Raw genomic sequence first — 66,301 nt, forward strand, 5'->3', positions numbered from 1 at the left:
GGACGAAGCGCAGATTCACCATTAGAAATGCTTAAAATTGTTATTAAATTGTACTTGGAAAACAAGTCTCTGCGCGAAATAGGCAGAACAATTTGCAAATCGGATTGTACATTGCAAAGTTTTCTTGCTAATTACGTTAATACTGGTATTGACTCCACGTGAGGAACGCAACATAGTAGCATCAGTCGCGCAAAATCCAGAAATAACCTACCCGATACTATGCCGAAATATTCAAGAGCTCACAAACAGTCCGCAATTGCCTGCATGACGCTGGTTATCATGTAAGAGTGGCACACCGCAAGCCCTACATTTCAGATATTAACAGAAAGAAGAGATTGGAGTTCGCCAAACGCTATATAAATGAGCCAGATTCGTTTTGGGGAAACGTCATATTCAGTGATAAGTCGAAATTTAATATTTTCGGATCAGATGGCCCACCAAAAGATTGGCGAAAAGAAAATACAGAACTGAATGAAAAAAATCGTATTCCTACCGTTAAGCATGGAGGAGGAAATGCAATCGTTTGGGGGTGCATAGTTGCATCTGGAATAGGAAAAATGATTTTATTGGTGATAAAATAGGCAAACATCTGTATTTAAAAATTTTAAAGAATAGTTTGCATGACAGTGTCGTTAAACTTGGACTGGACGCCAAAGGGTTCTTGTTTCAACAAGACAGCATCGTACAAGAAAGGCTTATTTAACAGCGTAACCAGCTTAAAACTCCACCTCAATTACCGGATCTGAACCCAATTGAGCATGTCTGGGAGCTCTTAGAAAGGAGAAAAAGAAAGCACATAATAACATAAAAGGCGTCATTAAAGACAGATTCAACACGAATGGGAAAAATTGCAGATAATGAAACCAAGGTATTGGTGAAAAGTATGCATCGACGGTTGGAAGCAGTTATTAAAGCTAAAGGCGACCCAACAAAGTACTGAATACTCGTTTTTTCCATTATTTTTTTAATACAATTTTATTTATATGGAGATGTACGAATAAAATTTAAATAAATTTTAAAAAATAAATATCGAATAAAATTTTTATTTTTTACGAATATATCAAAATTCTGTTCGTTTGTATACAGGGTTGCCCATATTCGACGGATCCATGTGTTTTTGGGCCCATTCCAATCGACGAGGCTTGTCCGCAGGCAACAATCTTTGCATCAATTTATTCTTATACGGGAATAAATGCAAATCAATGCGGATAATTCGTTGCAAAGTGGTCCGAGCAATGCCCAACTGCTGAGAGCGGCGATTTTGGGACGTCCTTGGCGACGTCTCAACACTGGCCCGTACAAGAGCAATATTCTCATCTGATCGCCTTGGTCGGTTTTGATTTGGCCTCTTCTTTCGTACACACGTTTAATGGTGCTCTTAGAAGGCGCTCTTTTCACATTATTTAATTTTTTATACGCACGTTGAGTTTTCATAATTGGCTTCTTTAGTTGAACGTAAATTTCAACAATTTGGTAGCGTGTACTGCTCCATGGTAAAAATCTGCTTGGACTGACGCTTCCAACGCGGTATGTCGTTAAGCGATCTGACGTCTCTGTCAAAAGATACAGGGTTGCCAGATGAGTCCGTCGAATATTGGCAACCCTGTACATGCATACATGTACATATAAGTATCAGAATAAATTGAGTGACCACTGTATACAAATCGCTCTACTGAGCAGAATTTTCAACGAAAAAATATAATTATTTTCTACACATCTCAAATTTAGGAATATGCAAAAGACTTTGATATAGATAAGAAGGAAAACCCATTTTTTATGCGCAAAATCCGTTAATGTGAATTTTTTAGTACAACATTTCTTCTCAAAAGACTTGCATTTTGCTTTCAACACCTTGAAAGAAGCAATATTGTTACCCCTCTCCACAAAGCAACAACTCATTCGAGAGCTATGTAACTTCTGAAGGTTTCCTCTTCACATTCTTATGCTACCATCGTCCGCCGATTTCTATATTACGAGTACAAAAAAAGCATTTGTTCATTTTTCCCGCAAATTCATCTCTTTGCGATTTTGCTGCGATTCTTCCCCAACCAAATTGCACACTCCGTACAATGGGTGCAGCGAGTAGCACACTGAACACGCCCATTTTTCGCCACCTGAATGCATTCGCCTAATTGTGTTGTTTCATTTGCGGTATTGAGCGTGGCGGCGTTTTTGTTTTTGCTTACAGCTGAAGAAGCTGTTCTTTAACAGCAGTGGAGTGAGTGTGGTTAATAAGTGGTAAAAATATTGAGACAGCTCAAAACTTTAGCAATTTTAAATTTCAATTTTTTTACAGCACAGTATAAAAAATATCTATTTTTCTCTGTATTAATTTGCGATTCTGTTATGCAAATATAATATTAAAAATTAAAATAACGCAGTCTAATAAGGCCAGAGAATGTTCGCTTAATTTTGCAATTTCCAAAGCCTGACAAGCTTAGATTTATTTTCGCTTTATCGATTGACGATGTAATTTTGCTGAAATCAAGTTCTGGCTGCCTGCGGAAAAGCATTACTGCCTCACAGCCCTCAAACTGTTTTAGTGGCCTCCAAATATTTAGTTTCGTTAATGTTATTCAGGCTTATTATGAAAACGGGTGTTCAAATCAAACTGCATATCGCGCACTTCGTGATTTTTTCGGTCAATTTAATCGTCCATATGTGCGTACAATCGGAAAAATTGTGCAAAAGTTTGAGCAAACCGGGTCTGTAGGAGATGTGAAAACACCAGTGCATGCTCGTGCAGCTCGTACTGCAGAAAATATTGCTGCTGTTCGCGATAGTGTGGTTGAAGAGCCGTCCACCTCAACTCGTCGTCATGTCCAACAATTGCACCTCTCACGCTCGCCGTTGATGAACATTACGCATAGACTTGCATTTACACGCTTATAACGTGCAATTGACTCAAGAACTAAAGCCTCTCGACCATTTCAAGCGTCGTCAATGGTCAGAATGGTGGCAGGAATTGGCAACAGTGAATGACTAATTTTCGAAGAAAATCATCTTCAGTGATGAGGCACATTTTCACCTCCACCAGTGGAGGAATTGCCACATTTGGACGAATGATAGTCCAAGAGTGATTGCCGAAAAACCAATGCACCCACAAAGAGTGACTGTTTGGTGCGGTTTATGGGCCGGCGGCATCATTGGGCCGTATTTTTTCCAAAACGGGGCCGGTCAGGCAGTTACTGTGAATAGTGTTCACTATCGTGAGATGATAACAAACTTTTTATGGCCTGAATTGGAAGATATGGATGTGAACGATATGTGGTTTCAACAACACGGTGCCACTTGACACACAGCTAACGAAATAATGGCTCTTTTGCGCGAAAAATTTGATGGCCGAATAATCTCACCTCGCGGCGATGTCAATTGGCCACCAAGATCATGTGATTTGACACCGTTGGACTTCTTCCTTTAGGTTTATTTGAAAAAAAAGGTATACGTCGATAAGCCAGCAACAATTCAAGAGCTAAAGGATGAGATAATTCTTCATATTAACGGCATAGAACCTCAATTATGCCTCAGCGTCATCGAAAATTTGGACCATCGGATGGAGGTGTGCCGCCGAGGCCGCAGCGGCCATTTGGCCGATATTTTGTTCTATAAGTAATTGAGCCATAGCAGTATTATCATAACAAAGAGAAATGATAATAATTTCTTAAAAAAATTGTATTTAATTCAAAATCAACATTGGCCCTTAAAACTTAGCCACCCTTTACTTAGATTTGTTTTTTGGTGAGCTTAAAACTGGATTAACCCTTCGTTGGACCCCTGTTTTAAAACATTCGGTTGGGCATCCGGGTCTAATCAAACCTCTTTATATTTACGTGCATTTGTATGGGAATATGTGGCAAATTCGCCACATTTATAATTCATTTTCAAATATCGCAGGTATATATTTTTAATTTCTTACCTTTTTCATTTGTTTTGGCATGCATTGAGCTACCTATAGAAGCAAAGCTAATCGCTGAAAATATTTTGGTTTGTGAAAAAAAGAATTTTTTTTGTTTTGTTTTTTATTTTGACTCATTTCGAAAAAGGTTGACGAAAAAAAGTTGATTACAATAAAATTTATTGCCAAATATGAAATGATGTTAATTTTTGAATTCGCTGGAAGGCAAGCAAAACAGGCATACTAGATTTTTGAGTGCTGTTGACTATTACTGGATTCTTGCACGAGTTTTTCGTCTCCTTGTAGACAAAGAAGACAATCTCTCTTCGCTGTGACTGCATCGGCTCCGGTTGATTGGTTAATTACATTATTTCCAAGGATAGTAATTGGTTTGTTGAAAAATTATTTCATAGCCAAACGGGCAGTGAATTGAGAAATAACAGCTGGATTATTCATGCGATTTTCGATGTTTGCAAGGGCCAATGTGTTCGATAAAGTCGTCAAAAAATTTTGTTTTGCAGCACTTTTTCTGAGGCCATCAATTTATTTGCAAATACAAAACGTTGCCAATGCCATGGCATCCAAAATGTTGCAAAATAGAGCAAAGGTCCATCCACTTGTTGGCCGTTTTGATATGAAATGTGCGACCATTTGATCCATGCAATCGACGCCAGCTTTGTGTGTTTTACACATTCCGAATGCGCTGTGACGTCAACGATGAGAAAATACAAACAGAAGCAAGAGAAATTACTTATTTATGAAGAGGAATAGTAAGCGAAAGCAATAGAAACTGTTAAACACAATAAATAATACACACCCCCACACACTATCTTCCCACGACGTTATCGTCAACAATAAATTAGCGGTTTTCGGAAAGCGCCACCATTAGTATTCGATACATCGTGAGTGTTTACCCTACAAAATATCAAATTTTATATTTTCAAAAAGACACTGCTTGAAATTGTGAACTAGTGCTGATTCCAGAAACTTTACCCACTTAATAGTTTGTTCTAGAAGGGAAGCATGCCTAAGAGCGCCAGTCGAGTGGTAGTAGAGACTATTAAATACTTTGAAATTATATAGCCAACTTAATACAAAGGATGATCGTCCAATATTCAAAGCGTGCCGCCAACAATCTTTATTTTCTGAATCTTACTAAACGGCTCGAGGCCACCTCTCTCTGAATATTATCAATATATACCAGGCTACAGAACAACATTTAGTTAGCGGCTTCCGTCGACTACTGCGACCACCATTCGCAAGTGCATAGGTTCGTAACGCTCGCCACGAATTCGCCGAACAATGGCAAACCTCCGAGTGTATTTCTGTCATGAAAAAAAAAACCTCATAAAAAGTTAACTGCATTTTTGGAAAACGTCAAGACGCTCTCCACAAATAGGAGGAGGAGCCCATCCAAACATCCAAAAAGGATGTGTAAACACCAATTATATATATAAGCATATATATAAATATCAGCCTTGCCAAATTTGAAGAAATCCTATTAATCTAGAGTGGTCATAGACTCGTTGGTAAGCAAAATTTTGTAAAATAAAAGTTATTGCTACGCAAATTAACTAATTTTTTATGCGAGAAAGTAAGCGAAAACCTTGTTATGATTTCTTTAAATTTATCTTTATTTCAATTTTCTTCCCCAAACCGACCCACTGTACCAAGTACTGCATGGCTTTCTCGCATAAGTTACAAAGCTTTTTAGATAATTAAAAGATGAATAAACCCGACACAACGCGACAGAAGTAATCTTTTAGAAATGTATCGCAACACCGAAAGCGGTCAGGCGAACGAACAATGTTTCATGCATTTAAAGCAGGTTGAAGGAAGAGTAACGAAAAAAAGTGCAACCACATTTAACACTTTTCATTTGTGTTTTTGCTTTCATATGAAGTGGAAGAGAGGAGAACAATACCAAAGTATGCACGTACAAGATGTGCTTTTTGGAATTTATGTATGTATGTGTGTGTGTAGCAGCTAGTCAGACCCAACTAAACTATCGAAAAAAGGAGAAAAATGTGGGAAAAAACACACACACATTGAAGCTAAGCGCTGCTTTTTTAAGCTCGGCGGACATAAATTCATTCTCTTTACTATTTTGGTGGGGCGGAGAATAAATTCGTCGCATAAATAAATTAAAGGAGTAAGGAATGTTATTAGTTTACCTGCCATCTTTACACAGCTTTCATCATCATTTGTAGTTATTACGCGCATTAATAATTGCAATCACACAATTGTCGTAAGGACATCACTGGACAAACACAGCTGAGTTCGAGTAATTAAAGTACGTGCCCAGCCTCATAAATACGCGCACACGCATACAACTGCAAAAGTAAACCCTTTACACCGAACCAAAGTGCCTGCCCATCATTATGAGTTACTTAGATTCTAGTAAATTGAGATTAGTAGACTGAGTACACGTGCACTCTAGTGTTTTGCCTCATCAATTGAAGAGCACTTGTGTGAATACTTGAACGATGCTACTAACTCATTCACTTGCACAAATCTACAAATATTTACGGCCATGTTAGGACAAGTAAAGTGGGAGGAGTATGGAAGGAGAACTACTGCTCTGACATACTTACATCGACAGAAGCAGCCAATTGTGAACAGATTGTGTAGCCAACACCCGAACCGCCAGTAGTAATTAACAAGATTGTCCCAATGGGATTACACAATGAACACAATGCCAGAGAAGTGAAGAGCAGGAGAGAGGTGTTCAGCTACTGAACGCTTGTGCGACTGATAAATTGCGCAAAAAACGAGTTGTACTAAAGTGATGAAATACTTTCATAATAGAAGAATTATGTAAAAATAAGAAATGAAACTCGAAGGCAAAATATGTGAAAATACTCGTATTGCATAAATTCTTTCGGAAAAATCAGTAGCGAATCTTATAGCACCAGGTGTCATAACAAGATGCATAGGCGAGGTTTATTTCATGCAGCTGTGCCCTCAACTACGAAATTAATCTAGTCCAGCGAAAGAAAAAACCTTGCGTTTCATTTTTTCACAAGAGTTATGGAAGACGGAAAAAAACGGAAATGGTCACCATAAAGCGAATGGGTATACAAAATTATATTCTTATGAAATAATGGTAGAAAAAAGATTCTTTTTAAATTTCAATAAAAATGTTCATCAAAACTGCAACAGTCATAGAAGATAAAACAATTCACACAATATTTTTTTTAAATCAAATTTAATAATAATGCAGTACTAAGAAAATTATTGCGTGTAAAGTAAAAAAACCAAAATTAAGAAAAAGTTTTTTCTAATAGCGGTCGCCCCTCGGCAGGCAATGGCAAACCTCTGAGTGTATTTCTGCCATGAAAAGCTCCTCATAAAAATATCTGCCGTTCGGAGTCGGCTTGAAACTATAGGTCCCTCAATTTGTGGAACAACATCAAGACGCGCACCACAAATAGGAGGAGGAGCTCGGCCAAACACCCAAAAAGTGTGTACGCGCCAATTATATCTATATAAGTATATAAAAGAAAGTCATGTTAGTTACACTATTTATAACTTGAGAACAGCTGAACCGATTTGGCTGAAAATTGGTGGAGAGGTAGCTTAGAACCAGGAGACGGACATCTGATATGGAATAACAAAACGCAAATGACAGCTAAACGTAATTTTGTCTGTGGTTAAGTAAAAAATTTGATAATATAAGTTTTGTCAGAAATATATAATCACAGTAATTTTTATTCTCTTTGAATCATCATTATCAATGCCGCGACCAAGACTATCGAATCTTTCCCGACAAAGCTGTAATGCAAGAAGGATACGAAACATTGCGAATGAAACGACTGAAGAAGCACAAGGAATTGCCCGTGAAGAGCGCCACGTTAGTATGGCGCGACTTCGTGCTTCTCAATCACAAAAGCAAAGCGAGGCAGCCCGTGAAACGGCGCAGTTAGCAATGCGAAATCGAGCGAATAACAGAGATCAACAAGTAGATCATTTTCGACGCACAAGAAACGAATTATCATGTGATGATTTGATTCGAGCAGCGTTTCGATATGATTGCAACACTGATTACTGCTTGCATCCTAGCGTTTCCATTGGGCCAATGAACGTTGTTTGCGAGTATTGTGGCGCATTGAAGTTTTCCGGAGAAACGCCCGGATTATGCTGCCTTAGTGGAAGAGTGAAATTGCCATTATTGCCAGGTGAAGAAACTGCAAAGAAAGTTAGCTCGATGAATTATTACGCATATCGTTTGATGATTCGTCAAAATGCTGACAACTATTTCCGGCGGTTTCGTCGATTGTTTTGGCAGTATTGCGTCGACATATACGTCAAAATAGAAACGGAGCGTTTAACTTTCATTAGGTTGAACGAAGCCAAACTGCGTTCTGAGGAATGTACATTTACGTGATGCAATTGGTACTCAAGGAAATGCAGCTAATATTGGTCGACTAACTATTCTGCCGGCGACGTACATAAGTAGTCCTCGTCATATGCATGAATATGCGCAAGATGCAATGACATATGTTCGTCATTACGGTAGGCCAGATCTCTTTATTACTTTTACCTGTAATCCAAAATGGATAAAAATTGTTCAATTGCTGCTTCCCGGACAAACATCAAGTGATCGACACGACATCACAGCACGTGTATTCAGACAAAAAAAGCAGTCCCTGATGAACTACTTTGTTAGACAACGCATCTTTGGAGATACTCGATGCTGGATGTATTCAATCGAATAGCAAAAACGAGGCCTGTCGCACGCACACATTCTTATTTGGGTAGTGGAAAGAATTCAAACAGACCAAATACATAGATGATATCATATGTGCCGATATTCCCGATCGCGAAACCGATCCAGACCTACATGATGTTGTAATTACAAATATGATTCATGAACCGTGTGGCGCCATCAATCCCCAATCACCTTGCATGGTCGACAGCAAGTGTTCCAATCGATATCCACGGAAATTAACGGCGGAGACTGTTACTGGCAACGATGCATCCACTGTATCGCCGTCGATCACCCGATGATAACGGTCGAACTATCGCAACAAAAGTGAAAAGAATGGATTTCGTTGTCGACAACAGTTGGATTGTTCCATATTCGCCAGTTATTCCCAAAACGTTCAAGACACATTGCGACGTTGAGTATTGAAATTCAGTAAAGTCCATAAAATACATTCGCAAATATGTCACGAAAGGCAGCGATATGGCGGTTTTTGGCATCCAATCCTCCAATACCAACGATGAAATTGGGCGCTATCAAGTTGGTCGTTATGTGAACTGCAATGAAGCGATTTGGCGTATATTCGCATTCCCTATTCACGAACGTCATCCTACTGTTGTGCATTTGTGCCTCTAGGGCGGAACAAAGTTCTCCAGGTCAGCTAGTGGATATATAAAGTAAAAAAACTCCTTTGATGGAATCAATGCCAGTCATAAAACAAAAAAAAAACACAAATTTATTTTATGTTGTGTAAAAATTACATGATGATATTTTAATTTTTTAACCTTTTTATGTACAATCTTTTTTTAAAGCGGCCTCGGAAAAAAACATAAATTTCATTTCTCAAACCAAGAAACTTATTCGTTGCATCCTTTCTCCTGCACAATAGTCAGCGCATTATTTGCATTATGGCTGGGTTGCTAAAACAAGCAAAAACAGAGAAAAAGACACAGTTACACATTGCATCAGTGGCGCCAACAAAAGGAACCGCGGCAATAGCGTAGCCACACCAAATTTAGCGAACTCCTCAACCATCTGTGCGATCCTTCTGCCAGAAAACCATGAAACACAGATGGCGCCCCAAGCAGTAAGAAGCCTTGTTTCTAAGCAACGACAGGTGGGCATTCCCACTACTTAAGACTGGTAGCGGCAGGCTAATCACCTACCCTGTCAGAAATCAAATAGATTGAGGGGAACCTCTTATCAGTGGCATCAAAAAAAAGGTGTTTTTTCTCAATTTTTTTTTCGAGGCGAAAAAAGCGACACACAGGAATAATCTTTTCCATTTATTTGAAGGCATGAGTGAAGAGTAATAAACAATTTTTTTAACATAAATAAAAAAACGAAATGGCGGACATATGAGAGATCTCGCACAACTTCTCGTGGGGCGCTAGTAAACGGCTTGTAAGATTTTTACCTGAAATACAAAAAAAAATATTGTCTTATTCAGAAGGCATATAATATATTAGACTACTCTTGTATAAAAATATGAAAAATTAACACACAATTAGTTAATGAAAAAAAGTGCTTTTTTTCGCTTTTTTTCAAAAAAGGTGTTAAATAACATTAAAAAATGAATTTTTTTTTTGTATTTTGTTAGTTAATTAGTTGCGCATTTTAATTATCTTTATATAGATTATCGGTTTGAAACGATAACTTTCGTCGTTTTTTTTAAAACATGGTTTTAAGAAAACGTGTTTCAAAGTTTTCAGAAGGTAGGCAGTATACTCACACGAGGGACGGTACACAGGCCTGTAACTCCGAAATCACTTTGAATTCCGCTATAAGGAGGGAATATTCTCTTTGAGAGAATATTCTCCTATAATATATCTATCGACTGTAGTAAAAAAATCGATCTTTTGAAGCCGACTGTTAAGAGGCCCCCCCCCCCGAAGCCCCTTTACCTGAAATTGTACTGCGGGCAATAAAATCTATCTGTGAATCATTAAGTGACAAACAATTACTTGAAAAGTGCTGAGGTGGATTCACACAAAATGTTAATGAGAGTCTTAATTTGAAAATTTGGAAGAATGCACCCAAATGTAGTCCAGGTAGTCGGAGAGTAGTTGAAATAGCTACCACTGTTGCTGCATTTACTTTTAATGAGCTCCGTCCGAGAATTTATTAAGAACGGAAAGATTACTTGGAATAACAATTTGGTATGAGGGGTACCACTATTGACTCGAAGAAAATTCGAACCGCTAAAACACGCACCTTACTGATCAGGAAAGCATAAAATATGAAGCTGGAATGGGAGATTAAGCGTAAGTTAACAAAATAAATTAAAAAATTAATTTTAAGTAATGCACTTGAAAGTTTAAACTCGTCTTTCTCGAAACTACTTTTTCCGGCACGGTCTGCATGATAACTCATACAGTTTTTAATATTTTTTGATGCGGTTTTTTTTAAATATTCGAAAGATTTTTCTTTATAGTCTGTCAAGCGGGTTTTTTTTATATTTTGATTCAAAAATTGTATAAACATATCAAAGTGTAACATTTATGAAACATAAAACGCATAGTTTTTTTAAAATGCGGTAAATTGCATAACTACAACTTTATTTTGCACGAATTTTTTTACTTTTTACAGATCCATCAACATTTTGAGGAGAAATGATGCAGACCGTGGAACAACTTTTTTTCCATTGTACTTTGGGTCACGTGATTTTATATATACTAATATAATTTTTGTAAAGAAAATTTAAAATAAATTTTTTTATAAAGTTTGAGTACTAATAAAGAATGTATACATTTTTTTTATATTTATTTCTATTCCTATCCCTTCTAACAGTTTTTCTTTTAGCGCATTTTTGGTATTGCTGGACGTCTGTAACCCCTTCATTAAAGAAATCTTAGAACAAACCCTGGAACAAGAAAAAAACTTACTAGACATCAGACTGAGTTTTTCAAGTGGGTAATTCCATGTCCATTAAATTCAGGAACCTTGTTCTGTTATATAAATATCTGCTCATGATGGTTTATTTTAACTTTTCAGTTTGATAAAGGCTGCTGTAAATTGTCACAAAGATTGAACCAAGTCCATAAGTTGTGAATCTTTACGTGAAACAAAGCGCTTCCTATGATAAGAACTACAAAGGCAGAAATGCGATGCAAAAATTAAAGAAATGGCAAATGTTCCAGCCAGCCAGCATGTCCACCGTTCGAAGAACCATTCCAAGAGCGCCACATCTCAAGCATAAAATTTTACATAAAAAAACACCTTTGAATACATTTCGTAAAGAAAGCCGCATCGACTTTGCAAGTGACCACATGGCTTGGAGTTCTGTTACAAATAACGATCCCGGTGAATGGAAAAGAGGAGTATTTGATGACGAAAAGAAGTTCAATCAGGATGGACCGAATGGATTTGTATCCATTACTATTGCCTTGACTTATGAAAGAAGGAAAGGTACTTGAACCGAAATCATAGCCGTGAAGTTGCTGTTATGGTATGGGGAGAAATATCGTCGTGCTATGGCGCGTTCTAATTGAAAATTGTAGACTACGAAATGACGGGAAGCAGCTACATATATGGTAAAGCTCAGTTGTAATCATCTTTTCGCGAGATTCATGAAGCATTTAGACCTATTAAATGGATCTTCCAACGCGATAGTGCATCACCACACTTCAAGTGGATCTTGGATTGCTTCCGAAAACGTTGAAACTTTAGCATGGCCACATTGAACATTATTTAGAATCGATGGGGATAGCTTGTAAGCTCGTAAGGTTTATGAGAATGGGAAGACAAAAATGCGTTTATTCAAATCATTAAAAGGCGCTGGTCTGAAATTTCATTAGGTTATCTAGAGAATTTCTACAAATCAATTCATCTACATATTAACAAAGTAATTTATAAACAAGATGGCAGCACAAACTATAAAGGTTTAAAAAAAAAAAAAAACACAAAAAAAAAAACATTTCCTTTATTTTTATAACATTTTGTCTTATTTGGTTAGTGCCTGTGAAATCAAGCACAGCGTTGCGGCTGCTGAAGTTTTACTGATGCGAAATACCGTTAGATGGAATAATATTTTGATGCATGTTTACCTATTTATGAGCAAAGTACAGTTTCACTTGAATTTTCAAAAAACCTTCTATTACTAGATCAAATACGGTTGCTTTAATAACCATTTACTTCCATACCTCAACGAAATACTAATTTTTTGCTCTCCTACCTCGTATTGGTCATACTTGTATATAAAGTAAATTGTTAGTCTAATGAAGAGCTGAGACTTTGCTAGTAATTGGGTTAGTCCGTGGATCATTTGCTAGCCCAAAGGGATTGTAAAAAACTTGTGGATTGTGAGGCAAAATCAAGCAACAATTTTATTTTTGAATAACTTTTTTCTTAATACAAAACAAATTATTTTGAAAGACGTAAATCTTTATTTTGATATTTACGCGCTCCATCACTTGTCTGTTTGTATATACCAGCTGTTCCAAGTTCAGAAATGTCAAATATGATTGACGTACGACGCCATTTCCAAAAATTATAAATCTTTCGCTCAAAATCACTGTTTCTTTTGTTAGTAAAAAAGTTATTCAAAATCAAATTGGATGATTAATTTTGCATCACCTTGCATTTACTTTTACTTCGAGAGAGAGAGAGAGATAGATATTCAAATAACAAAATGCAACTCTTCGTTGTACACAAAAACTGTTGCCACATGGCATTAGGAGGCGTCCATAAATTACGTGAGATGTTTAAGGGGGGAGGGGGTCGAGTCAAATCTCATCTAATCTTACGTTGGAGAGAGGGGGGGTCTCGGCAAATATCACGCAATTTTTTTTCTGATTGAAACAAAAAAAATTATACTAGTTAATACATCACATTAAACATGAGATTGAACGGCTTCTCAGGGAATCCACTGAGAGAAAAGTTCGGTCTACTTTAGCATTCCTTCAAAAGGTAGGTTAAATATATATTTTTTTAAGAAAATACTTTTTTTATATAAAGTTTATTATTACAATTAATAGCATAAAAAAAACTGAAACAGTGAAATTCTTGATAAAATATGCTAAAATCATAACTACAAAATATTAGCGCGGTCATTTCCTTCACTGTTTTCACATAATTCAAAATCAGCTTCTTGTGATCAGCGATGATGTGGATGAAGCTACACCATCTAACGTACGTCCCACTCCAGCACAAGATACTATGAAGAAACAGATTGCTAAGCTGCATATGGAGCTTGACCTAAGTGCTGCAGCGCACGCCGGAGTGATCTGCATATGATTCTTCACGACCGTTTTCTGCCACCTCCATACCCTATCACTCAGGTTGATGGACGTTTGACAATTTCGGACTTTAAAGAACATGACGGAAAGTCATTCGCTCCATTTCGAATACGCCTACCGATTCAACCGCTGAATGCCTTCACCAGCACACCTTATGATCTCTATTGCCCATGCGGTATTTACTTCGCATCTATCACAAGAGCTGCAGAGCACAGGCGAGCAGCTCACATTGCACCAGCTAAGCAAGCGACCCTCACGGATTGTTACAAGACGAGCTAATGAGTTACTGTGCGCAAGCGTCAACGGCTTAGAGTGGCTAGATCAGAACGAAGTTGAAGGAGCAGATGATTTTACTGAAAATCATATGGACATGTTGGTCCCAATAGTTTCTCTTGAAATCGCGCATGATTCTCCATGGACTGAATTAGAGTAGATATTCTTTTTTTAATCGCAGTAGTTACGATTTAAGTCTTCTATTGTTAAATTTTTATTACACTTATAACTCTCAGCAATATTGATTACTAGTCTTAACTAATTGTAAATAAAAGCACGAAGCAAATTTTTTTTTCTCTTTTTACAATAACAATCCAACGCGTTTACATAAGAAACCCACATTTTGAAAAATCTCACGTGAGATTGGGGGATGGGGGAGGGGGTTGAATAAAATCTCACGACATCTCACCAGGGGGGGAGGGAGGTATAGAAAATTAAAAAAAACACCTCACGTAATTTATGGACGCCCCCTTATAGATGCCTTCGATTCGCCAATCATTAGCGAGGGGCGAATAGATGAAACAACTGGCATAAATACAAATATGTTGGCAGCACTGGAAAGGGGTTGCCAAAAACTACACTTACGAGTTTTAGTAAGACCGCGTTCATAGAGGAAAACTTTTGTTAATTCAAGCCGTTACCCTTGATGCTCGTGCTCTGTCAAAAGTGTTCTCGGTCTTCTCAATGTTGTTGTTGACTCTAGACTAAAACTTAACAACTGCAAGGTGTGTGAGCACAAAGGGAACATCAAAGAAGAATTCGCAAAGTTGCAGCAACAAAAGTTTCCCTGTATGAACGCGCTCTAATGAAATTCTCTTGAAAGGGGAATTGGCAGCATTAAAAATAGTAAGCAATAGCACTTTTAAGAGACATAACAAGCGGCATAACTAGCAGCGAATCTTGCTCAATGACATGGTGAAAAGAGTTTTAGGGATGGTCTATGTAGCAGACCTGAATTTGGCTCTGAGCGAATTTGCGCACATCGGATGATGGGCTGACGTCACTTGGGATGTGTTTAACAGAATTTCGCTTATGTTAGTGATATACGAATGTCATGGCATGAGCATTGGCTGTGTTGATTTTTTTCGTATATAACTAACACAAGCTAAATTTTTTGTTAAACATATGCCAAGTGCTGTTAGAAAAGTGCTCAAATTCGATGAGAATTTTACTTTAATTCTCGGTCACTTCACTTGAATTAGAAACTGTATATTGTAGAATTTAGTCAACAGATTTCGATTCATATGTACAGGGTAAAGTGTTACCTATTCAAAACACCATAACTTTTTTGTGTGAAATTAGTTTTTATTGATTTCAAAGACAAAATTGTTCAAAAATGATTACAATTTTAACATATCGCACCCTAAATACAAAAGGGTCACAACTCAAAATACTAAGATTTTCAGGAAGACGAAAAACGTTTTATGTAAAAATTATTGTAATATTTAAAGAAAATATTGTTCCATCATGAAAATATACAACATTGAAGAAGGTTCTACTATATTTTTTTCAATTTTATATTATGTTTGCGAAAATAAAACAAAATTTTGATTTATGACTCTTTAACTGAAATTTTTTCGATTAACTAGTGATATTTTCGTAAGTTGTGCCTTTTTAACTGATAAAATGTTTTAATTTTATAAGTTTCCTAACCTAATTGAACTCACTTTTCACAACTAAAGAGGCACAATGCAAAATAATATACCACGAAATTTATCACTTTTTACAGTTATAGAGGCAGAACTCAAAATAAAACTCTTTATGTGTAATAAAAGTAATCTGCTGTTCTTGAGCCCATTAACGCAACTAAAAATAATTCTCTTTAGTTGATCGTGCAAAAGCAACACACTTGACATAAAAATAGGCATAACTGTATTTTTCCAGTTAAAGAAGATAGTTATGTGAACGAAATATTTGCAGCAGTTAGAAATGTGTACTCTGAATTAATTTATGCAAAAAACTCAGTTTTGAACAATTTTGAGTTGTGACCCTTTTGTATTTAGGGTGCGATATATTCACTTTAGCTCGATATGACTACCTTTTGTCTTGACTATAGCCTTCAAACGGTCAAAACATGAGTTGCATGCTGCACGAATGTGGTCTTGAGGTATTTTAACCCATTCTCGTATAATCGCTTTTTTCAGCGCATCCATACTGGCATATTTTTAGTCCTCACCTTGCTCTCCAAAATAGACGAGATGGAATAGTCCATCGGATTTGCGTCTGGCGAATTCGAAAGCCATTGTGTGGACGAAATGAAGTGTGGAACATGATTTTTTAACCATTCTTGGTTCACACGAGCTTTATGAGCCGGTGCCGAGTCCTGTTGGAACGTCCATGGTCGACGACCGAAATATTAGCGGGTCCACAGCTCTAAAGCAGCTTCTAAAACATTTTCCCGATAATAAGTCGCATTCACTTTGACACCAGGCTCGATAAAAAACGATTGGAGAGCGTCCATCAGCGGTCACTGCGGCCCAAACCATTACTTGCGATGGGAAATTGCTTCGAGTGGCCATACGTAGGCTCAAATTCTCGTATGAGCGTTCGGTCAAGTAAACACGATCGTTTTGGAAAATTTTTTTCATCAGAAAACACAATGTTAGGAAATTCACCACGTTCCACAGTGCGGCCGATTCCCAAAAAGCTGGCCAAAAGTCGAAAAAAAAAGTTTCTAGATAGAGTTTTTTTTGTCTTTGGGTTGGCTACAGTAATGCCTTGAGTAGTGAAAACCGTTCATAGCAACGTCCTGTACCCTAAGTATCCTCTGAATTTTCAGTCGCAACGTGGCCTTCGTTTGAGCATCGTATTACTGTCGATGAATAGTGAAAGTTGTACACATTTGAAAGATTTTGTAATGGAGTAAATTGAACAAAACAAAATGGAATCATCTTCGGAAGGTTAGTAAAATACGAGATCTCTTTAGTACATATCAATACCTCGACACAAAATTTTTAGCTGCAGCAATACGTAGATACATTTTTTGCAATTTTTTTTATAAAATTTGAGTTTTCAAACTGTATAGTAATACAACGCCGTCATATGCTGCTTTGAAACCTATTAAAGGTTACTCAAAAAAGTAATGGTTACTTAATAAAACAAGATTCAGCTGCTACCACTTGCTACCTTGCGACCCCGAAAACATATAAATTTACATGCATCTTGATTTTGTTCTAGAATATACGCTATTTCACGTGAGGGGGTGGCCAATAGGGGTGGAAGGGGGTGGATTTTCAAAATGTAAAGATCAAATTCGTAATCAGCGACCCCGACAACCCCCGAGTAAGAAATTTTGAATCAATTACTTAATTTTTTGAGTTTTGGCCAGCTTTTCGGGAATCGGCCGTACTGTGCGTTCGTGCAAGCGCAGCAACTCCTTTGCTCTTTCGCACCGAACTTTTTGTTACTGTGGTGAAAGATCGTGTGCTTTTTGGAACGTGTAAGCCTTGACCTTGAGCTCATTTTTCAATATGCGTCGAATGCTGTCTTGCGATATTTTCAGTTCTTTGGTCATTTTTCTTCCACTTCGATGTGGATTTCGTTCACGTCGAGCCTTCACTTTCCGAACCATTTCTGGCGTTGTTGCGGCTTTTTTTGGTACACCTCCATAGCGTTTTGCAATGATACGAGTATCATTGTAACGTTTTATAGTGCGATACACAAATATTTTATTCACTTTGAGGTGACTGAGCTCACGAACAAGGACTGGTTGTGATTTTCCAGCCAAATATAACGCAATCACCCTTTTACGTTTGAATTCCATCACAGAAAAAAAATGCAACAAAACTGAGACGCAAATGCTTTTGATATGCTTATAAACAATATATTGAACTGTCATTAGAACAATTTTGGCGTTGTTGTCACGAGCGGTTTTACAGATACAAGCAGTGTGAAGTTGGTAACACTTCATATCGTTCACCCTGTAGTTACCGCGCTTACATCACTCTGGTTATTTATCGTAAGATTTTCGCGATTCAACTATAAATTTGCTGAACGGCCACATTTACTTTACTTCGACGTTCATATATAAATAAATATGTATACATATGTATGTACATACACACAAAGTAGTTGCACAACTAAGCCAAGGGCCGTTTCTAAAACTCAAACATTTATTTTACTATTTCTCTGCTAACCTCCGGATATGTATTCAGTTTCCCGCAAATATGTCGATATCCTGTTAGTTCTTAATAAAGTAAATACAAGTGAAAGCTTTACGCTCATATGCCATTGATGGGCTTCTTCTTTGCCAGTAATGGCAAACTTTCTAATTTACAAGTTATTAGATTTTGCTCAGTTAAATTGCTGCGGGAATTGTGAGGTGAAAAGTTTGCAGCAGTACGCAAAAATGTCTATGTACACTCAAATATATTTCCCAAATTTCTTACATATTTATATACATACATACATACTTGTATGCTCATTCGCATCAGCACGATAAACTTGTTAAGTAAATTTAGCTTTTAGTAGTTCGATTGCAATGGGCAGGGAAGGCGTGCTAGATGTAAGCGAGCTCATCATTCATATTCACTAAATTCATAAAAGATGTAAGCGTGGAAGCTGAGCGCTTAATTGTATATGAATACATTTAGATATAATACAAATTTTGTATACGAGAATGCTGCGTGGTTTTCTTTAAGGATGCTGCTGCATATCAGTAGCGCCTAATTTAATTATCTGTGTGTAGTCGTGGGCATAAGTGAGGAGTTTGCAAACTATTTAATTCTGGCTCCTTCAGCAGTTTGGCACATGCTCTAGTTGTTTTCCACAAAAAGTTTTTTACGTGCAACATAACTCATGAATTTTATTGGCTTTGGAGACTTTGATGCGCATACATATGAACAAATGTAAATGCAAGCCGATGCTTCTTTTTATTTTGCATTTTTCCACCTTTTAAATGACACTGAAAGCAGCAATGATTGCTTGTTACCTTTGTTGTGCGGCAGACCGGAAGTGTTTAAAAATTTATGTATCATTTAAAGGGGATAAATCCTTTTGACTGTTAATATGCTTCGAAAGGAGCTAAAATTGCACCCTCTAAATAAATTACGTTAATGTTTTTGTAAATTTTAAATTATAAAAAAAGCTACCTGTGTATGTGTATGAATTTTCATATGAACAATTATTCTTTTTCGAAGTAAAAAAGTGAAATAAATATTCATGAAGATTTTAGAATTTTTAGCATTTAGCGTTTTTTGTACGAGAAAACAGATAGCCACTTAAACTCCACCATTCACAGAAATCAAAATCAAAATATGCAAATTTCTTCTATATCCATTTGCATACTCTTCACATTCATTAAATTCAGATATTTTTCAGTGCTGCCAACGTATGTTTTTTTATGCCAGGTGCTTCATCTATTCGCCAACGCTTGGTGAATCGAAGGCAGCTATAACTTCTACTCAAATATGAATGAGACGGTATCAATAAAACGGTCCACGGATGATATATGGCAAAAATAAATTTTTTATTTTTTGGTAAGCTTACATGGCAAATTTCAGCGTGATATGTCACATAGTTTGTTTTCTGTGCTACTGTAATTTTTTTCCAATTTCAAGATTTTATACAAAGACTAGAAAAATTCCACAAAACTTTTATTCGAGTTCCACGGTTTCAACATAATTAGAATTTATAGAAAGATTTCTGGTAAGCAAATTTATGACTTATTAAATTTTAATATTGTATAATAAAATGCTAGTTTGAGGTTGTTGAAAAATACCCTTGATTTTTTTAAATTTTTATTCACGGTTTTTAGGCATTTTCTTCATATCAAAAAAATTTTGTGCATATAAGTTAGCGAATGCATCGCAGTATATTAATATTATGATTTTATGGCAGACTCAACTCTCACATAGAAAGGATTGTAAAACATTTTTTTTTTTAATTTGGAGCACAGTTTCAACTTTTTCTACCAATTAAATTATTTATACAAGGTGGCGCAAAATTAATCATTCTATTGAAGGATTTCTAAATGTTACATGCATCAATTATATTTGACACTTCTGAACGAGACAGCTGCAGAATACAAACACTCCAATATTAACATCACTCAAACTAATTTTTTTGATTTAATAAAAAAGTTATTCAAAAGTATAATAAAATTTTGCGCCACGTGGTATTTGATTTTTTGTTTCTAATTAATACGATATTTTGCGTTAAATGCGTTGGAAAATCTGTTCTCTATTTTATTTGCTTTTTTAAATTTCGGTTACGATCGACCAACAGAAATCCGAAAGCATGGAGTTAATTCCTTTTCCAGCAACTGAGACTTTTTACAGCCACAAAACCCCCAAGAACCAGATAATCCAATTCCTATGTGAAATCAGTCATTAAATCCAAATATTACGATTATTTTTTTCTGTTATGCAATTAACCAGAAATCACTAAATAACGATTTTGAATTAAAGAAAAAAGGTATATCATAACAACTCTAATATCTGGATAATCCAATTATCCGTTATCCAATCAAAACAGGATACCTCATAAACTTGGTTTAACTCACTTTTTTCAACGCTGCCAACTCTCTTTTCTGATATTAGGCAAGTTTCATTAGATCACGATCATACTGGGAAACTTTTGTTGCTTCATCTTTGCGATTTCTCCTTTGATGTTCTTTTCGGGTTCACTCACCTTGCAATTGTTAGTTCTTAGTCTACAGTCAACAACAACATTGAGAAGAATGAATAAAATTTGACATGTATGAACGCCGTCTTAATAATACTCATCAAGTGCTTCCAAACAAATGTAATTTTCGGCAGCTCCAGTCCAGTGCTGCCAACATATATTCATTTATGAAAGTTACTTCATTTATTCACCACTTGCTAAGGCTTGGCGAATCGAAGGCGCCTAATATTAGACTCATTGGCCATCTAACCCTAAGTTGGCACAAACTTCTGACTCCCATCATACTTCCGAAAGACTATCTCTATACCAGCTAGAGTTAATAAATGCCTATGGAATCTTCTTCTTTTTACACTTTGTCTAAAGCAACCACGGCAAGAGTTCTTTGCCTAGCCAGCGTGTATGCATGTCAAAAATTTTGCCAAACTGCGCTTTGTCCAAATACCCGAAAACATTTAATCTGACATCAAATGGGATACGAGTATAATACAGACATTTTCTAAACACAGAGATAGATTTGTACAATGTGAAAAATCCACACTTTCTGCAAGTAAAATGCCCGCTGTAATCCAATTTAACTGATTTGTTAAGCGTTTGGACCTGTTTGGCAATTTACACCTAATTTTATAAATTTTTATATTGCATGAAATTAAACTCCTCATTAAAGTCTTATTTTAAATTCGCCACACGTTTTCTTAGCAAATTTCAAGTGCATGGTTTTAATTTCACTCACTCCACCCTCATCTTATTTCATATGTAATACTACTGATAATTTCGCCTTTTTATTTGTTATTTCCTCTTTTCCTTCTTAAATTTTCTTTTTCGTCTGCAATTGGATAGCAAATTAGTTGCAATAATCCTAAACTGACTTCGATGTATTGTACAAAAAAATAGAAAAAATAAATGAGCCATCGAAATCAAATGTCAAAAGTCAAGATGGTGTTTCGAATAACAAGACGACCGACCTACGAGCAAACGAAAGCAGGCGAATGTGATTGGCTGTTAGAGTGAGTACTCGACGTTATCACTCCCAAGAGTGCAATTGCTTTGACCAGAAATTAAAAACGGAACTTGGTGTAATGGATAACGAGTAGAGTGGGAAATAATAGTAATCGTACTCGTAGAAGTGTATGAGTAAGAGAGAAGCATCAGCTAAGTAGCTAGAAAAGGAGCTATTGAACAACAACAAAAAGGAGCTATTGAACTAACGTAATTTCCAGTGTGACGTGAAACAAAACACAAAACACAAAACACGACTAACGTCAAGTAGCTGATTGCTGATTTCCTGCTCAAGCAACACACATTTGCTGCGTACTCATCTTGCGTACTCATCTGCGCGGCAGCCAAGAATTATCGAAACAAATGTATGAATGAATGTTAAAATAATGAAATTCTATCAAAATTCATTGCAACTAAATTCTCAGCACGTTCATGACAGGCAGCTTAAATCTGAAAATCATTTACGTCTTTGCACATCGACGAGCGCAGCTGGCTGGGCTTGGTTGGCATTGTGACTTAAGAGCAGGCGGAGTAAAACTTTCTGCCATTCAATTGGTGTTATGTAAGCACCAGCGCAGCACCCCTAAAAAAACGCCAACTCACAACGAAACCGATTTTTTCCTCATTTTCTCACTTTTTTGCTTTACTTTTTACTTTGTTGCTTTATTTCATTTTTATTTTTGTAACTGTTAAAAAGTTCAGCCCAACATTAATCATTTCTCTCGGGTAGGTGGACAATGGTAGTTTCGTTACAAATTTGCAGGATTAGCCGCAAGCCTCCACAAAACATGGTGCACTCGTAGCTTTGTCATTTTTCTCTTCTCGTCGTCCTCTTACCTCCTCTCTGCTTTCGGTCATTTTAATTCAGTGCATAGTATCTGTGTGATTGTCCCGTCACAGGATACGTGTTGAAATTAAACATTTTTTATGAATTTCCAAAAAAAAAAGTAGAGAAGTTCACATTTTTGCCCTTTATTTTTTTTTCCATTTTTTTTCGCACGACACAAATTTCCTTGGAGATTACTGCAATAAACGCATTTTTCTTCGTCTACGTTGACGTGTTGTTCTTGTATCTTTTTTTTGCTGGTTGTTGGATTTGTTTAGGCCGACAGATATTTTGTGGTGAGGTATTTATATTTGACAGCCATCAGGGGGATAACCGTACATGCCTATATGTACCTAGTAAGTTCACTTGAGTGCAGCACCTCACGTGTGTATTTGCATGTGTGTATAACGTTTTTTTATTTTGATTTGTCTCACAAAATGAAAAATGCCAAAAAATGGACATCAGCAGCCGAATTTATTGTTTCTATGAACGCTCAGCTGAGGTGAAAAGTTCAGTTTGCATAAAAGAAAAGTTTCAAAACCTTCAGTGTGATTTGTTGAATTGTATTCGTATCTAACTCCAATTGACGTTGAGTTGAAGTGTACCTACTAAATATGTTTTATGTGTAAAAACGTTAAAAACTTATACCTGAATTGTTGATAGTAAAATTTGCACAAAAATACAATATTTCGTTCGTTTCAGTATCCAAGTTAAAGAAGGCAGCACTAACAGCTCGGATGTTGGGTTCGCTCATTCCAAACATTGTGAGCATATGTATATACATATGTTTGTATGTATTTTAAAGATTGCAAAGGGTCTTTCAAAAGTGAAGTCTAAATGTCAGAAGTGAGTAATTCCTAAAGGATACCTCTTATATGTCATCTTTGACATTTGTCGGGTAGACAGATGCACAAATTTAACGATGGATACTTGCCGGAAACAACGCGTTGAAATCATTGAAACTTATAATGAAGATGGTCGATCTTTAAGAACAACGTATGGCAAAATTCGTGATTTTTTTATGGAAATAATCGTCCGAATGGGTCGACAATTCAAGGGTGGATGAAAGAATTAAAAAAAATTGGTTCCGTCGAGGATAGAAAAAGGAATGGCAGACCAAAAACTGGGCATTCTGCGGAAAATATTGCTGTTGTAGCGCAACATCGATATCTCGACGTTCTCAACTAAAGGGTTTTCCAATAACAGGTGTTAGGTGTTAAACAGGAGAGATGATTAACGTTTTTTAATGGCCGTAATCGGATGGTATTGATCTGGACAACGTTTATTTTCAAGAAGACGGCGCTACGTGCCACACAAGCAACGAAACCATTGATCTTTTACGGGAAAAGTTTCCGGACCGTGTTATCTCTCGAAGTGGTGGTCACAATTGGCCACCGAGATCTTGTGATTTAACACCTTGTGACTTTTTTCTTTGTGGCCACGTGAAAGAGAAGGTCTACGCCAACAGCACAGGGTCGATTCAAGACCTCAAAGATGGAATTCGTTAGGCTATCGAGGTCATAGGGCAGCCACTTTGCAATTCGGTTTCATGAAAAGGATATCGTTCCGTAAGCGTGGTCGTGGTGGTCATTTGCCTGATGTTATTTTCCGTTATTAATGGCATATCTCCCTCTTTATAATGAAATAAACATGCGATCATTTATATTAAAAAATAGCATTTTTCTTTGAATATCAAAATAACACCTCTTATTGGAAAACCCTTTATTAGGGAGCCCTCCCCATGAATCGACGTAGTTGATGTGGTTTTTGGGCTGGTAGAATAATCGGCCCGTTTCCTTCAAAGATGAAAATGAAAGAGCCAGACAACAAATTGAAGATTGTTTGTTGCCTGAACTTGAAGGTATAGGAATAGACAAGTCACACAACATGGGAAAACATTGCATTATTGCGATCTAAGTTTCCTGGTCGATTAATTTCACGAAATGGTAATGTAAACTAGCCTCCTAGATCATACAATCGAACTCCACTAAACCACTTTTTGTGGAGTTTTATTGAAAAACTAATAAAGTCTATGTGAATAAGCCAACAACGACTCCAGAGATGAGACCCAATATTCGGATCAAACTTGCTGAACTCAAAGCGGCACTGTGAGCGAGTCCTTGAAAATTTTAAATCTCATATATGGACGTGCGTTTAGGCGTGCATGGTAAAAAGAGTTCAGAAGGTGTGGCCAAGATGAGACCGTTAACCGGTTCTCAGCGAATTTGAAAGAATTAGCTGATTGGATGACGTCACCGGGGTCAGGGCAGCGTTTTGTTTACGAAAAACTTAAATTAAACATCTCGGAGTTAGCCAATCATTTCGCCTACCTGATCATTGCAGAGTATTTCAGGCGAAAGTCACTGCCATAAAGGAGGGACTTACGGTAATAAAAACGAAAGTGTTATCCACAAATGAAGTCTTCATATACTCGGACAGCCAAGCAGTTATAAAAGCGCTAGAATCTAAAACACACTCGTCAAAAACAGTCATAGAATGTTTTAAACTTCTAAACTACAAAATATACCCTATTTGAGTGCCAGGCCACAGGAATATAGTAGGGAACTGCAAGGCGGATTAACTTGCTCGAACCGGCACAACGCTTGATCTACAAGTGGATAAGACGCTGATACCTATGCCTATCGCCATTTGTAATTTACTTATAGATAGGGAAACCATCAACTACTTCCCTTGTTGGCAAAACTTCACAACAAGCGAACTGAGCAGACAGACATGGCCGAAATAGGACAGCAAAAAAAAAGTTTCAAGAAAACCGAGTTTAAACTTTCAAGTGGAAACGAAAGACAGCTACCAGTGCGCATCAAAATCTCGTCAGGCAGTTACAGTTTCTACCATAACTTTCTATTTATGGGACATTTTTACAGTCAACTTCCACAGAAATACGCCTAAAACTATAAGGGATCGATTTTTTCAAAATTCTGAACGTATGTAACCCCTACATCCATGTACGAGTTTTGGATATTGCCTGTGCCATATCGTCCGAAGACCAATTAACTGTTTTTTTTTTTGGGTTAGGTCTTCCAACTTTTTAATTTGTCCCTCAGAAAGTGTTTGACTGACGTTAGACTTGAATTTATCCAGTTTCATAATTCATTCTTTAAGATGACCAACTCTTTTTCCAGGTGAAACACACGACAATCAGTAGATGATCTAAATCAAAATTCATTTTAATAACTAAAATAAATCATTTAAAAAAAAAGATTTACTCTGTTTGCGTAGAAGCGTCAAACAATAAATGGGCCGTCTCGGGATCATTCCAGCCAAGGCAAAATTTCGAGAGGCATCAGAAGAGCATCATTAGACAATTTGGCCTCTTCCGATCTGATCCGATCTCGAAATCCGTTATCAAAAAGTGATAGACGCAAATTTTTCGGCTGGTGTCAATGAAGTGTCGCTCGATTTTACCCAATATTTTCTTTCCATTTTACCTTCTTTTATCCACGTTTTGTGGCACAACAGAAACAGTAGATAGGAAGATAGGTAAAATAATTGATCTGGCACTCCTCAAGTAGCACTAAAGCGCAGTTTTGATACCATTATGAGTCCTCCAACAGCCAAATATATACAAAGCTGTTGATGTAATTCAGAAGATTGATGGGATTTAGGTTGGCGCACTGCTCAGGCTGTCGAAGAAAGGAGCGCCCAGTAATCTTAATCGTCTAGCTGCCAAACCCGGACATTTACAGAGAAAGTGCTCAACAGTCTCCTTCTCTGAAAGGTCCCCACAGCTTCTGCAATGGGGGTTAAATGGTAACCCTAGCTTTTCAGCGTGTGACCGGTAATTACAGCTACGAGTTTGGAAATTGAATGGCGAGGAGTTCAAAGGAATTTCTGAGTCCTCCACATGAAGAAATGGAACTCCATCTTTTCTACACTTTCCTGAGTAATAATTTGTGGAGTTCCCCTTTAACAACTGTCAGGGGGATGCCGATGCCCGAGTAGCAGGTCTCTGAGACCAATTCAGTCTCCTTGCTGCCAAGCTCATCTGCAATTTCTTTTCCTTCTGTGTTCCTATGTCCTGGAACCCAGATTAGAGCAATGTTACCTGCACACCCAAGAGATTTGCTTTCCTCCTTACAGGAGCTTACTAGTTTCGTTCTGCACCATGGCGTCGTCAGAGCCTTGATAGCGGCTTGACTATCGGAGAAAAATTTAATATCTCCCTCGCTCCCGCGTTCCCTAAGCATTTTGCATGCCTGCAGGATCGTAAAGACTTCTGCTTGAAAAACACTAGCAGTATTCGGCAGTTTAAAGGAAATAGATAAATTGCTCCGATTCCATCTTGGAACCGTCAGTGAAGACAAAGGTGCAAGCTTCGGTGCAGATTTTCCCCTCTACCCAATCCTGCCTATTTGGAAAGATTGCCCTAGCATGACCCTCAAACTCTAGTTTGCGGATAGAGAGATCTGAAACGGTATTGCCTGCTAACTTTTTAACAAAAGTTTTCATTTCTATGCTTTTGCGTACTTATTCTTGGTCTGAAATAAAAAAGTTGCTTTTCCAATAGGACATCACGGATTTATTAAGCAGCTTAAGATGATTATTAAGTAGATTAATTACTGCTTCCTGATTTCGTTTCAGTACTTAAAAAATTCTCGTATCTAGAATGTCACAAATAAAATATGGAAAATAGAAAAATAATCATTTTATTGTATTTTACTTAAAACATATTTTTTTAATAATCAGACTCGTTTGATAAGATATATCTGAGTGTCAACAACTTTAATTATAAAGGGTTTTTCAATTGGCGCGGGTCGATTTTGGCGCCCTGTGGCCGACATTTTGTTTTGGTGACATCTGTCAAATTTTTTGTTTATTATTCAGTTGTTTATGCCAAATCATCATGGCAAGTTACACGATTGAACAGCACGTTCAAATGATAAAACTTTATTATCAAAATGAGTGTTCATTAACGCAAACGTTGCGCGCATTGCGCCCATTTTTCGGTAGACGTGGTGGCCCTTCCAATTTCTTATGGCCCATATTGAACCATATGGACCTAGACGACATGTGGTTCCAGCAGGACGGCGCTACGTGCCACACAGCAAACGCCATTTTATTCCATTTCAACATCTACCCGCCGTTATTGAAAAACCCTTTATTAACAGAATTTACTCTTAATAATTAATATTTATAATAACAATTCATTACTTAATTCTAAAAAATGCAACTAAATAAGTTTGACAAAATAAATATGCACAGATAAATTCGCTTAACTATCACTCTTGCAATCAGAACTCCTCTCTCCATCTCTAAGATTCTTCTCATTCTGATTTGTGACCTTTGCATGTAAAAGCTCCAACTCTTTCGGATCGACCACCAAAACACGTTTCGGTGAATTCCACTCTTGCAACGTCGAATCGGAAAATAGCACGTAAAGCACACCACAGCCAATCAACATTCCCGCACAGAGCAGGAACACATTCTTCCACGCTTCAAAGGTTTGCTAAACGAAAAAAACGACAATACAATTTGGTGAAAATAATTGTTGTCTACAACAAAGTCTTACATTTCCCAGCGTCATTATGCCCACAATATAGGACGATACGAAACCAGGCAGCACACCAATCATGCCACTAATACCCAAAACGATACCCGCATAGTTTGGCGACATATCGACAATGGACGCAAGCGGTCCGGACGATACGGCACCATGGAACATTAGAGCCAAGGTAAGAAAAGCGATCGCCGCCACAGCATTGTAGCCAAACATCGCAAGACATAGCACCATAATACCATTCACAATGCAACCTGCAACGAATTAGGGGGTAAGTATTTGAGAGAATATTTTCATATATCAAATAATGCAACGTCGCACTTACAAAGCGCTGTTGCCAATTTTCGCAAATTGGTGCGCTTAATCTTATCCGAGCGCAGCAGGTAGTCGGCAAGCATTGAGAAGGCCAAAGCGAAGAGCATACGCATTAAATGTGGCAAGCCTGAGAGAATGCCGGTCTACATAAAACGAAAAAAATGAGAACAGCTCTTTACAAATGAAGCCCAACAACCAGCCGTCAACACACACTCACCGCTCGAATGTTCCAATGATGCACCACTCGGAAGTAAGTAGGTGCCTGTGTCATCATGGTGAATAGGCCCCAGATGCCACCCCACTGCGCGATGACATTCATCCAGACGGCGCGCGAGGAGAGTATGCGACGCCAAGGAGTTGGTCCAAGATTCGTATGATGCACCGATGCGCCCAACGATTTCTCAATGTAACGCTGCTCAGAGCTGCTAATACGCGGATGCTCCGCTGGTGTATTATACACCAAGCACAGCCAACAAAACCACCATATAGTGCCGATGACGCCGCACATATGATAAACCCACTCCCACGAGGTCCAATGCATGACATAGCCGAATATAGGATAGAAAGCAGCGACACCGACAGAACTGCCCAAATAGGCTGTTACGAATTTGCTGCGCTCATTCGGCGGAATCCATTTGGCGGTCATGTGATGCATAGCTGGCCACGACAAGCCCTGTTGAGTAGGTGGAGAGAGAGAGAGAGAGAGAGAATAGTAAGAAGACTGGTTCGTATGTGTTACTGAAATACACTACGTTACTTACCGTCACAAGACCCTGTAGGATACGCAGCCATATCAGTGCTTCATAATTCCAATATGCCGCTAAGGGTATAATGAAACATATCCAACAGCCGACTGCATTTGACAGGCCGAATACCAATTTTGTGCCATACTTCTTGGCTAAAATACCGCCAGGAATTTGGGTAACCCAATGCGCCCAATAAAATGAGCCTAGCACCAGACCCTGTTGGTACTCATTCCAATCAAATCCTTGACTATCATACTCGATCTGCAAATGGGTAAGAAAGAGAAAAAAGTTAATAGTAAGGAAAGAGAGAACAGATACATAAGTAAGGATATACTGGACTTAGCAATTGAAATTTAAGCATGTAAGTGGATGTGCTAATATTACTCTCTCAAAATGGAAGATACTCCTGCACCAAGAATTATAGAAACAAGATTGCGCCCTTCAGAGAATGCGTGACGTCGCATTAGCTGAATTGTGCAGTGTTACCAACCATTTGCTCTTCGCAATAAATCTAGTGCTTTTTTATGTCCAAATTGCGAAAATTTTTAAGTTTAGTGTTTATTTCTTTTTGTTAATTTAAAGCTACTGAAAAGTTAAGTTATAAAAATTGTATTATTAAACAATTAAAGAATGTTAAAAAAGGTCACTCTGAGAAGATTTTAGTGCTAATGAAAATATGTTGATTCTCATAAAATCGGATATTTTGATAGTGAAAATTTAATTTTTTGCTCCTTTTAAGGCTATGTTCTTCTCTCAACTCTTCTTAACATTGAAAACCTTTTTACACATTTTAAAAAGCATTTGAATTTACTGGATGTGAATTCAAACCAGTAGTGAAATCGTTTATTCCGGTCTTCAATCCTTAGTGGGACATAGGACGTCGATAGGTGTATTCATAGTAAAAACAAGCTACAAAATACCAAAAAATACTGAAGAAACTATAACGACATTTTTATATATATCAAAAAATGCGTTCTGTTAACAAAAGAGTTTCTCTTAACAAAAAACTCATAAAATTAATTCTACGTATTTTTTATATTATTTTTAATATATTTATTAAAAAACAAACGCACATTTTAAAGACAATTTGCCACGCATATAAACTTCTTTAAGTAATTCAATAAAAATTTGGTATTTCATTTTCTTTAAATGGGCTGTTTAGTTCGTTTTTATATCCAAAGCTGGGCAACACTGCAGTAGCGAGAGAGAGATTTGACTGCTGAAAGGAGAAAGACACCAACAATAACCACAATCGCGGGCAATGCGACCAGATGTTAAAAAAAGTAAAGCTAAATAAAACTGAGTGATTTATTGAACTAATTTCTAAAGAGTTTATGTTTTACAAAATTATAAACATTGCATTTTAATTAGAACAGGCTAGAAAAATAAGAGAACTATAAACAAGAATTAAAACTCCGAGACTAAATAACAAAAAAAAAAGCTAAACCAAGTTACGAAAATGGTAATCTGGCCATACTTGTGCTAATATGACGTAACTCATTATCAAATTCGCCAAAGTAATGGTAGCATGATAGGCGCCATTTCAGAATTCTTTCCATCATGATGGATGTGCAAATATTACTATCTCATAACGGAATATACTCGTACACCCACTGTGAAAAGAATTCAGAAGGTGTGGCCACGATCAGACCGCTAACTGGGTCTCAGCGAATTGGAAAGAATCAGCTGATTGGCTAACGTCACCGGAGTCCTGACAGCGGTTTATTTACGAAAAAACTCAGATTGGGTTGGTGATATACGATAAAAATCAACACAGTCTTCACTCATGTTGCTTCGTTGCCGTCTGAACAACGAGTTATTGGGTGAGTGTGTGAATACGTGTGAAATGAGCTCGCACAATTTTGTTTTTCACTATACCAGATGGGCCAAAGCTGGCAATATATCATGCTTGCTTGTGCTCCCTTAGCAGTTGTAGGCGCTGGTAGGATGACACTTAGACAATTTATGTCTAACGATTGCTTGAAATTTTTTATATAGCAGAAAGCACGCAACACCATCACAAAAAAAAAGATTTTTTTTTAATCAACACCGACTTTAAGGCACTACAAACTTGCACTTTATTATACCTAAATTCAATAGCCTTTCATGCTAGAAAATATAATCTAAAAATGTTGATTGAAAAGTTTGAAAATTGGATACAATTTTTTTTATTTTTTTTTATTTCCAAAAAGTTTGAAAGTTCAATTGGATGAAAAGCGGAGAAGGTTTGTACTTCGAACATAAGTTTTTTGTGCTCTGCAACTTCAAGTAGGAGAATGAACTACATTTTCATTAACAATTATTTAAATTAAATAAGAAATAAATAAAATTAACTATATTTTCATTAAAAAAAATTAGTTAGTTTAATAATAAATAAATAAATTTTCAAAAATTGTCAATAGTTCCTTGCGCTATATTAATCCCATTTTGACGATTTGGCATGGCCAGCAAGATCATCCGATTTAACCACCCAAGACTTCTTTCTTTGGAAATACTTGAAGTCGCGGGCTTATGCCAACAAGCCACAGACAATCCCAGCCCTTAGGGAGAACATTCAATAGAAATCTTGCGGAAAGTCATGAAAAATGCGATAAAACCGGCCCAAATGAGTATCAACACTGGCCATTTGTCCAATATCATCTTTTTACATTAACAGGAAAAATTGTAAAGGTCCAAATAAAGATTTGACTATGACTAAAAATCATTTTTTTTTTTAGTACAAAATTTATTCAAACACTAAATCGGATGAGTAATTTGGCGCCAGCAAATCGTTTACGTTTGAATTTTCTTACCATAATCTAAATTTATTGCACAAAAAACTTGTCGACAAACACACCTACGCAAGTAAAAGCTGCTGTGTTCACAATTTGTACACTCATAACATTTGCTTTTGGAATCGTAAAAAGTATAATTACCAGTTTTATACATATGAAATGAGACTTTTTTCAATTTCAAACGTTTATTAACAAAAAATGGTTACAAATTTAATCTTCAAAATAAAAGCCATCGCTAGCGACACATTTTTCCCACCTCTCCCCAATCATCGAGCCATTTTTTGGTTTCTTCGTGAGAATTGAAGCGCTGCTCGGAAAGTACGTGGCCCATCGATGCAAACAAATGATAATCGGTAGGCGCCATGTCTGGTGAGTAAGCCGCATGCACCAGCGGTTCCCAATCGTATGTCTCCACCAATTCCCGGGTCTCTCTTGTTCGATGTGGCGGTGCATTGTCATCAAGAAAAATTACTTTGTGATGCCGGTCGGCATATTCAGGGCGTTTTCGGTGTATAGTGCTGTTCAAATCGGCCATTGTCGGTGGTAGGGTGCACCGTCAACTGTTTCACCTGGTTTCAATAGCTCGTACCAAATCATACCATACTGATCTCAGAAAACACACAGCATGGCCTTGGGGCCGAAGCGATTTGGTTTGGCCGTTGTTTTTGGCTTGTGGCCGGGCGGACCATACGATCGTTTACGCTTGGGATTGGAGAAATACACCAATTTTTCATCACCCGTAACGATTCGATGCAAAAAAGACTTCCTTTTGAACCGGGAGAGCAGCATTTCACAAGTGGTTTCACGATGTCCGCAAATCGTAGTTTGAAGGCATGAAATTCGACATTTTTAAGAGCGACAAAAATGCATTGTTGTATGAAACGTAACAAACAATGAACTGAATACTATTGACAGATAACAGACGAAAAAATCAAGACATTTGGGAAGGTTTAAAAATACTCCTAGCGACATCTATGGACTAGCGACATAATATGGACGCTGAAAGTCTCATTTCATAGGTATATACCTGGTATATGAGCTTTATTTCACTTACCACTTTATTCCAAACCTTTCCAATAATTTAACGCACAGAAATTTATAAACTATCCAAGATTCATAAAAACACGCAATTTCGAAATTTTCGATATATAAAAAACAACTTCGAAATCTCAAGAATCGCCATCTCTAATCTAAAACAAAAATAAAACAATAAAAGTTAATTACCTACGACGTGCGTCTGAATTACTTGAGCTTTTAAGTATCTGTGTGAATTGCGTGAACCATTTAATTCCACCAAATATTTCATTTACTTCAGTAACCACGTAGATATCTAATCTGAATACGATCATAAAAAAATTACCTTTACTTAGAGACTAGTCATTTTCAGATATTTTGAAGAGATGAGAATTGAAGATATGTACTTATATACATACATAAAGATGTTGTTTGTTTTTTAGGATATTTTAAAGTGCATGTCATTGTATTCCCAGATTTAAGTAATTATAAAAAAGCTTAAATTATGTAAAAATAAAAACAATAAAAAGAAAGTGTGTGGTAGTTCACGGAACCCGCACGATTGAAGTGAAACTTCTTTTATCAACAAATCAATAATTTAACTATTATTTCAATATAATGCATGCAGAAGTCATGGAAAGCATGGAATGGAATTTTATTAAACAGAATTATTTATTTATTTTAATATAAAAAGAAATGAATTTATTGTACTCAATTACATTTGGTTCTCGGCATTGTCATTATCATTATTGGATTCGTTTTCCAAAAATGAAACAAGGGCTTTATGGTAACTGAAATACGTAAAAAATGATCTACATTCTAATCTATCAAGGTATCGATGAAATACTGCATCAATGGTAGTTCCGCATCTTGTTGTTGATACTACAAATTATCACTTATCGTACAACCGGAGGATTCACTGTCACGGTGTTCAACAGTAGCTCTTAATTTTTTACGCTCCAAATACTCACGTTGCCGTTCAGCACCTGTTTTCGGTTTCCGTTTTTGTTGATTTGATGCCATATTTAACAGAAATCAATCAACAAAACAAAATATGTTTGTAAGATTTGCTCAAAACTACACACACACTCTATGACGCGTCTCGCGTTACTAATAATATTGTGTTTGGGATAACTGTCAACTGTTTCCACCGAAATGCGTTCGCAAAGTGTATGGTCTTTGGTATGGTAAACAGATTTATGATACATTATTTTGCGGCGACAGCACAGCGCGATAGCCCAGCGGCTAGCAATGTGGGCTTCCGATCCGAAATCCTTGGTTCGAATCACAAGAAAATTTTTTTTTTTTTTTTTTTTATACATTTATTTCAATTTGTTTTATGATATGTTTATGAGCAGATTTTTTTCATGGCAGAAATACACTCGGAGGTTTGCCATTGCCTGCCGAGGGGCGACCGCTATTAGAAAAATGTTTTCATTAATTTTGCTTTCACCGAGATTCGAACCAACGACCTCTCTGTGAATTCCGAATGGTGATCACGCACCAACCCACTCGGCTACGGCGGCCATCAATCAAATGTCATATTTACAAATTACATTCGATAAGACGACACGCCACGCCAGTCTTTTAACAGATGGCGCTGGCATAGCGTGAGTTTTACGTAGTTTAGCGTAGTTTTACTCCTCACAGCGTTTCATCCACGCCACGCTTTTAACAGATGGCGCTGGCGTAGCGTCACATATCGATGAAACGCTATGGTTTTACTCCTCACAGCGTTTCATCCTTCGAGACAAAAGAAGTTTCACTTCAAAATGTAAAACTGTATACCTATGAAACCGGAATTTTTAATAAATTAAATGCACGTTTATTATTTAATAGTATTATAGAAAATCTTTATGTTATTGAAATCATTTTTGAAAAAAGGAAGCTAGTGACTGCGCCATCGATGGAAGCAACTGATAATCGGAAAGAGTTTAATCGAGTGGATAAAGTTATAGAGTCCACATACTCACCTCTACGCTACTACCTCACACATAACACGCTTCTCTTAGAGCTTCTGTTGCATTACGATTGACCAAAACCACTTTGCGATGAAATTAGAGGGAAGTGAAAGAGAGAATCTACCCTCACTATGAATTCGTACCACTTTTTTAGCAGATTATTTATTTGGACTTGTTAGCTCGACGGATTTACTGGGTACTATTTATTGCAAAATTATAAAAAAAAAAGTATCCGTGTATTTCCTGCTTGATAAAAATCCTTATAAAAAACCATTTGCCGATCGGAGTCGGCTTAAAAGGAGGAAGAAGCTTGGCGAAACACCTAACAGAAGTGCACGCAACAATTTATTAATTTATTTTATTGTGACTGAAGAATTAAGTTAATGCCTTCTTAGGTGTCAAGATTGTTTGGGGCATTGTTACTGGGGTTTCAAGGCTGTCTGTATCGAAAGTATAATCATTTCTGCAAAGCGCGTCGTAATTCAATCATATTTGACACTTGTGAACTCGACAGCTACAGAAACAGACAAGCTATGGAGCGCGTAAAGGTAAAAGTAAAGATTTTTATCTCTCAAAATATTTTTTTTTATATAGTAAAAAAGTTAATCAGAACAAATTAGATAATTAATTTTGCGCCTCCATGAATAAACTCGAGTACTCGAATGCAGTTTACAATAATAAAAACAAAAAAATTCATTAAATTTTTCCGTAATAGAGAAAATTATTCGTAAACCTTTAAGTACTTGAAATAAATTATTTCTTAATCTGTTTGAGTTTGTACTGATAACAAAAGTGCTTAAAAAAGTCTGGTGTTTGAATACTAAATATTAAAAGGCTTTTGTTGGCTTGATAATGCTTTAATAAAGCAAAGAAGCAATATACAATGATCCTTTTATTTGAAATGCTACTAAAATATGTGTGTTGTCTCCATTGCTCTGGTGCATGGTAATCGATCCTCTACTCACCACCTTAAAGGATTCGAGAGTCTACGTACAAGCATATGCGGACGATGTTGCTTGTTTGGTAACAGGCTCTTCGCTTATGAACATCTGCAGGAAAGTGCAGAAAACTCTGGATCGGATTGACACTTGGTGCTGTGCGAATGGGCTATCGGCAAATCCCGCCAAGACTGGTATTGTCCTCTTCACCAGAAGGAGGAAGCTTGATGGGCTCGTTCTGCCTAAGCTAAAAGGAGTCACAATCCAGCTATCCAAGGAAATTAAATATCTTGGAGTAATCCTCGATAGTACGCTCCTATGGAAATCACACATTGAAACAAAGACATCCAAAGCACTGACAGCTTTCTGGTAGTGCAAAGGTGTCTTTGGGAAAACGTGGGGTCTTTCTCCTAGCAAGGTCCTATGGATCTACACGGCTATGATAAGACCTATTATCACCTATGCATCAGTGGTCTGGATGAGTAGACTCTCTTTAGTGGGAGTCAGGAGGACCTTATCGAGACTACAACGCACTGTGGCCATCTGTTGCACCGGAGCTTTTCCGACTACTTCAGGTCCGGCATTAGATGCTCTGATTGGTTTACCACCACTTGATGCTTTCATCCAAGGAGATGCCTTGAAGGCCATCTGCAGACTGAAACACAATGGGAACTGGTACGGCCCCTGTCCGGCATTGGAACACAGAGAAGGCATGGACGTCGATCCAACGATTCTCTCCATGCCCCTTGACTCCATGCCGTCAAGAGTCGTACTTGAAAAGAGATACAGTGTAGTGCTACCAGAGGCTCAGTTGTGAGAAGACTCAGAAAATTAGGCCAGCAAACACTGTTTTCGCATTTTTACGAATGACTCCAGGACCGAGCATGACTCCGGCTCTGGGATCTACGTGGAATCCAGCGTAACAAAACTGCACTTTGCTCTTGGAATGCATGCATCTGTGTTTGAAGCGGAGGTGTGTGCAATTCAAGAAGCGATGAACTTTGTTGTGGAAAAGCGATGGAGAGTCAGATCTATAGTATATGTGTCTGCAGCGATAGCCAAGCTGCGCTTATGGCCTTAGACAGCCCTCCAACCACATCAGGGGTAGTCAAGTCCTGTAAATCCAGGCTGAACTATGTCGGTAGACATAATAGCCTGATGCTAACATGGGTCCCGGGACACGTGGGTATCGCGGATAACGAGATATCTGACTCCTTAGCTAAGATGAGGCCAACTTCTTTGGCCCAGAGCCCATTTTGCCACTCCCTCCTGCGGCCATCACAGCCACGGTTAGCAAATGGGTAACTACCACCCACAAGCGAGCTTGGCAGGCTGAGAGAGGCTGCAGATGGACTAAACTGATGTTACCTGTCATGTCCGATCGACTGTCGGAAACCCTTCTGTCATTAAGCAGAGGGGAGTGCAGACGGCTGGTTGGACTGATAACGGGCCACTTTCTGTGGGCGAAGCACATGGAAAGGTTGGGCATCTCAGGCAGTGTACTCTGCCCAGCTTGTGAAGAGGAGGATGAGACGGCGGACCACTTCCTGTGTGTCTGCCCCGCCTTCGCTCGAATCAGGTGTGAGGTCCTTGGCACTGATGTGTTAAGAAGCGACGATCTTGGCTCCTTGGCACCACAAGATCTACTCAGATTTCTTCGGAGATCGGGTAGATTTAAAGAAAATTAAAAGGGAATCCAAGTGGAGTACAATGGACCTAATTAATGTCTGCGTGCTGCACTTGCTAGTTGTCCCGACAAAAAAAAAATAAATTATGTTGGGCAGATTTGGCCTACTGTCAGCGTCAAAAAAAGTGTACACTTCATACATGGCGCATTCATTAAAGGTGGTGGTACTAGACCAACAACATTGTTCTGTACGTTTGGTTGTCAAAGCAAAGCATTGAGAGACTAGGAAAAAAATAATGAATTCGCCTTGTTTCATTCTGAGCTGACAGTCATGTGGACACGGCGAAAGAAAAACAAAACTCAGCTGATTTACCAACACCACCTTTAAGAGATTCGCCTTGACGTCAAATTGAATAGTTTTAACTACACATTTATTTATTTTTTTTTTTTATAAAAATATATTTCATACTACAATAAAACCAAAATTTCAAACTTTGTGCAAAATGTATGAAAATTCAGCAAAATTTCAGCAAAACTTCAAGCTGTTTAGTCAGATTTTTTTTTATACGGAAGAAAATGCCTAAACAATTGCCAAAAACCACTCCGAGTCACTTGTAGCTTGCACTTTGTTATATTAATAGGTATATGAATAAGTTCGTGCGGTTTTTTTCGAAATTTGAATTTCGGATCATTCCCATGGCTTTTAAACGTTTGGAAATGGTTGATTGATCAACTCCCAAAGTTTTTGCAACCTCTTCTTGCGTTTGAGCCGGATCTTGATCGAGCAATTCCTCCAATTCGGTATCCATGAACTTTGGCGGCGCACACTCGCGTTCTTCGTCTTCCAAGCCAAAATCACCACTTTTAAAGCGTGCAAACCACTTCTGGCACGTTCGCTCAGCTAGAGCATGCTCACCATAAACTTCCACCAAGATACGATGACTTTCGGCTGCTTTTTTCTTCATATTAAAATAATGAAGAAGAATTCCCCGCAAAAACACATTATTTGGCACGAAATTCGACATTTTCAAGTGTGGTAAAAATATTGTTGTTTACGCTTCAAATAAAAAACTTATACTGACGTTTGTGCCTTACGACAGTAGCTCTCCAATGAATGTTTGGAAATGTGGATCGATGGAATAATAATCAAGTTACGCCATCTGTTGTAAAACCGCACGAACTTATCCATATTAATTGCATGAGCTATAAAACTATACATATATTCAGATTTTTTTAATTCTGACTCAAACGTTTGAAATTTTAATGAAAGTTGACATTTTATACAAATTTCGGAAGATAATATAAAAAATCTCCTGTCACGATGTATGTTTATGAAACTTTGTGTGTATATTTGATAGGTAAGAGAATAGATCATAAAGTGCATATATTTTAGAGCGCTAACGAGCTGGCACTTGTTTAAAAAATTAAATATAAATAAGAGGATTGATCAAATATTGCAATGCGGGTGTCAAATGGAGAGGGTCTAAAGGTATTTTTTTGTAAATATTTTTTGGGTGTTGCCACCTTTTTCAAAAATTTAAATTAAATTTGTTCAATAATATTAAGGGAATAAAACAATATGAAAGTCAAACAAAAGAAGTTTAATAAATCTTACTTTCGAAAATATTTTTAAAGAGCGTTGGCATCTATCTGAAAAATGGAAAGCCACTAAATTGATTAGATAAACGAAATATTATAACATGATTGTCAAATGAAAGAGGTTTAAAAACCTTAGTTCTTAAACGAATTTTGAGTGTGGTTGCCACCTCTTAAAAATGGAGTAATTAAATTTAATAAAAGTTAACTGAAACATTTAGTATTGAATTAATCTAGTAAAGAAAATTTAAGGGAAACTAGACAATTATGGAAGAGTGTTGCCACCAGTTCGAAAAAATAAAAATTTTGGCGCAAAGCGAAGAGAATGTAAATAAGGAATTAAAAGCTAAATTAATGAACTAACTGGCATATTCAGAAAGAGTACAAGCGAAATAGTATACAAAAAGCTTATTTTTGAAAATATTTTTTTAAAAGTTGTGGTAACCCTGTTTGAAAACGTTATCTTAATGAATTAAATAAATAAATATACAAAAAAACTGCAATTTAAAAATATAGCGGGTTACCATTTATCTGAAAAAATTATTTCAATTACACTGATTTGGTAAATAAAATCGGTATATGTAAAGCAAAGTGGAACAAAGAGAGTGTTTCATTGTATTTCTTTTAGATTTGGCATTAAAAAATACCCATAACGCATCATTTTCACCCTTCAATTTGATATTTCACTTTCGATTTATACTCAATTTCGATTTCTTAGATATCTCCGCCGGAACTATTATCGATCACTGAAATATTGGAATACACTAAAATTCCTTATTTTTTATTTTTTGACGCCTACAGCATTTCCCCAAATAACGTCTGAGCTCAAGGATGTCGGGTGAAAAATAAGCCATAGAAGGATGCAATTGCTGCTGCCGGCCTTTCTATCATGCCGCATTTACTCTAACGGAAGCAACCATATTTCTAAGAAACTCCATACAATAGAAAGTTTGCTATATTCTGCCCATTGGTTTCGATGTAATTCTCACAGTGCAAGTATCGACTAATATGCAAATAAGTTGCTTACATTGCTTCATTTAATCGCTTCAAAACAAAATTGTGAGTTCAATGGCTGCTAATAGGAGCAAATGCTGATTGCCATTTAAAAAGACTATTTATTAGCAATTAGCAATCGCCTGTATGCCGATTAAGGAGAACAATCAAATCAATACTCGTAACGCAGCTTTCAACAGCACAGCTGTGTTGAGTCTTAAATTGTTTGCTTTAAATACAAATATGTAGAAATTTACGTAGGTACATACAAAAGATGTTGACGACTTTGACAAATATTTACGCTACTCAAACACTTTTATGAAAGAATCGTAATCTTTCTTAAATGTACATAAGTCCACATTGCCAGGGTTGCCAATAGTAAAGCTCACACCAACTTCCCTAACATCCAGAAACGCACAGCTCCACCTGAAAGCTAGCAAACTAGCGCAAATTAAAATATGTAGCAGACAACGCACCTGCACTTCCCGAAGGCGAAGCTCTGCGACTCTGTCAGAGAGGTTAGATTTAAGACATTTTTAATTTTATAAGTTTGGGAACTTTTGTGAGTAAAGCCAACAAGGCGACTCAAGTTGGCACAAATTTGCAAATGTTAATTTTCTCGATAACTAAAATCGCGTTTGGTTAACTGGCGCCCAATAATTTGGCCATCATTGAAAATCAGTGCAAGCCTTTGCTGAAGAAGTTTAAAGTTCAAAATAAAAATAAATTAAAAGACCTTTAAAACTATAATATAATCCATCAATAAATAGTTGAATGAGAAAACATTTCCTTAGGGTTAAAACAATAATTTGGACCAACCCCTTAGAAACTCTGCTTTGATACAGGCCAAGCTTCTAAAGAGCCGGTCTTTAAGGTGTTAGGGGTAGTCAGAATTTGCGAAAAATTTTATTTTTTTCTGCATTTTCTTAAATTATAATGTCTTAAAACTATTGTGTGATAATTTGAAGTGAATCCGACAAATACTTTAAATGCTTTTTTCTCAACTATGTTTTTAAAACTGGTGATCTTTGTAACTTAAAAATCGCTTTGCATATTTCAATAAAATGTATACTGCTTTTGAAAAACATAAAAAACTCGAAGGATTCGAAGGATTTTTTTTTTTTTAAATTAGATTTTTTTAAACAATTAATTGTCGGGACTTTTCCCGAAAATCTGAAAAATATTTCCTGAGGCCATCATTGGGTTAATTTTGAAAAAAGCTTCGATCAGGCACAAGATTATCTATTAATAAAACTAAGTTTTCTTGTCCGATTGATTTTAGATGAATCGCCAAGGACTTGTGATGATCACCGCGGGATAACAGCGATAACTTTTACAATTATTATAATTATTTTTTTTTTTTTTTTTTTGAAATTTTGCTGAAGTCAAGTCGAAACATGATGTATTCACGATATGTTCTTAAAAAAGAAAAAAAAAATTATTGAACATCGTCATTTTTTCGGGCCTCTAACTACCCCTAACCCCTGAACCCAACTCACTTAGACCATTACCGATCCATTGCGATCAGTTTGCTTGCTACTCCTAGTTAAACCATTTTGTTTTAAGTGCAAAACCATTCATCTGGCTGGCACTTATATCCCTAAGGTCATTGGTATCATTTAAGAATGATAAGCCAAAGTATCTAAATTTACTGACATGCCACGCAAGGCAGTGACAAAGAAGATGTCTGACAGACTCTTCTTCTCCTCATTCTTGCAGCTTCTGCAATAGTCGAAATGAGGTACATTGAATATTTAAGCATGTCCACCTAAGAGGAAGTGGCATGTGATCAAAGCAACTAGCATAGAGATGTTTTCCTTGACCGGTTGAGTAGTGCCTTTGAGCGCCTGACGACTCATTTTGGCCAAATTCTTTTTGTAGCGTTACATCTCTGACTATCAATCCAGATCGAGTTGGCAACACATTTTGTACTAGTATCACGCAGTTTTTAGGTTAAGAGAGGTATACCTACAATCTCCATATCCAGAGGGAGACGAGTGTAGTGCCTTCTCTCGCTTATTCGTCTGTCTTGTATGTTACTATGCCCTGACATCCCATATCAAATGGATGCGGAATTATTCCGCCATCTCGTTAAGAAATGCCATGCATTTGCAAGCAATGATGGAATTAGTGATAGCCCCACCAAGATATTTAATCGTCGCTTGGCTATCAGAATAAATGTAGATTTTTCTAATATTTTCTCTATCGGAATAAATATAGATTTCCGTAGTCGAATGGATTGGTGCATGACTAACATTCAAGAGTGCGTAGGTTCAAATCTCTGTACATGAACCAGCAAAATGAAGTTTTTTCTAACAGCCGTCGTTTCTGGCAGGCAACGGCCAACCTCCTAATGTACTTCTGCCACAAAAAAGCTCCTCATAAAAACCATTTGACGTTCGGAGATGGCTTAAAACTGTAGATCCCTTCATATATGGGGGACCACGCCACAAATAGGTGGAGGAGCTCGGCCAAGCACCTAACTCAAATTTTTTTTTTTGTTTTTATTTTATTAATTAGAAAGGCGAACCGAAACGTTTACTTTTGCTTCTTACAGTGGACGCAAGATAAAGGCCAGAGGTCCGTAGAGTTTATACAGCGTTCATTACGAGTTCCTATTTTTAATCAAAGATGTGTCGGAAAGCTTGCTGCACTGGTAATATATAGTACCATTCAACCTTCCTGCAAACATTCAAATTTTTTATAAAAGAGCAATGAAATACACTAGAAAATATATCGCGTCAGAGATCAACTGGCTCAATTTTCTTTCAGACTAGGTTAGGTTAAGTTAGGTTCTAGCAGTTATATCACACTATGGGACACACTCGGGCGCGTAGCCCATTGGAATGTCGCATGGCAACATTATCCTTATATCCAGCGAATAGACCAGTTTTAGCCAGTCAGTCAAAGGTATTTTTCACTAAAAAGACGTATAATTATCCTTGTCTTGGAACGAGCCCTCAGTCAAACGCGGCTTGTAAATTAGTACAGGAGGTTACATCACGGCCTATTTTATCGAGAGTTGAACCTCTCAACAGCGGCTAGCTTAGTTAATTGCAAGGAAAGGGTCTATAATCCACTAGAGGCTGCAGATATTTGTGTCATCAGCATTCAAATGGGCAAAGAGAATATATCCCGACAAAGTACTTGGCACTTCATACACTTCATACACTTCAGTACACACATCTTCGAACCGCCCGGGCGTATGAGCAACGTGAGCCCGCAAATCTGTTCGATGCGCATTACTCATTATTTTCTCAAGTTTTTCATATCGAATTTTATCAAATTATTTTAGCGATGCTTATTTTGAAGTTTTACATACACAGAAGTTACAGTGTTCAACAGCTAAAGAAATGCATTTTATAAAATAATTGACAGAGACATTAAATTTTTTCAAAATATACTTTTTTCGTCTGAATTTATTTACTATTTTTTGAAAACTTTGGTTTAGCTACTCAAATTATTCAAAAGGAAAATCAAACAAACATTTGTGCAATGAGCAATGAACAAAATTCAAGCGACTATTGAGCTACTCACACTGTTTGATACCCGACTACCTAGAGCTCTTTTTCATACTCAGGCAGCCAGTCGGACACTTGAGTATAAAATCTCCACGAACGGAAAAAATGGTGGACCATATATTCTACAGCAGCTTGGTACGACTGAGCTCGGGCAAACCTTAATTTGATAAATAATTATTTGGACTTCGCAGTGAAGTCGATTAGCCTATCTGCTTTGCCAGCCTTATTCTTATGAAGGTTAAATGTTTCAGTTGTTGGACTAAACAGATCTTCTGTAGACATTCGTCAAACACAACTTTAATGTCGGTGCAGAAAGGCGCTCATAAATATGCTAGCATCGTCCTTCTGTAGGCTTTAAAGTAGATTATGGTATGTCTTCTCCAACTAGAGATAAGCTGTAACGTCTACTAAATGAAGCACAGCATACCATTTCTTGACATCCTACATAATTATTGCTTCCGCGTTCCGTTCATCGCCCATTCTGTACTGCGGTGCTGCCATCAGTCTATATTTTGAGCACATTCGGCAGTTGAATAGAGGCATCTTCCATATAGGAATCCAGGCATTCCATAACGAACATAGTTTTTATGTAGCCGAACTAAACCCAAACTAGTTTTATGCCACTCACCTTTCTTTTTGATCTCATACCCAAATCTATGTTTTGTTGCCATTTAGAGGTTACTTGACTGGAATTGTTTACCCCTTTCATTCTTGTTGCTTTTGATATTTTTACAGTTTTGTATATAATCAAACTTTTATTAAATAGTTTGATCGAGTAATCTATGAAACGTGCATTTTCTTCAGCTGATAACTAAGTAATTATTCACAGCCTAAGTGGACTAGTAATCAAAAATTGATTATAGGCACGCATTTGATACTAGAAAAGAGTCATTGAAGATAAATTTTATTAAAATAAATCGATGTAAGAACTAAGGACGTTTGAAGGGTATGTCTAGATATCAAAACAAGTGTAGTCAAACGAATCAAATTTTTGAACGACACACAAATGGGTTATTAATAGACTCATTTTAATCAATCTTGGTTAATTTTTTTTTTTTTATTTAAGCAGATAAGTGTTTTTCTGAGTGCTTGAGCACTTTATTAACGATTTGGGTTTTTTCTGAAATGCTGTTAGATATACCATTTCAATTTTGAAAATCCTGAATACCAGCTTTTCATGTGCTCAAATTGAAGATATGAAATTTGGCGATATTTGGCTTCAGCAGCTCATCAAACAATTCATATTTTTTCAATAGCTTTGATGATCTTATTATCAGCTTTATTCACATTTCCCATTGGCGGTCTCGAAACTGCGATTTGAACACTCTGTTGGAATTTCTTTAATGGGGTGCCGTTTAAGTTCAATACATATTATCTGGATGATCCAGAGACGATCTAGGCCATAAGCGTGGGTTAAATAACTGCCATGTAGGAACCCAATTGGACAAAGAATCGAATTCGTCAATTGTATGTCTTAAACATATTCATATACTAGCAAACCCGGCCCCCTTCGCTGGGCACACTAAAATAGAATAGATATGGTTTAGAACAGAAAATATATGGTTTTCATATTATTTATTTCTTTATTCTTTATTCAAGCGCTTTGGCATAAACAATATTTTTTGTTTTTCTATTTGTTTTTGAGTAAATATAAAATATAAATTGAAAATCAGGAAAAAAGAAGATTGTTTTTAAATTTCAAATCAACGCATATGAATAAACAATCGTCTTTTTTCCTGATCATCCATGAATTTTTCGTTTCAATTTATATGTTTTATTAAACATTGGAGCTTTTTTAACCATTATCCATTTATATTTTTCAAAAAAAAAAACGAAAAAAAATTTTTTTTCCACGAACACATAATTTCATTCGGTTTTCACATTAAATTCTCAAATTTCGTAAGAAATTATTCACTGTTCCAAAATCCACTCCAAAAAAATTCACAAACAACTTTTACATGTTGCACTTACGTTTTTTCCTTATGGCATCCACATCAGAAAGAAATATTGACACATTGTAACTCACACTGTCAATTTGACAGTTCAGTTCCGCCTCAAGCGTTAAAAAAGTAAGCGACATTATGGCTGGTTCAAAAGAACGCTGTACCCGTTGCCAGTGCTCCGAATTACAACCAAACTTTACGAAACCCATTTTCAATACTTACTTAACATTGTGCGTAAGTTTGGTTTAATTCGGTGCAAAGACACGGCGAGTCCACGTTTTGGCATATATTTCGAGACCCTAGTCATCAATAGGTATGAAAATTACCCCGTATTAAAGCACTTATCAACAGCTTCCATTTGATACCCATATTGTACATACACAACCAAAGGTTACCCGGGTCCACGTTTTGACCTATATCTCGAGACCCCAGTCACGGAGCGGCATGAAAAATACTCTGTACTAAAGCATTCACCAACAGCTTCCATTTGATACCCATAGTGTACATACACATCCGAAGGTTACCCGGGTCCACGTTTTGACCTATATCTCGAGACCCTATCTACCAATAGGTATCCAAACTATACGGAAACCATCTTCAATACCTCCTTAACAATGTGTGGAAGTTTGGTTTAATTCGGGTTAAAGACACGGCGGGTCCACGTTTTGGCATATATTTCGAGACCCTAGTCATCAATAGGTATGAAAATTACCCCGTATTAAAGCACTTATCAACAGCTTTCATTTGATACCCATATTGTACATACACAACCAAAGGTTATCCGGGTCCACGTTTTGGTCTCTATCTCGAGACCCTAGTTATGGAGCGGCATGAAAAATACTCTGGACTAAAGCATTCACCAACAGCTTCCATTTGATACCCATATTGTACATACACATCCGAAGGTTACCCGGGTCCACGTTTTGACCTATATCTCGAGCCCTATTTCCAAAATAAAATATAATCCATGTTACTCATGGATGATGTAGCTTTCGAATGGTGAAAGAATTTTTAAAATCGGTCCAGTAGTTTAGTAGTCCATAAACATGTACACATGAATCGGGTGTTTTTTTAGTTGCATGAGAACTATCGATATCGATAACTGTGGTTTGACAGCTAAGAATAGCAAACTGTATTGACATTTCTGTTCAGTAAAGTTTTGCAAGCCATCATGAATCGTTTAACGCCAAAACAATGCTTCCAAATTGTGGAAATTGACGTTGAAAAAAATAAAACTGCTGGCGAAGTCCATAGAGCGTTTCGTCCATTTAATGTGCAGTTTACGCGCTGGCGGCATCATCAGTTCTTATTTATGTAATATTCAAAAAATAAATACTATGAAATTATCCACCAGATTATAATAAAAAGAAAATCAATACCAACAATATTTCAGTTTTGTAACATCGCTTTAAGCTCACAAGTTTTTAAAAACACACCCGATACATACTCTTGTGTGCTGACGGGCCACATCAGTATTCCACTACCTTTATTCTACTAGTATATTTATAGGTGCAACATTTTTGTTTACCCACTCAATGCTATAATAACTTCTTAGCCGAATTCCAATTCAACTCACCCCTATCGCATTCAGTAGCTGCTTCTCCAACGAATAGCTATTCCTCTTCGCCACATGCAGCACTCCACTCTGATTAGACGCCTGCACGGCTACACTGTTGCTACTTAAACTCGCATTAATACTGTTGTTAGTTGAATGTAGATAACTACTATTGACTAAAATATCTTGTGTAAGATTCGCCGGGAAAGGCGGAGGCGTTTGTGTGTGTACTAACTTCGTATTGGTGGCAATCATTTCCACAATGGTTATGTTGAGATTGATGCGGATCATGTAGTTCACGGCGAAACCGATGAATGCCAGATACCACAGGACTGTACGAGCTTCAACTGCAAAACAAAAAGGCGGAGAAAGGCAGAGAAAAGATTATTATTATTTATAATTCTATTATTTATAAAAATTCCATATACATAGATTACTTTAGATATAGTCAAAATGAACGCAATGTAAAGCGGGTATCGTTAGGGGCGATTGTCGCACCTTGGCCGTTGTAAACAAATATTTTCTATTTTCAATGAATTCGTACATAAAGGGTGATTTTTTAGCTATTATCTTTTTAAACAGTTGGTTTAAACAGCTGACGCACGCTTCGTGTTTTGTTTCACTGTCAAACATCTTCAGTTTGGTCTATAATTTAACCATGAATCGTCTTACAAACGAACAACGCTTGCAAATCATTGAATTTTATTATAAAAATGCGTGTTCTCTTAAGAAAGTTTAAAGTCGAAAAATTGTGTTCGGCGACGAAGCTTATTTTTGGATCAATGGGTACGTAAATAAGCAGAATTGTCGATTTTGGAGTGAAGATCGGCCAGAAGAATTGCAAGAGCTACCAATGTATCAAGAAAAGGTCACAGTTTGGTGCGGTTTATGGGCTGGAGGTATCATTGGACCGTACTTCTTCAAAGATGCTGCGAATCGTAACGTAACTGTGAATGGTGAGCGCTACCGTGAAATGATATCCAACTTTTTTTTGTCCAAAATGCAAGAGCTTGACTTGCATGACATGTGGCTTCAGCAAGACGGTGCCACATGCCACACAGCACGCGTAACAATGGACTTGTTGAGAGGCGAGTTCGGTGAACATTGTATTTCACGTTCGGGACCTGTCAATTGGCCACCCAGTTCGTGCGATATAACGCCTTTAGATTATTTTCTGTGGGGCTATGTTAAAGCTCATGTCTATTCCGACAAGCCTGCTTCAATGAACGCATTGGGAGATAACATTAAAGCATTTATATGTGAGATATCGGCCGAAACATTGGCACGAGTATGCCAAAATTGGACTAAGCGGATGGACCATTTCAAGCGCAGTCGCGGGCAACATTTGCATGAAATAATCTTCAAACATTAAATTATATGGACTGTACTATCGATTTAAATAAAAATTTCATGAATTTTTCTGAATTTTACATGTGTTTTTGGAAAAACTTTCCTATAGCTCTTAAAAAATCACCCTTTACTCGAGTTGATTTGATATAATAAAATATACAAATGATTTTCCTGAGCATCGATGTAGTCGAATAAAGCAGTAAGGAAGTGCTAAAGGAAGCTTACGGCTTCCCTCTTTGCACGCCATAACATTGAGCAGCAGCAAGAATGCAATATAGCAATTAAGATAAGATACCCGCAGTAAGTGCTTTAGGCTTAATAGCGTTAGAAACAAATATGTGAATTGTGTAATTGTGCCCGTTGTCGCATACTGCTTACGTTTTCTCCTACTGAAATTTTTCGCAGAATATTTTTTTGAAACATTTTAATCCACCATCGACCGCATAAATTCTATATTTTACATATTTTTAAAAATCGGGTTCAAAATTGCTCACAAAGGTAAGAAATATTGAGTTGAAATGTTCCACAAAAATATGCGCCATTAAATTTTATTATAGACTCTTAACGACAATATTAATGGTAAATGGAATTTTATACGAATTCTTTCAAATAATTTAGTACAACCGGAGACCAAATTACGAAAATTTCAATATAGGATACTGTGGTAGTGAGAAAACGGCAGATGGTTTAATATTCTACAGCTCCCTTCTTCTTAATTGCCGCGATAGCCGCTTGCGCCATTTTGGCCGACTTCTACAGCTCTCACTCTTTCAAAATTACTACATGATATTTGTTGTAAAATTTCGGCATAAAGTGTAAATAAATTTAAATTGAGTCAAAAAATATTGGGAATTGTTCATTTAAAAAGCGCGTGTTACACATACATATGTCAAAATTTTTTTTTTCTGTTTTTCTGGAATGTTGGTACAACTGTCCTCTATAGTGTCACAGAGTTTGAGCGCGATCGGTCAGTTAGCTTGTTTTTAGCATTTAATTATAATAGTCAACCGCAGGTGTGCTCTGCGATTTTCCCTATGTATTAAAATATCGAACAAAGAATTTGTCTTCAATTTTGTGTTTTGAACAGGATTTCGTATACCGAATCGTTGAAAATGTTGCAGAAAGCCTATGGCGAGTGTTTTTTTTTTATCAAAAACACGGGTCTAGGAATGGTATAAGGCTTTTGCAGAGGGACGAGAAGTCGTGGAAGATCTGCTCCGATCTGGTCGCCCAATAACGTCTTCAACGGATGAAAAAGTCAAGCAAATGGTGCTGAAAAACCATCATTTAAGTTTGAGGGAGGTAGCTTGTGATCTTAGCGTGTCTCACGAACCAATTCGCAATATTTTATGGGACGCGTGGACGTGACTCATTCCAAAAGAGTTGAATTTCTTTCAAAAAATTTATCGGAAGAAGGTGGCCTAAGACATGCTTGAGCAAGTGAATTCGGACCCAACGTTTATCCAGCGCATCATAACAGGTGATGGATGTGGGAGTATGAGTTCGATATACAAACCAGTCAACAGGCGGCTGATTTACGCTATCTACATGAGCCGAAACCCAACAAACCACGGCAAAGTCGGTCAAAAGTGAACGTCATGCTACTCGTTTTCTTTGATTATCCTGGTATTGTGAATAAAGAATATTGTTTGGAAGTTATGTAACGGTTGAGAGTGAATGTGCGTAGGAAACGGCCCGATTTGTTGAAAGAAAACTCACGGATCTTGCACCATGACAACCCACCGTCTCACAAGACTCATATTGTCAACACTTTTTTTTACCAAAAACCTGACAAAAATCATCGAACAACCACCGGATTCCCTGTGACTTTTTTCCTTTTCCCAAAACTTAAATTGCCACTCTCGAACGCCGCTTTGAGTCGATAGAAGCCACTAAGGAGAATTCGCTGAAGGAGCTGAAGAAGATCTCTTTAAACTCGTTTAAGAGGTGCTTTGATGACTGGAACTAATCGTTGGCATATGTGTATTGCTTTGAATGGAGCCTATTTTGATGGCGACAAAATAAATTTTGATGATTAAACAATTATTTTGCGTTTTATTGAACAATTCCCGGCACTTTTTTGACAGAATATATATATCGAATGTTTTTTTAGCTGCATGGGAACTATCGATATCGATAAATATGGTTTGACAGCTTAGAATGGTAAACTGTATTCACATTTCTGTTGTTCAGTAAGGTTTGGCAAGTGAACAGGAACCGAAAAATTATATATATATATATAATTGGCGCGTACATCCTTTTTGGATATTTGACCGAGCTTCTCCTCCTATTTGTGGTGTGCGTTTTGATGTTGCTCCACAAATGGAGGGACCTACAGTTTCAAGCCGACTCCGAACGGCAGATATTTTTATGAGGAGCTTTTTCATGGCAGAAATGCACTCGGCGGTTTGCCATTGCCTGCCGAGGGGCGACCGCTATTATATTAGAAAAATGTTTTTCTTAATTTTAGTGTCTCACCGAGATTCGAACCTACGTTTTCTCTGTGAATTCCGAATGGTAGTCACGCACCAACCCATTCGGCTACGGCGGCCGCAAAAATTACTTTCACAAAAATAAATCTGTTCGCGAAGTTCTCAACTTGTTGGCCTTTGACCTCCGACTACATTTGTCCTCCGACTCATTTAGATTTATTATTAAAATTTATTGAAAAAATGAATGAACAATTGGACTAATCGAATGGACCATGTAACTTGTAGCCGCGGCGGATATATGCCGGATAACATTTACAAAAAATAAATGTCATGCAACTATCTACCAGATTAAGTTCTAAAACTCTTAAAAAACACCCGATATTTAGATTTTAAGCTAGTCTTTTCCATTAATTTTTTTGCATAGCAAGTTTCAAGCACCGCAATTCTGGGGTTGTTCTGGACTCCAAACTTAGCTGGAAATTAAACGTCGAAGGAGTAAGGAAAGCAGAAATCGCTTTATATTCCTATGAATGTATGCTAGGAAGAAGATGGAGTCTTCAACCCAAGTATACATTATGGTTCTATAAAACGATTATACGACCAATTTTATCGTATGGCTCGATGGTTTGGTATAAAGCTCTAGAGAGAGAATACAACATCAAATTACTTGGCAGAATACAAAGACCAGCCTGTGCAGTAGCAGTCGGTGCAATCAGACCATTTCCTAGGCAGGCTCTGAACGCACTGACACATGTTATTCCGGTAGATCTACATATCAAGAAAATTGCAACCATGAGTGAATTTAGGTTAAATGAAGCCGGTCGCTGGAAGGAAAAAACTCATGGCCATGCTAAACTATTACTGCGACAAACCCAGTATACCTCGAAGAGGACTGACTACATCGTCCCGACGCTAACATTCAATAGGAATTTTGCCACTCTCTTTCCATCTCGGAAGGAGTGGAAGACGAGATTCTCACTAAACAACTTCGACACTGCAGTTTATACAGATGGCAGTAAAATATATTGTGGTGTTGGAGCTGATATATATTCTCATAGACTTAAAATTGAAAAATATGTGCGTCTCTCTAATGCTTGCAGTGTCTTTCAGGCGGAAGTACTGTCAATTGGGGACGCTTATAGGCTACTAATCGCAAATCCCTCTTTTGAGAGCAATATCGCTATTCTTTTGGATAGCCAAACTGGATGCGGCGACAACAACCTCTAAACTGGTGGAAGAAAGCAGGAATAGCCTTACCGCCTTGAGTGAAAACCATAAAGTTACCTTAATCTGGGTCCCGGGGCATCGGAGCATTAAAAGTAACGAAAAAACAGATGAACTGGCAAGAGGGGATCTGCCATGAATAACGCTCTTGCAGAATTGGTATTCACACCATTCGGTGTCGTCAAGAATACAATTTTCCTAAAATACCTCCGAATCGCGGATTGTATCATAGATGGAGAGACCAGGCAAAATGCGAAATTAGCAGAACGTTATGGCCCACCTACAACCTCAAGCAATCGTCGACATTGATAAACATAAAACGACGGGACCCCTGGAGACTAACGGCAGTCAAAGCGGCTTTTGGTCTGTGGGAGAACAAGCAGCCAAAATGGCATATCTCACAACACATACTCTCACAGTTGCGAACAACTGGAGAAAAAGGAAACACTTTCTCAGTAAATGCGCTGCCCCATGGAAGGGCAGAATGTTAACTCTGGGCAAACCGTTGTTCAAGAGTCTCGAACCACTATCTGGCTTAGATGTCAACCACCTGATAAGTTTCCTGAACCGTACTGACTGGACATAGACATGCTGCAAATAACTGGTAAACAAGTTGGCAACGAGGATGTGGCAACAAAATGCTCGATTTCGACTGCCAGAGTGTATCGGGTACTGGATTGAATTGTACTTTTTAGCGTTTAGCCGATTAATTTCCATTTCACTGTCGATTACTTCCGTTTCACTCCCGTAATAGTATTCAAACAAATCGCAAAGATAATAAAAATCAAATCTAATTTATATTTATAACACCTGCCGATAATTATCGGCACTTGGAAGGGGTTCCCAGCTGGTAGGCGATGAAAATCACTTATAAAATCACACATTTTTTTTGCAAAATTTTTCGCTTACTCCAACAAAATGCAAAACCAAACAAACATATTTTTACATAAACATAAAATTAATTAAAAATATATACAATTACACCATTCCAAGCTAATTGAATTATAATATTTAATTTAAATAAGCGCAAGTAAACATACTGATATTTATTTACTTAATTATAGTACAAGTGCGTTCAAACGTATGTATGTATGTACGTATGTATATATATTCACATATCGTTGCTTCCCAATAAATTATTATTATTTCATATTTAGTGAAATTTTCTCGATGCACGTGCATATAAATATAAGTACACACATCCATATATACATATATATATATGTACGTATGTATATTTTCTGATGTCACATATACATTAGGGTGGTCCAAAAATGCATGGGAAAAAATTTATATTAAAATTTTTATGCTGCCACCCCCCATAATGGTAAAGAATGAAAAATAAAAAGACCCGTATTTTTTTTTTTTTAATCAGACCATATTTAATGGTGCCGCCGGGGCTTTGAAATATCCCATGTATTTTGCATGGGAAAAAAATACTTTTTCGTAGATTTCATGTAAAAACCTGGAAAATGAATATATTTTAACCGGATACCTCAGTTTCTCTTCATAATTGGTCAGGGAATAACAACCAATTATGAAATAATTAATTTTTTTGTATTAACTATTTTTTATAGAACCCCAAAAAGCCCCCATAAAACGAAAATCTAAGAAAAAATCGAAAAACAATATTTTATATTACTTTTATGAAAATAGTTAATACAAAAAAAATTAATTATTTCATAATTGGTTGTTATTCCCTGACCAATTATGAAGAGAAACTGAGTTATCCGGTTGAAATATATTCATTTTCCAGGTTTTTACATGAAATCTACGAAAAAGTATTTTTTCCCATGCAAAATACATGGGATATTTCAAAGCCCTGGCGGCACCATTAAATATGGTCTGATTAAAAAAAAAAAAAATACGGGTCTTTTTATTTTTCATTCTTTACTATTTTGGGGGGCGGCAGCATACAAATTTTTTTTGGACCACCCTAATATACATATATTTAGTAGCTTGTAATAAGTATGAATGAATCTACATACTAGTTTAGTAAGTCATTGCCTTGGCCAAATGTGCACACGATCGGCCCGCTAACCGGTCAACAGCTGATTCTCGGAATAAGTCTATACGCATTTGCTCTGAATTTGCGCAGTGCCACTAACGTTTTGTATTTAGTTTTTCGTAATTTCGGGGGCTTCATAGATATGTTTTTATTTTAAATAGTGGAATTCAGCTTTTTTTGTTTTTTTGCACGCACTTTGCTTGAAATAGCAGAAACTTGTTTCGATTTTTCAGGAAAATTATTAACTAGTCTCAGTAGCGGGTATTTAAATACAAAGAAAAAAAATTTTCCTGAAATGTTTATATAATATATAAATTTTATCAGGCAAGCTTTGCGTTTCGCGTGAACTGCACAAAGCGACAGTTGAAGAAAAATGCCTTATAGGCTTTTCAAGAGAAGCATATCATTTCATTTGCAAAGTGTGTTTCATTGCATATTTTATTAATATTAAAAATATAATAATCATAATAATAATAATAATGAGGCATTTTACTGTGACAACTTTAGGCCTAGCGGCGTCTTTATGTTTTTTAAGGAGATCTCGTTGTCTTTGCCAAAAATGTGGAGTAGATGGTAGAATAAAGGGGAGCTAGAAATCTAAACTGACATTATCTAACTATTAAAAAGGTCTTCAGTCTCTCTAACGAATTGCAAAAAGTCGTTGGTGGACAACCACACAGGAGTTGAAAATTTCCAATCGCTTTTTCGCTAAGGCTGCATATTTACACGAAATGTGTTTGATACTCAAAACAAAGCCGGCAGTCTGACGCAGTTGGCAGACCTAATCGATGCAAGTGAAAAGGTCGTCATTTCTGACAGTGTAGGCAACCAGAGAGCAGTCAACCGAACAGATAACGAAAAAGTTTTACCTGTTTGGGGCCGCCTTTTTATTTATTTGTTTCAAGAAGTCAAGAAAGCACGTTTTCAAACTGACTACTAAAACTAAAGAAAATGGAAATATATAAATAATTAAATTACAAACTTACATCTAACTAAACTAAAAGACAGAGTTCAATAGTACAGAAAATTCTTTCTTTGAAATTGAGAAATCTAGGAGTTTGCCCACTGCGTAATTGTAAAACTGGAGGTTGACTAATTAGGGCCACAGAATCCTTCGGATGCCATAAAAACGTATGCCGCTATTTCTCTTAGCTGCTCCACGGTTACACTTTTCCCTCAGTGGTCAGATATCCAGCATTGCATTATCGTGTGCTTTGTAGCCAGATGTTGAAGGGTACCATAGCACCCGTTAGATAACTAAAAATGCGCCCTTTGAACCATTAATGAGACTTATCATATTCTGGTGCAGGTTGTGATTGCACCTAAGCTTTAAGTGCAGTGGAAATTTTGGAGCCAAGGGGACCCGTTGGCCGAAATTTCTCGAAGAAGAATTCTGACTATCACCTTTCTGTCGAACTTTTCCCTAAATGTTACGCCAGACTGCTGTGACATTTATAAAAATATGACGTAAATACACACCGAACAACCTCATACCTGCTAAACTCTCAATAGGAGCCATTTCAACGTTGCTGTACGCCGATTATGTCGCGCTGCTTTCTGAGGATGCGGCTGCTTTACAAAATAAATTGTCAGAGTGGACTGAAGTCTTGGCTTTACGCATAAGCAGCAAGAAATCGTAGCACGTGACCTTTGCATTTAATGATGGTGACCAAATTTCAAAATTTCAGTTTGGTACCGAAGAGGTAGCCATAGCTTAGAGCTTCAAATATCTTAGATCCATTGCAAGCAACGAATGCACACTAGACCGTGAAGTGACGAACCGCCTTCAAGCCAGATGGCAGAGTTGGCGCGCAATATCAAGAGTTCTGTGGGACAAAAAAATGCCGATGAAACTAAAAGGCAAAATTTATAGAACTATGGTCCGATCCGCAATGACATATGCCTCTAAATGCTGGCTGTTGTGCGCTAAGCAGGAGCAAAGGATCCATGTGGCGCAGATGAGAATGCTGCGTTGGGCTTCGGGCGTAGCAAAACTGGACAAAATAAGCAATAAATACTTCAGAGGTAGCTGCCATGTGGTTCCAATAATTGAGAAATTAAGGGAAAATCGCTTGCACTGATCTCATATCAAAGAAGACCAGATCAGCACGCAACAAAGAAATGGGTAACTCAGCCGCTTCCATCAATGGGACGTGGCAAATCCTTTAAATCCTAGCTAAGCAGCATTTAAAATGATATGCAGCCGAATAAAGTCAACGCATGGACAAGCCAGGACCGTTTAATTTGGAGATTGTATACGCGGGGGCCGACCCCAACTAAGGGATCATAGCGAGGAAGAAGAAGAATTAAACTATGATGTATATTTTTATATGAATTAAAAAAAATAACAGCTGTACGATTTTAAGTAGAAATGCTCGTTTGTAATTAAATATAATTTTTTTATTTTATTTTTATTTTTTGTTTTACTATAGAATTTTAAAAAATACAAAATTTATGAATTTAAAAAAATTACAGCTGTACGATTTTAAGTAGCCCTCACTGTACATATAGAAATGCTCGTTCGTAATTAAATATATTTTTTTTTTTATTTTTATTTTTTGTTTTGCTATAGAATTTTAAAAAATTCAAAATTTATGAATCAAAAAAAAAGAAGCTGTACGATTTTAAGTAGCCCTCACTGTACATATAGAAATGCTCGTTTCTAATTAAATATATATTTTTTTACGTTTATTTTTATTTTTTGTTCTGCTTTAGAATTTTCTGTACGGACGAGCTTTTCCTGGAGTGCGTCTTGATGTTGCCCCACCAATGGATTATTGATTGATAGGACTGATAAAATTTCGTACGCGCAAAAAATCTTTTTTTTTTATTAATTTACATTTATTTTTTGGTTTATACTATATATATATATAATTGGCGCGTACACCCTTTTTGGGTGTTTGGCCGAGCTCCTCCTCCTATTTGTGGTGTGCGTCTTGATGTTGTTCCACAAATGGAGGAACCTACAGTTTTAAGCCGACTTCGAACGGCAGATATTTTAATGAGAAGCTTTTTCATGGCAGAAATACACTCGGAGGTTTGCCATTGCCTGCCGAGGGGCGACCGCTATTGGAAAAATGTTTTTCTTAATTTTGGTGTTTCACCGAGATTCGAACCGACGTTCTCTCTGTGAATTGCGAATGGTAGTCACGCACCAACCCATTCGGCTACGGCGGCTGCTTTTGTTAAAATATGAACCATATCTGATAATAAATGAATAAAAACAAAAAAATTTTGTGTAGTATCGAGTTTTTTCTTGAATGAACTGCCGCAAAATTATTGACTAATGGAATTGATAAAATTTGATCTGCTAAAAACCGCATACACGCATACTGCATACTAAAAAACCTACTTAAATTTTTTTTTTAATTTATCGTTTTCATAGTATTATTTATCATAGTATTATTTTATTAAATTAAGTGCACACGACAAAAAATTCCAACATAATTATAATAAATATTTATTTATTAAAAAATTGTATACATAAATTTATATGTATGCATAAAAATTAATTAATAAAAAAAAGCTGTGCGATTTTCAGCGACACTCACTGTATCAATAGTTTTTTTTTTTTTTGTTTTTGGTAATTGTAATTCCAAATAATGTTTTTCTGATTTTTCGTAAGGCTTTGGAAATATAATTATAATAAATATTAATGTATTAAAAAATTGTATACATAAATTTATACATATGTATGCATAAAAATCAATTAATAAAAAAACCGTGCGATTTTCAGCGACACTCACAGTATCGAAAGTTTTTTTTTTGTTTTTGGTAATTGTAATTCCAAAAAAAATTTTCTGATTTTTCGCAAGGTTTTGAAAATATAAATAATAATTATTTATTAAAAAATTGTATACATGAATTTATATGTTTTTTTTTTTGTGTTTTTGATAGTTGCTTTGATTTTTTTTTTTTTTAATTTTTAATTTAACAAAAAACAGTTATTTTCCATCCACAATAAAAATGCTTTTCCTATTACTTTCCTGTAACATTGACTGACCGAAAATTCCTAATATGAAAATATGTATTTATTACAAAACAAATTATATGTACACTTTTGTATATGTATTTTATGTCTACATTTTTAATATTTACAAAATAATTCATTGAATATTTACCTGCTACCATTTTTGGTTTTTCTCAACAATATCACAGCAAAAACCACTCAAAAAATGTTGAAATATAGTTGTCGTCGTCTAATGTACACCTTTACCACACTCAGGCACAAATTCTGGTTGCAGCAAAAACTTTCAAAAAACTTTTCTTTATTATTTTTCCCAAAAAACTTGTGCGTCTGCGCACTTCCGCGCGCCTCTAGTAGGTCGTTGGTTGACTGAGTGTATTGTAAGAGATCACTTGAGTAGAGGGACGGCGTCGATACACAATCTGTGCATCAATGAAACGATCAACGATCGTAGACAAGGAAGTGCAGCGTCTGGCACACGATTACGCGGAAAGTGGGGAAGCCTTTTCAAAGCTTTCTTCATTTCTGACAGTGTAGGCAACCAGAGAGCAGTCAACCGAACAGATAACGAAAAAGTTTTACCTGTTTGGGGCCGCCTTTTTATTTATTTGTTTCAAGAAGTCAAGAAAGCACGTTTTCAAACTGACTACTAAAACTAAAGAAAATGGAAATATATAAATAATTAAATTACAAACTTACATCTAACTAAACTAAAAGACAGAGTTCAATAGTACAGAAAATTCTTTCTTTGAAATTGAGAAATCTAGGAGTTTGCCCACTGCGTAATTGTAAAACTGGAGGTTGACTAATTAGGGCCACAGAATCCTTCGGATGCCATAAAAACGTATGCCGCTATTTCTCTTAGCTGCTCCACGGTTACACTTTTCCCTCAGTGGTCAGATATCCAGCATTGCATTATCGTGTGCTTTGTAGCCAGATGTTGAAGGGTACCATAGCACCCGTTAGATAACTAAAAATGCGCCCTTTGAACCATTAATGAGACTTATCATATTCTGGTGCAGGTTGTGATTGCACCTAAGCTTTAAGTGCAGTGGAAATTTTGGAGCCAAGGGGACCCGTTGGCCGAAATTTCTCGAAGAAGAATTCTGACTATCACCTTTCTGTCGAACTTTTCCCTAAATGTTACGCCAGACTGCTGCGACATTTATAAAAATATGACGTAAATACACACCGAACAACCTCATACCTGCTAAACTCTCAATAGGAGCCATTTCAACGTTGCTGTACGCCGATTATGTCGCGCTGCTTTCTGAGGATGCGGCTGCTTTACAAAATAAATTGTCAGAGTGGACTGAAGTCTTGGCTTTACGCATAAGCAGCAAGAAATCGTAGCACGTCACCTTTGCATTTAATGATGGTGACCAAATTTCAAAATTTCAGTTTGGTACCGAAGAGGTAGCCATAGCTTAGAGCTTCAAATATCTTAGATCCATTGCAAGCAACGAATGCACACTAGACCGTGAAGTGACGAACCGCCTTCAAGCCAGATGGCAGAGTTGGCGCGCAATATCAAGAGTTCTGTGGGACAAAAAAATGCCGATGAAACTAAAAGGCAAAATTTATAGAACTATGGTCCGATCCGCAATGACATATGCCTCTAAATGCTGGCTGTTGTGCGCTAAGCAGGAGCAAAGGATCCATGTGGCGCAGATGAGAATGCTGCGTTGGGCTTCGGGCGTAGCAAAACTGGACAAAATAAGCAATAAATACTTCAGAGGTAGCTGCCATGTGGTTCCAATAATTGAGAAATTAAGGGAAAATCGCTTGCACTGATCTCATATCAAAGAAGACCAGATCAGCACGCAACAAAGAAATGGGTAACTCAGCCGCTTCCATCAATGGGACGTGGCAAATCCTTTAAATCCTAGCTAAGCAGCATTTAAAATGATATGCAGCCGAATAAAGTCAACGCATGGACAAGCCAGGACCGTTTAATTTGGAGATTGTATACGCGGGGGCCGACCCCAACTAAGGGATCATAGCGAGGAAGAAGAAGAATTAAACTATGATGTATATTTTTATATGAATTAAAAAAAATAACAGCTGTACGATTTTAAGTAGAAATGCTCGTTTGTAATTAAATATAATTTTTTTATTTTATTTTTATTTTTTGTTTTACTATAGAATTTTAAAAAATACAAAATTTATGAATTTAAAAAAATTACAGCTGTACGATTTTAAGTAGCCCTCACTGTACATATAGAAATGCTCGTTCGTAATTAAATATATTTTTTTTTTTATTTTTATTTTTTGTTTTGCTATAGAATTTTAAAAAATTCAAAATTTATGAATCAAAAAAAAAGAAGCTGTACGATTTTAAGTAGCCCTCACTGTACATATAGAAATGCTCGTTTCTAATTAAATATATATTTTTTTACGTTTATTTTTATTTTTTGTTCTGCTTTAGAATTTTCTGTACGGACGAGCTTTTCCTGGAGTGCGTCTTGATGTTGCCCCACCAATGGATTATTGATTGATAGGACTGATAAAATTTCGTACGCGCAAAAAATCTTTTTTTTTTATTAATTTACATTTATTTTTTGGTTTATACTATATATATATATAATTGGCGCGTACACCCTTTTTGGGTGTTTGGCCGAGCTCCTCCTCCTATTTGTGGTGTGCGTCTTGATGTTGTTCCACAAATGGAGGAACCTACAGTTTTAAGCCGACTTCGAACGGCAGATATTTTAATGAGAAGCTTTTTCATGGCAGAAATACACTCGGAGGTTTGCCATTGCCTGCCGAGGGGCGACCGCTATTGGAAAAATGTTTTTCTTAATTTTGGTGTTTCACCGAGATTCGAACCGACGTTCTCTCTGTGAATTGCGAATGGTAGTCACGCACCAACCCATTCGGCTACGGCGGCTGCTTTTGTTAAAATATGAACCATATCTGATAATAAATGAATAAAAACAAAAAAATTTTGTGTAGTATCGAGTTTTTTCTTGAATGAACTGCCGCAAAATTATTGACTAATGGAATTGATAAAATTTGATCTGCTAAAAACCGCATACACGCATACTGCATACTAAAAAACCTACTTAAATTTTTTTTTTAATTTATCGTTTTCATAGTATTATTTATCATAGTATTATTTTATTAAATTAAGTGCACACGACAAAAAATTCCAACATAATTATAATAAATATTTATTTATTAAAAAATTGTATACATAAATTTATATGTATGCATAAAAATTAATTAATAAAAAAAAGCTGTGCGATTTTCAGCGACACTCACTGTATCAATAGTTTTTTTTTTTTTTGTTTTTGGTAATTGTAATTCCAAATAATGTTTTTCTGATTTTTCGTAAGGCTTTGGAAATATAATTATAATAAATATTAATGTATTAAAAAATTGTATACATAAATTTATACATATGTATGCATAAAAATCAATTAATAAAAAAACCGTGCGATTTTCAGCGACACTCACAGTATCGAAAGTTTTTTTTTTGTTTTTGGTAATTGTAATTCCAAAAAAAATTTTCTGATTTTTCGCAAGGTTTTGAAAATATAAATAATAATTATTTATTAAAAAATTGTATACATGAATTTATATGTTTTTTTTTTGTGTTTTTGATAGTTGCTTTGATTTTTTTTTTTTTTAATTTTTAATTTAACAAAAAACAGTTATTTTCCATCCACAATAAAAATGCTTTTCCTATTACTTTCCTGTAACATTGACTGACCGAAAATTCCTAATATGAAAATATGTATTTATTACAAAACAAATTATATGTACACTTTTGTATATGTATTTTATGTCTACATTTTTAATATTTACAAAATAATTCATTGAATATTTACCTGCTACCATTTTTGGTTTTTCTCAACAATATCACAGCAAAAACCACTCAAAAAATGTTGAAATATAGTTGTCGTCGTCTAATGTACACCTTTACCACACTCAGGCACAAATTCTGGTTGCAGCAAAAACTTTCAAAAAACTTTTCTTTATTATTTTTCCCAAAAAACTTGTGCGTCTGCGCACTTCCGCGCGCCTCTAGTAGGTCGTTGGTTGACTGAGTGTATTGTAAGAGATCACTTGAGTAGAGGGACGGCGTCGATACACAATCTGTGCATCAATGAAACGATCAACGATCGTAGACAAGGAAGTGCAGCGTCTGGCACACGATTACGCGGAAAGTGGGGAAGCCTTTTCAAAGCTTTGCAACCACTGCTAGCGCCACTACTAGCATCTTCACACACTGAGTAGTACGATTTAACACTTTGTAATGCATATGAACAGAATACGCGCTAAACGATCAGGTTACACGCGAAACGATCACTTCAATCGGTCTCAATGCAAATGCCTATATAGAAACTACAAATAGGCTACTACTACTCGCTTTGATTAAACTACACGCTTGTACGCCGAAATCAGTGCGAATCGGAACGAAATGAACGACAACGTCTCGCCACTGAGAAGTTCGCTAGACGAATGAGGAAAACCGTATCCATCTAATAATACATATCTCAAAGTAAGTAAGCGTCTGAGCCAGGGAAACAAAACAAAAACAAAAAAAAAACATTCCACTGCTCGCCGCCACCCGACAGCATTCAAATTATTCTGATAAAAACTTATAATATTCTACTACGGAGGTGGGTGCCTCAGTTTAGCTACGTAGAACTAATATATGCGCAGACACATACACACGTACGTGCTCTGGATATAGGAAAAAGATGGAAATAAGGCATTTGTAAATATTTTTTTATACACATTCATGTTGCAAATCATCACATAACAAGAACAATAACAACGAAATCAACGGCAATAGTGACTGCGGCGCCCACTATGCTGATCAGTAATCGCAACAATAGAAATAAGGCGCAGCTCTTGAGACTCTTATCACATTCACTTGTTGAGTTTATGCTTTTGACAAATTACGTTAATGCTCTTCTCTATATATAGTCATATAGTATGTATTGCATCCCCACCCACCTGCGTATATGGCTCTCGCGCTTTAGTTTTCTCACGTCAATGGTTCTCGTCTCTTTTTTTATCACGATAGCTTATCACAGCTTGAGAAGTTTCAGTTTGTTTAGCGGCTGCTTCTTCTTATTCCTTTTCATTGAGTGTAAGTGTAAGGTGACATGCTAATCCGTCATCGCTTGAGGCACGCAAGGCTGTCATGCCTCTGAGAGTAAAATACGATGTACCTTTAGGGCTTAGTTGAAAGACAATAGCACTGAAGATCATTTCAAAAAGTGGCTGTTTTTACTTCTTAGTGTTGGAAAATATTGTAATATATTTCTAGTCAACAATCTGATATTGTTTGAGTGATAAGAAAGACAACAGATAACAAGAGAAAAACGTTTATAATCCTGTTCAAATACAAATAGAATGTTATTCGCGCGAGAAGTAGAAAGTATGTAGTCGTAAACACGCATCTTCAAACAAATAATACTGATATATGCAGTAATCATTCGATTAACTGATTCGCGTGCAGTAATAAGAGCTGCGTGCCAATTCTTTTTGTATCTCGAAAGTATGGGTGTGTTTGTAATAATTAGTAATAATAATTACCGCAATATTATAACCCTGTTAATCTCCTCTACACCTGAGGTGCTACTTTGATCGATCCGTTTATGTATCAACCTTATTCCAGTGATGTAAGTGAAGCCAACAGCGGTCGTCAATTTCATTTAACGGTAAGCCCGAAAGGAGAGAAGCTTAAAAGGCATGTGAAGAGGTGGTTAGTATCATGCGGCGTACTTTCGCAAGCCGGACATACGTATATTGAATATGTCGAGATCAATTCCGGATACGGTTTAGGTCAATTCCGAGGTTTAGCCTACTACAGTATCCAAAACGCAATTGTGCCAATGAACGCGTCTCAGCTCTTGGCAGCTCTTCGACTTGTTATAGCTGGTGCTTGGACTCCAGAAACGGCATCCGGTGGATAAGAGGTCACCACTCCACTCATGAAGGTGTGAATGTCATTTAAAGCTTGTCTGCACAAAATCAGATCGGGTGGTTGTCTAATATAACCATTGCTAAACATATTCAGTTGCTTGGATCATGACATGGATGCACTGAGTGTGTTTGAGCTGTAATAATTGTGGCAGTGTTACTTTTTATCAGAATTGGTGGAACGTCACGCATGCTGTCAGTAAACTGTTGGCAATCAGAAGGCCAACACTAGCTAATCAAGCGCAGTATAAGAGGAATGTGTCCAGTAAGTTTTTATTTAATAAATTCTAACGTTTGATCAGATTTAAGGTGCTTGTCCCGACAAGGTACAGGGTGGCTGATGAAAGCCGCTACCAAAAAAAAATTGAATAACTTTTTTTCTTTTTAAGTTATCTGTTCCATTTTTGTTTTAATTTGCAGATTGATCTTTAAAATTTATTAAAATGGATAACTGGGACACGCAAACAAGAATTTGGATAGTCCGCCGCTATCACGCACTGGAGTCCGTAGTTTTGGTACAGAGAGAGTACAGGCGGATGTTTGGCGGCGATCCCCCGAGCAGATGGACCATAATGAGACTGGTGAATAATTTTGCTGAGCAAGGAACAGTCGCAAGAAGGCCTTATCATCGAAACCCACCAGTTCGGACGGAGGAAACGATCGCTGCTGTAGCTGCTGTAGCTGCAGCTATACAAAGCAATCCAAGGGTTTCAACAAGAAGCTTATCTGCTCAACTTGGTGTCAGCCGACAGTCTTTGCAAACAATAATGCACAAAGATTTAGACTTATTTCCCTACAAAATTCAAATGGTTAACAAACTGAATGCAGCAGACTTGCCGTTTCGCTGGAATTTTGCCAGAAGATCCTGCAAATGGTGGAAGAAGACCAAAACATGTTAAACTGCCTTCTCATGTCTGATGAGGCCCATTTCGATTTAAACGGCAATATGAACAAACAAAATTGTCGAATAGATACTCCACGAGACGGAATTGCATCCTCTTCGCGTGACAGTGTGGTGTGCGGTTTCTTCACGCTGTATTGTCGGGCCTTATTTTTTTGAAGAAAATGGTCACACCGTTACGGTTACTGGAGACCGTTATTTGAAAATGCTGAACGAATTTTTCTATCCAGAACTACGCCGAAAGAGAATTCCTTTCAACTCTGTGTGGTTTCAACAAGATGGGGCAACGTCTCACATAGCCCAGACTGTTATGACAGAGTTCCGACGAAAATTTCCCAATAAACTGATTTCAAGAAACTCCGAATTTCGTTGGCCCCCCAGGTCGCCTGACCTTACTGCACCTGACTTTTTATTGTGGGGTTTATGTAAACAAGAAGTTTATAAAACAAAGCCAACAAATTTGGATGAACTAAAACAATCCATTCGGGCAACAATTGCGGCTATTCCTGTCGCAACTCTCAAAGCAGCAATGAACAACTTTTTACTAAGATGCCGCACTTGTGTCAACGAGCATGGGGGGCATTTAAATTCAATTATTTTTAAAACTAGTTAAGTTACATTTAATAAAATGTAATGACCTTCAACTTGAAAAAAAAATAAATGAATTCCATACACTAAAAAAAAAGTTATTTGAGTTTCTTAATGTAGCAAAATTCATCAGCCACCCTGTATTTTTGACAGATCACGCGTGACTACTGTCAAACTAAATACATAGATTTTTTCCGGATTCATTGACATTTGATTATGGAAAGACTTACGCCTCAACAACGTTTAAAAATCAAACAATTGTATTACGAAAATCGAAGCTCTGTGAAAAGTGCCAACTTATGATGTTCCATTTTTGGCTTAATGGCTACGTCAATAAGCAAAATTACCGTATTTGGACTGAAGGGCAACCCGAAGTCATTCAAGAATAGCGATTATATCTATTGAAAACAACCGTTTGTTACGGCCTATATGCTGGAAGAATCGTCCGCCCATATTTCCTCAAAGACGTGGCTGGCGCCAATGTAATAGTGAATGCCGAACGCTATCGCGCCATGATAAACAACTTCTTGATGCCGGAAATTGAACCCCGTGATCTCCTTAACATTTGGTTCCAACAAGACGGCGCTACTAGCCATATAGCCCGTAAAACAATGGATTTACTGCGTCGTCGTTTCTGTGAGGAATTTATCTCTGGTCTCGGACCAGTCGATTGGCCACCAAGATCGTCTGATATCCACCCTTTGGACTTTTATGTGCGGGAGTATATAAAGTCGAAATGCTTTGTGCATAAACCAGCTTCGATTGATTCATTGAAACCCAAGGTTGCTAAAGTTCTTGACAAGATACCGACCGAAGTCCTCCTGCGAGTCATTC

General features: G+C 36.9%; 1 protein-coding gene across 1 annotated transcript; it reads right to left on the bottom strand.

Moving 5' to 3' along the window:
- Positions 1-27,212: 27,212 nt before the first annotated feature.
- On the bottom strand, positions 27,213-58,547 carry LOC129245860 (sialin). Its single transcript, XM_054884283.1, has 7 exons — positions 58,193-58,547; positions 47,079-47,404; positions 29,151-29,396; positions 28,607-29,062; positions 28,400-28,532; positions 28,087-28,328; positions 27,213-28,023 (listed from the first exon to the last, which is right to left on the bottom strand). Exons 1-7 carry the CDS (start codon positions 58,200-58,202, stop codon positions 27,790-27,792), a joined length of 1,647 nt encoding a protein of 548 aa, XP_054740258.1. The 5' UTR covers positions 58,203-58,547; the 3' UTR covers positions 27,213-27,789.
- Positions 58,548-66,301: the final 7,754 nt, after the last annotated feature.

The sequence above is a fragment of the Anastrepha obliqua genome, chromosome 4, assembly GCF_027943255.1.
Source record: "Anastrepha obliqua isolate idAnaObli1 chromosome 4, idAnaObli1_1.0, whole genome shotgun sequence".
NCBI classification, from domain to species: Eukaryota; Metazoa; Arthropoda; class Insecta; order Diptera; family Tephritidae; genus Anastrepha; species Anastrepha obliqua.

Excerpts from the sequence above, each read along its gene's own strand:
- LOC129245860 (XM_054884283.1), bottom strand. Across the intron at positions 29,063-29,150 it reads TCCTACAGGGTCTTGTGACG|GGCTTGTCGTGGCCAGCTAT; the intron begins GTAAGTAACGTA and ends CCTACTCAACAG. Across the intron at positions 28,024-28,086 it reads GCATAATGACGCTGGGAAAT|CAAACCTTTGAAGCGTGGAA; the intron begins GTAAGACTTTGT and ends TTTTTCGTTTAG.